The sequence below is a fragment of the Lolium rigidum genome, chromosome 5, assembly GCF_022539505.1.
Source record: "Lolium rigidum isolate FL_2022 chromosome 5, APGP_CSIRO_Lrig_0.1, whole genome shotgun sequence".
NCBI lineage: Eukaryota > Viridiplantae > Streptophyta > Magnoliopsida > Poales > Poaceae > Lolium > Lolium rigidum.
The window spans coordinates 153094547-153162268 of NC_061512.1; the positions used below are offsets into that span (position 1 = coordinate 153094547).

Genomic DNA, 67722 nt, shown 5'->3' on the forward strand with positions numbered 1-67722 from the left:
CGATGGAGAACTACTCCCTCCTCATGGGAGACAGCAACGTTGATGAAGATGGCGGTGGTGTCGATGGAGGAGCCTTCCGGGGGCACTTCCCCGTCCCGGCGGCGTGCCGGAACAGAGACTCCTGTCCCCCAGATCTTGGCTTCGCGATGGTGGCGGCTCTGGAAGGTTTTCTCTGGTTTCGTCGAACGTCCTAGGGTTTTCGCGACGGAGACCTTAAGTAGGCGGAAGGGCAGCCTCGGAGGGGGCCTGGTGGGCCCACACACTAGGGGGCGCGGCCCCCCTCTGGCCGCGCCAGGGTGTTGTGTGGGGCCCCCAGGGCTCCCCTCTGGCGGCTCTCGGGTGTTCTGGAAGCTTCGTCCAATTATAAGACTCTGGGCGTTGATTTCGTCCAATTCCGAGAATATTTCCTTACTAGGATTTCTGGAACCAAAAACAGCAGAAAACAGCAACTGGCCCTTCGGCATCTCCTGAATAGGTTAGTTCCGGAAAACGCATAAATATGACATAAAGTATGCATAAAACATGTAGATATCATCAATAATGTGGCATGGAACATAAGAAATTATCGATACGTCGGAGACGTATCAGTGTGGTTCAGAGAATAGGGTGAGCCTTCGTGGTGCGGGGAATCCTTCGTGGGACCTCCACTCCTCCAAACGTGACGTACCTTCTTGCAAAGGAAGAGAACACGGGAATAAATCCTCGTCTCCGCGTGCCTCGGTTATTTCTATACCCGAGCTCTCTTTCCTTGTGATAGCCATCGTGCTTGAAGTACATATATCTTGCTATCACTTGTGCTACATATATCTTGTGCCTATCTTGCTTAGCTCTAGTTGCTATTGTAACACTTAGTTGAGCTTAGCATATTTAGGGTTTGTGCTTGTAAACTAAACGATAGTTTAATTCCTCATTCTTACAAGACAAATCCGTAAGAGTTTTTAATTGCCTATTCACCCCCCTCTAGGCAACATCTCGATCTTTCAATTGGTATCAGAGCAAGGTCTCTCCTTGTTTAAGGCTTCACCGCCTTGAGAGTCAAGATGTCGGCTAGTAATTTAGTGCACAATGACACAATTATCTTTGTTGGCACAAATTATCTTTTGTGGAGAAATTGCTTGCTTTGCAATCTTCAGACCTTGTGTCCAAACATTGAGCAATTTCTAGATGTAGGTTTTTCTCCTCCGATGTATCCCCAAAATCTATCTTTAGAGGATGAGAAAAACTTACATCTTGAAGCTCTAGTATCTAATGAGCGCTTTTATTCTCCTTGAGACCCGATTTTTGTAGGTTCTTGATATATATAAAGCGAAAGTCGTCTCATGAGATGTGGATCAAGCTTAAAGAAATTTTTGGTGGATCCATTTCTCAGTTGGTCGGTGGTATCTCCGAGGAGCTCTCTTCCCCTTCACATCATGAAGAGCTCCAAGTTGCTTCCACCTCCGGCCGTGATGATTTATCATCTACTTCCACTTCACCAACGTGTTGCAAGACACGAGGTAATGATATGGTGAGTGGTGAGGAAAATTGCAATGGTGATATTGTGCTCAATAGTGATGATTCTTCATCTCTATCTCATTGCAATGATTCCTCTTTGGACTTAAACACATCTAGCATTGAAAATAATCTACATGCTTGTGTTGATAGTCCTTGCATATCATGTGTAAATTGCTTACATAGATCTCATGATGATATGCTTGCCTTGTCTTGCTCCCATAATCAAAATGCTTCTATTTCCTCTAGTTGCTTGTTGACTAACAATGTAGAGGAAACCAAACACTCTATGGATCAAGACATGATTTCAAATGAGGATTCAAGAATATCTTCATCTTTATCCTCCGGTATGCACATGTGCCTTATGGCAAATGGATCAAAGGTATCTCCTACTTTGACTCCTAACACTTCCTCTAATTATGAGAGTGATGATGATAATTATGAAGAATATAATACCTTGTTGCATGATATGGGGATGGTATATGCTTCTCTTCATGGTAATAAAGAAGCTCGTGCTAATCTTGAACACTCTATGGAAACCTTGAATAAATACAAGGAAACCATAGTAGAGTTAGAATCTCATATTGAAAATAGGAGACTAAGAATTGAACTCCTCAAGCAAGAGTTAAAAGATGAGAAGCATACGAACTTTATGCTTACACAAAAAATTGAATCCTATGAGCTTGAAAATGAAAAATCTATTGTTGATGCTTGTGCTACTAACTCTACTTCTTGTGAAGCATCTATCTTAAAGGAGAATGTTGAGCTAAGGGCTCAACTTGATTGGCTAACTAGCAATTGTAGGGAATTGGAAGAAAGCAATAAAACGCTCTCACACTCTCTTGAGGATCTTCTAACTTCCTACGATGAGCTAAAGTTAGCTCATGAGGCAAGTATCACTAAAGTAGTATCTTGTGAGTCTCATGTGGACATCAGCACAACCTCAACTCAAAATATTATTTTGCCATGTGCTAGTCCTAGTAGTCCATCTAGTCAAACTAGTGATACACCTTGTGTTGGATTACTTGCTTTGCCTTGTTGCTCTAACAATGAAGCTTCTACTTCCTCTAGTACTTGTATTTGTACTAACCATGTAGAGGAAATAAAAGAGCTCGAGGCCCAAGTCCTTTCTTTGAAGAAAGACTTCGAAAAGCGTCATGAAGGGAAATCCGCACTTGACAAGATTCTAAGTGTGCAACAATCCCCCAATGACAAGAGTGGACTTGGATTCAACTCCAATAACAAGAACAAGTCCAAGAGCAAGAACAACAAGAAGAAGGGCCAAGACAAAGTCAAGGATTCGGCCAAGATTGTTTGCTTCGAGTGCAAAGTTGAAGGGCACCATGTTAGATCATGCCCATTGAAGAAGAAGAAGCACTTAAGTGAGAAACAACAAGGGAAACAGCCACAAGGTCAAGGTCAAGCTCAAGCTCGACCTCAAGTTGAAGATAGGCCACTTCCCAAGAAGAATCAAGATATTGTTGCCCAAGAGAAGAAATCAATAAAGAAGAAAAAGGGGAACACTTGCTACTTATGTCGTGAGAAGGGGCACTTTGCTTCTTCTTGCTTAGGTGGTACCTTATCTAACCCTATAATTGTTGATGATGATTATTCTCTACGGAAGAATAAGGATGGCAATGTGTTTGCCAAGTGTGTTGGAACTCAAAGTGGTTTCAAGAAAAGAACTATTTGGGTTGCCAAGCCTATTGTGACTAACCTCTTAGGACCCAACTTGGTTGGGGACCAACAAGCTCAAACTTGATCAATAGGTACAAGTGGAGGGCATTGGAGACTTGGCTACTTCATGAAGAAATAAGGGATCTTCATATATTATATTTTACCAAGCCAAGTCATAAGGATTATCATATATATCTTAAATCCAATGTTCCTCTTTGCGGTAACTTATACTCCAACTCTTCATATTTATTGTAAGTTACTTGCCCTTTTGCATGTTTGGTTTTGTACCAAATATGTGTTTGTATGTGTTGTGTCTTACTTGCCTATCTTGTGTATTCAAGTATGTTTGTTTGACTCATCATATACTTGTGTATTGTTTTGAGCCCAATGCATCTTGATGATATCTTTTTTGGCTCTCTTTGAGTGATTAGTGGAACATCCCATTTTGGGGGAGTGATATGCATTGTGCATCTCCCTTTCTTTAAAATGTGTGTATATGGGTACCACCACTTAGTATTGATATTGCAAGATTATCTAGTCACTATGTGGTGTGTCATACTCATGAGAAATTCAAATTCTAATGTCCACTAATCATCTCTAGTCGAATTTTTATTGCCTCTTGATTAGAAGAAATGCTTTATCACATTATGGGGGAGTAATATGTTTTGTACATGTCACAAGCCTAGAAAATGTGAACATATGAGCTTATGCACTTAGAGTTGATGCTCTTAATTACTTTGTTCCTAGGTGGCATGTTTGCTCTAACAAGCTCCATTTCTATTAAAAAGCTTTTATTGCTCATATTATGGATTCTTGTTTGAGTAAGAAATTCTTGGTATGGTTTTCCTCAAATACATATCTCTATATCTTATTTGGGACACCGTTTGCTTCAAGTTATTATAATCATTGCCGTGCGTGATTGTTTGACTAGTTGAAGCTATCAAGAATCTTCATCCGTGCATAGTGCTTAATTCTATATACTTATCCTATGCCTTTTATTGTGAAATTGATCCTTACTATCCTTGTTGATATACCACCGGAAGTTAATTCCAATATTCTCATTGTCTTTGACAAATTGATAACCTTGTATGTGGTTGAAGTTATGGATCACCTTCACCTTGGGTTACTTCTTATTGCCTTATTTTACTTCCAACAAATCTTTGTTGCTCCCATGTGTCTTCCTTGTCCCTTTGAAAAATATTTTGATAAATTCTCTTGATTCACATCAAGTGTTTGTTTTGGAAGACAAACCTTTTCTTTACGGTACATTGTGCCATTGTGAAAAGTGTAGAGGGTTTGGTTTATTTGTTCGAACCTTGCTCTTTTGGGAGTTTTGCTATCTCATTCCTTCTTCTATGCTTTATTTGTTGAATGAGATAAATCATTGAGCATGTTTGCTTTATTTCATCCTTTATTCTCAATGGTTTCTTCTTAGTTCATTTGTTGAACTTTGTTGAACAAATCTTTTGTGATTTGCGTCTTTGATATATTTTGGACAACAAATTTGTTTGGTCACATCTTTATGCCTTCTTCAATTCATTTGGTGTTTTGTCCAAAGTATATCTTTCTTGGATCTTTAAAGTCTTTATGTGTGCTTATATGTAATTTGTTTATATTTGTAGCATGTTTGCTTTCTTTGATCCATTATATAGGTATACTCCATCAAATCCTAAATGGCTAAGATGTGCATGAAATTCAAATTTCATCTAAATATGCACATATTTATATGGAGTGTGTCCTATATATTGTGGTTAGTCTAACCATGTTGGACCCAATGAGTTTGGGGACCAAGATGTACTTGAATGTTGTTTTAGGTACATTGGAGATGCAATGGAGGCTTGTCTCATCTATAAGGAAGGTGTTGTCACCATAAAATAATTGGAGTCAAGCTAGGATGATCGATGAAATCTTATCTACTACATCATGCCATTGCTATCTCGGTAACAAGTATCTTATTCATGCATTCTCATATAGCATCCAACCTCTTGTAGGTTGTATCTTGGCATGAAATTATTTATTTCGAAAATATTGCGGTTCTTGAAAAATCTTTTTTAAAGTAAAACTTCTTATTGAACATTTGAGTAATTTGAGAAGATGCATATGATAGGTTATATATATATCATATTTATGATTCACTTATCACAAATATGCCCTCTAGCAATTTATTGCATATCAATTCCTCAAAGAGCTCTTATGTGCAATATTGATGAAATTGCGAAATAAATCCGTATTTATGATACTTGTTGCCTTTCTCAAAACATTCCAACTAGCTTTACTTCCCTTATTGTTAGTTGTGATATTTTTGAGATTTTCTTGGTTGAAGTTCATTCATATACCACAAGTGAAAATTGAAGCCATAGGCTATATATGCTTTTTAAGCAAATATCCTTTGGTATATTTTATGACTTCTTCTTGGATATCTTGTTTTATTTATTTTATTAACCTCTTATGTGTGCATGTTTCTTTATGGATCATCTTGTCCACTTTAGAAACTCATATACATGAGAGCGTTAATCCATCACCTTGGTATCTTTATTCTTTGCCAACCATCTTCTTATCCTTTTGTTTTTTAAATGTTTGTTGGTAAAGAAGATTTATGAGTGCTTGGTTTATTTGTTTTTCTTCATGCACTCATATCTCGTAATTGTTGGACCCAAGTTATTCTTGATAAGCGTATTATTTTTATCTTAGTTGTGTTCTAAATGATATAGAGGGAGTGAGGATTCCATGTTTGTGCATATTGAATTCAAATGCAAACATTATAAATTGTGCATGAACCTTGGGGAGCTTTCTTATTTTATTTAGAGCACTTTATCTCTCTTATCATGATATCTTTGTTTGTCCAATTGGATCTTTGATTGCTTGCTTTATTTGTGAAAACTTTCTCCATCATGTTATTCTTATGCAATCTTTGATCCTCAATATAGTATGACTTCCTTAAAGTATTCGTCATTGGATATGTGCACTTGATTTCACTCAAATTATGAGAAGTGCACACCTTGGGGAGGAACTCACATTATATTGGCTTTCTAAATTTTTCACCCATTTTGGCACTTGTTGCCAATGGGGGAGAAGTTTAGAGGGTTTAAGGGAACGGTTTTATACTTAAGTTTGGTTTGTGCTTAAGTGTTTTGCCTCTCATGCATTCCATATTTATATGTCTTGCATGGTTGTACATATATAGTGGAAACTATCCCAAAGGTTAATCTTGACAATGTATGCAATGAATTCATGTTCATCACACGTGCATACATTGTGGGGGAGTTTTCTCTATATATATTGGTTCTACTCACATCCCTTGCATTTGTTGTAGTTGTGTGAGTAGAGCCGGTTTTGATATGGGATAGTAGCTTTGTGTTACTTGACCATATCAAATACAACCTCCTGTATACAACTTATTCTCGGATAAGTTGTGTACTTGTTTCTAATATTCATTATATAAACCCTCTTATTGTGATTGTCATCAATTACCAAAATGGGGGAGATTGTAAGAGTACATTGCCCCTATGTGTGGTTTTGGTAATTAATGACAACCCCTATGGACTAATGTTTTCATTGAGTTTATATGAAGGAATATTCCATAGGTACTTCTTGTATTCCATGTGTTGGATTCGAGTATGGATGCCATGAAGATAAAGATACACCTTCTGTTTTGGCATAGATCATCGATTTGGAGATCTATATGTGATATGATTAAGAAGAAGAAATGAAGATGGAGTTCTTATGTGGAACTCAATATTAGCCATACTCTATCTTATGTGATAAGCAATGGATGATCAAGATCTTGAGAGCTTGATTCCAAGTGAAGAATTCTTTATACACCTCAAGATAGTATGATAGAGTATGAGAAGATACAAGGTTGAGTCGGGCAAGTTCAAGATGAGAATCTCAAGTGGATCACATGCTTGAAGCTTGCCGTCCATTTGGTGATAATGGACATGTGAAGATGTGCATCAATGGAGCTTTCCCATCATAGTGTATGGGGGAGCATTTGTGAGTCTTCACGAAGTAACTTTGATCAAGTGAGTCATTCCGGCTTGAGTGAAGCTTGAAGAGTTATCATCAAGATCAAGCGGGATGCGCAAGGCAAAGGTATGGCCTTGATAGGTTTTCCTTTTACCGGTCTCAAGGTGGTTGATGAGAGACCGGATTATAGGATAGATAGCCGCACTATTAAGAGGGGCTTTCGGTTGGGTAACTTGATCACATCGTCTTAGGGAGCTCAATCCTTTGCATACTTTGCATATCCTTATTGCTTCTTGGTGTTTCTCGGTGTGAGGTTCTTGAGCTTGTTGCTAGCTTTACAACAAGCCCAAGTTCATCGAAAACGGAGTTCGCATGCGTTTTCGAGGTTGGGTGATTTTACCGGTTATTCATGATATAAGGTTCTACCTTTTATATTCATGATAAAATCCCCTCCTACAGTTTATTGAGTTTTCACTTTCTATTGGATAGCATTTGTTGTTATCTTCCAAACAAAATTGGTTTCATTCGAATCGGAGTTCGGGAGCATTAGTTATTAAAGAAAAAGAAAAAAGGAGAAAAGAATAAAAAGAAAAGAAAAAAAAGGGAAGGGCGGCCGGCCGACCGACCGGCCTACCGGCCCACCCGGCCGAAACCAGCCCGGGCGCTCGTGCTGACCGGGCGGCATACTGAGGCGCCCCCGACCTGGTCCGGCCCAGGAGCCGGCCGCCGACCGGCCCACCCGGCGCCACCCCCGGCCCAACCGGACGCACCGCCGGCCCAGCCTCTCCTCTCCCTGGCGCGCGGCTCACTCGCCGGCTCGCCCCCGCGCGGCCGTTTTCCTCTCTCCGCGCGCCTGCTGCCCCGCCCGGTTGGTGGGCCGGCCCGACCGGACCCCCGGCCGGCCTCCTCAGCCCAGCATCCGGTCAGCCGGCTGGGCCGCCGGCCTGGGACGTTTTTCTGCCCGTTTTTACTGCGCGTTTTTCTGTCTTTTTTCCCCAACGGGTATATTTGCTCCCTAGCTATAAATAGCCTTTTCTTCCACCTTGAGCTGACTAGTTCTTCTATTCTCTCACCTCCATTGTTGCCTTTGAAGAACTTGCTCTCTCTCTTGTCTCCCCCATGATTCTTGCTCATCCTTGAGGGATCTAAGAGAGGAGCTCTAGATCTACACTTCCACCAATCAATTTCTCCTCTAAGCGAGGGGAACTCTTGGGATCTAGATCTTGGAGTCTTTTGTTGACTTTCCCCAGTGTTCTTCCTCCCCAATCTCATCTTAGTATTTGTTGCTTGGGTGGGATTTGAGAGTGAAGGATTTGAACACCTCTAGTGTTCTTGCTTTGCATCATTGCATAGTGTTGAGCTCTCCACCACGATTAGTTCGAGTGAGAGACCATGAGCTTGTTACTCTTAGAGGGAAATCTCCTAGTTGGCTTGGCGGTTGGTGCTCCGGTGATCTCTTCAAGAAGATTGTGAAGAGGCCCGGGCTTCTCCTTCGTGGAGCTTGTGAAGTGGTTGTGGAGCTTGCCATCTCCGGAGCGGAGGAAAAGCTAACCATAAGGAAAGGGCCATTATCCTTCGTGGGTGTGTTTCGGAGAATAGGGTGAGCCTTCGTGGCGCGGGGAATCCTTCGTGGGACCTCCACTCCTCCAAACGTGACGTACCTTCTTGCAAAGGAAGGGATCACGGGAATACATCCTCGTTTCCGCGTGCCTCGGTTATTTCTATACCCGAGCTCTTTTCCTTGTGATAGCCATCGTGCTTGAAGTACATATATCTTGCTATCACTTGTGCTCTTGTGCCTATCTTGCTTAGCTCTAGTTGCTATTGTTACACTTAGTTGAGCTTAGCATATTTAGGGTTTGTACTTGTAAACTAAACGATAGTTTAATTCCGCATTCTTATAAGAAAAATCTGTAAGAGTTTTTAATTGCCTATTCACCCCCTCTAGGCGACATCTCGATCTTTCAGATCTCGATGTAGAGTAAGAGGACAATCTGCATTTCTGGTCAATCTTCACCGAACAATGTTGGTGAAAAGAAAGAGGACAATCTTCAATGCCAATCTTGGTGTAGATTTTTTTTTAAGGCACACACTAATACACACACATGATGGCATAATGTCATGGTGTAGAGTAAGAGGATATATAATATGGCCAATGCAGGAGTAGAAAAAAGGGTGAAAAGTAATTTGGGAATTTATTTGTGATCAGGGTGAGACAGGTCACATGTCAGGGAGATGACCCAAATGGGTGGCGCAACGGTATCAAAGATTGCATTGATATCTTGAATAAAACGACATGCATCAAGCCAATCTAAACAAAAGTAAGATGCCTTTGAACATGGTAATTTAATCTGTCTTCGCTCGTTAGTGAAGGCAACGTAAATCAAAGTATGATTTCTTTAAAATTCAATAATGCAATGAGCTTAAGATAGAGTCAGACGTTTATTAAAGAGGTGGAAACAAACAAAACAATAACTTGTCATCTTATAAGGAAGAACATTATAGGAAGCAAGAAGTTGATGTCAGTGTTTGTGGTGACATAGATTCTACAACATTAACGACACCTAATTATGGAGTAAAATAAAACTTGATGTTTTGGATTTCGTAGCAATGCACAACCGTGCACTATGCTAGATGACATAACACAAAGACATAATAATATGTATGATGAAAAAATAATTTATGTAACCGTAGCAACGCACGAGCATTCAACTAGTACAAGACAATATCTGAGTTCCTTCCTCTATGGAACAAGATTCAAACCACCCATCATGGATGGCTGAAACTAAATTGTGATGGGGTTCTGGACATGATTGCTGAAAGAGCAGGAGTGGTTGCGCGAGACCATACGGGTGCGTATTTGGTCGCTAAACGCCGAAGATATGAGCATATCACTGATCCGACTACATCGGAATTGTTAGCATGCCGTGATGTTGCCATGCTTGCTAAGGAGACATGATGGATGCACATTGTGGTGGAGACGGATTGCCAGCTGCTGGTCACAGTGTGGGAGAAGAATGAGGGGCACATGCTAGCCTCTAATTAGGTCTTAAGGGAGATTAAAGCTACTGTCTCCAATTTCCAGGGTTTTAGGTTCTCTTTTTCTAGGAGAGAGGCTAATAAAGCGGCACATGATGTGCTCGCGCTGCTCTTTATGTTATTTCTTTAGTTGTTAATTATGAACAAATCCCTGGATTTCGGGTTGAGCCTATTCAATTAGATACTTTATCGTTGATGCAATAAAAGCCTGAGCAGCGAATGTTCAAAAAAAAACCACCTATCTCTCTGGGCACTCCGAAGACACAATTATTTGGAAGCATACAAGTGATGGAAGATACGCCGCCGCCTCGGCCTATTTTGAGACAATTTGAGGCGCGTACTAACTCCTTCATGAAGCCGGTGGTTCGGGATAATTGTGCACCTCCAAAGTGCAAGTTCTTCGCTTGATTGATCCTACAAGATCGTGTATGGACGGTGGATAGGCTTACGCGTCGAGGTTGGCCAAATTGTGGTATTTGCCAAATTTGAAAGTGTGAGCCGGTGACCACATCACACATCATGTTCAAATATTGGTATTCTATCCGAGTTTGGAAGGGCATCAAGAAATGGCTCGACCTACTTTATATGGACATCTCTCATTGGAGTTTTTTTTTTTTTGCTTCGGTCAAGGAGTGGTGGCGCTCGCTTGCGGGGGTGGGGGCAGAGGCGGGAGGGTCTCTCTACTTTGCTTTTGCTCGTGGATTGGGATATTTGGAATGAGCGGAATGTCTGGGTCTTCAACAACTTCGCTTTCGATGCACACGATCGTCCTTGCAACAATCAAGCGCAATGCCTCTCTTTGGGCGATCGCATGAGCTAAGCGTTTGAGTGCTAGTATGTCACGAGAGTAGGCTTATGTATCCTAAGCTTCTTGGCTAGTTTGTAACCTTAAAATCAAGTTCTTCTTAATCAATGAAAATATGCAATTTTGTGCCTTTGTTTAAAAAAAAAGTGATATAAGCAGGTCAAGTTGGTAGCTTAGCTAGCACCATAGCAACAACTAATGCCCACAGGGTTAGGATTTGAATAATAAAAGGGCAATACGTGAGGATGGAAAATGAGAGAACATTTTGTTACCAAGCTTGTCACTGGAACAATTAGAGGTAATTAGAAGAAACAAAGAAAAAAGTCCCCCAGTGAAAACTTTGTTCATGAAAGAGAGAACCCGGAAAATGATAAGATGGAGGAAAATGCTGGTGATGAAATTTTAAACAGGCTGAAACTCTAGAAGAGTAAAATGCCAAGCACGCAACTAGATTTGCACTAGAAGAAAAAAGAGTGCCATGAAACTAATGAAGGTAAAAAGAAACTAGAGTTGGAAGTGAAAATGCAGCAAGATTTATTATAATAGGCACTTAAGCAGGTGAGTAGATTGGGTCTCAGATTAGAGAGAACATGAAGGAAGATGTAGAAGTTGAGGGAGATATATGAGTGGAAAATGATGAAGTGTGGGTCGATTAAAATAACAATAAAAAAAGTGTTAGTCTTTCATGATAAAAATGGAAGAATAATTTGGAAAACAATAGGGACAAAGATGCAAAAGAGTGCATTGTACACGTGGATTGCACCGCTTCCGTCTGTCTGTCGATTCCATGTCATATTCTGACACCGATATGGGGCCTCTTTGATTCAAACTTAAATCAAAGTGAAAAAAAATCCTCCATTCCTTTGAATCAAATGGGTGGATAGTGCGGTCAAAGAAAAGTTTTCTATTCCTGTTCTTTTCCTTCACAAAGGAATTGTACAATCGGGTCAAACCTTTATTTACATTTCGACGCGTAAAGGACAAGGCAAAATGCCATAAGTCGCATAATATCTCAACTTAAATCCTGGTTTGATTATGGGTTTTAAGAGTTTCCTTATTGTTTCCTATTTTTGCAAATCTGACTTCCTATGTTGCAATGTGATTCAAACATCTACTTTCACAAAGTTCATGTCTTTTAATCCTATTTCTTGCACATGTAATCATATCCTGTTTCTATGCTTTTGCTATTTCTATATTTTCAGAATCATACGAATCCTCGGTACCAATACACTGCATATCCCATGTGAAAATTTTATATGGATCAAGTATATGCAATTTTGCGTATGTGAAATAGCATTGCACATAGTATAAGATTACTTCATCCGTAGTACCCCATTTCAGACGAGATTATCAGTGCCCCTGGTTAAAATGGCAAAAGAAAAGAAAAAGGAAAAAGAGACGAGAAGCCCATGGGGGGTGCGAGGCACACGTGTCCCGTCCTCCAGCCGCGCAAATCCGGTCCGCCATTACTGCAACCTCCAGTACCGACGGTGGCGCCCAACCATGTGAAGACGACGACGCCATTGAACGCCGGGACGGAAGAGAGTGCCGGGAACGATGCGCGGGAGCACGCTCAGAGCGGCGATGTCGACGGTGGTCAGGGCCTTCTCGTCCTCCCCCGCGGCCCCCGGCGGCGGCGGCGGCGGCGTCTCCATGGTGCAGGGCGCGTCGCGGGGCATCGGGCTCGAGTTCGTGAGTACACAAACCCAATCCCGCCTTCTCCTTCCCGCATTCTGTCAGCGCGTCGCAATCCTTGGAATTTCCGATTCGCTGATCGATCCCGTCTCACGCCTCTCGATTTCTGCCCGCAGGTGAGGCAGCTGCTGCGGAGGAGCGACCAGGTCCGCGTCGTGGCGACGTGCCGCGCCCCGGACTCCGCGGCCGAGCTCCAGGAGCTGAGGCGGGAGCACGCGCGGCGCCTCACCGTGCTGCCGCTGGACGTCACCGACGAGAGCACCATAGAGGTAATGTTATGGATGATAGATTATCGCCCCTCCCCTTTCCCCGCACAATTCCGCAAGCTGATGCAGTGAATACTACTGTTGTTTCATGGCAGGCTGCGGCGGCCGCAGTCGGGGAGACCCACGGATCTCTGGACCTGCTGATCAATGCCGCCGGCATCCTTTCCATCCCAAATGTCATACAGCCAGGTCTGTTCTTCACACAGCCATCGAGAACCGTCTGTTTTTACACTGGGACACTGCTTTCCAGATTGCATTCCGTTGGTGATGGGCTTATGGCCTTATGATGGTTTGACTGAAATAAGGGTTGCTCTCATCTCATGTTGCAGAGACCTCACTGAGCAAAGTTCGGAAGTCGTCCCTGCTACTGGCGTATGAAGTCAATGCTGTTGGACCTATTCTAGTCATCAAGGTAGAGATCACCATTTCGTTTCTGCTCCCAATTGTGTCCGCATTCCTCTAGACCACGTGGCGTGCTTACTCCAGTGTCTGAATTGATCGTTAACTGTCCTCTGATGTCTGAATTGTTCTTCTTCTCAGCACATGCGCCCGTTCCTTAAGATTGGCGCCAGCTTGGAAACAGGGAAAGGTTTCTCGTTGGTTGCAAATATGAGTGCCAGGGTTGGCTCGGTAGGAGATAATGCTCTGGGAGGCTGGCATTCCTACAGAGCTTCTAAAACAGCACTGAATCAATGTATGTGAACAGTAAGATGCATGTTCACATTCACTCTCCACTAGCTTGTTATCCATACAAATCCTCTTATCCGTACCCTTTTTTGTCTTAGGTTTCTAAAATGCATGTATTGGTCACGTTTTGCAGTGACAAAGACTGCATCAGTCGAATTGGGCAAGAAGGACAACATTGCTTGCATTTTGCTACATCCAGGAACAGTTGACACCGACCTCTCACGGCCATTCCAAAGAAATGTGGCAAAGGATAAGCTCTTCACGAGGGAGTTCTCTGTACAAAAGCTCCTGTCCATCATCGACAATGCCAAGAAGACTGACAACGGGAAGTTCTTCGCTTGGGATGGTCAAGAGATCCCATGGTGACCACTGTTTTCAGTCAGTGACCATTCGACCACCTCCACCCCTGCTGCTTTTCTGTTCCTATTTTTAACATTCTTCTTTTATCTTCGGAGCTGTTTGTGTTTCTTTTAGCCTTAAATTCTGTGATATGGAAAACATGGAAGTAGTTCCCTTTCCTGGAGTATTATATATACATATATGCAATTTTCTGCTAAATACAATCAAACTTGTTTCCTAGAATATCTGTAAGCACCTGCTAAGCGCTGGTGCATACTGAAGCATTGATACTACAAAATTGAAACCTCATTGACCCTACATAGCAAAAGACAAACAGTTGTGTTGTGCTCAGCACGTTTCCAATCACCTCATTTTATTATTTTACATGCCCCTTTGACTGTAAAATAATCGACAAAACTTCTTTGCCACATATTGGTGCTCCCCACCTCACTGGGCTACGTCACTGGTCAGCTAATCCCGTACACTGTGCTCATTGGAACCTCCCCACTGTCCGGCGCTACTTATTCACACATGGCTGTCCTTGTTGGGCCTCTACTCAGGCGGCGACGTGGCCTACCTTGGGATGTTCACTTGTGAAATCTGAACTAATCCGATACTCTGAATAGGTAAGCTCTGATTCCACATCCCCATCATCTATTTTACAGTTCAAGTACTTGACAGCGGGCATGGTAGTTGTAGTTTGTGTGGCCTTGTGGTATGGATTTGTGGAATGGCAAATTATTTTTTTAATGCTGTTTTGCATAGTTATTGTAGGAATTGAAAAGTTTTTGAAGCCTGAACTGACTACTGAATCTGTAATGTTATGATTTATCGAATTAAAATTATAACTGCACAAAGGAGTCTCATTACTTTTTTTTTTTGCAGGGAAAAGAGTCTCGTTACTTGGTATTGTAGTCATACAGACATACTCTCCTATGTGGTCACCCCGGTGAACAATTTCACAGATGCACCGCTAATTGCAAACAAACTACATGCAATGCAAGTCTTGAAATTTGCAACGTGCTTGCAGTTGTGCAATACTGGAAAAAGTGAATAGCCTAGAAACACATCAATTATTATCTACTTATAAGAGTACTTGCACCGGTAACTCCAGGCCACCTGTGTTCCCTTGTAGCATCTCGACAACTCTTCTCATAGTTGGTCGATTACTGGCACTTAACTCCATTGCTCTCTGAAGAACTGTAACAATATTCTTCAATGTTTTCTGAAACCCACTGCAGAAAATTGGCTGCTACATTCATAAACTGAACATGTTTACTAGAATAGTAAATGCACATGGTTGAAGCTGTTTTGGTAAATATCGAAAACATCTTGGATAAGGCTCAGACATATTGTGTACACATTTTTCTTTGTTTCTTCCATGTGCCCATGACCTGCAAAAATTTGATGGTGGTCATGAGCAGTTGCATTATGGATTCGTGGACAAATATAAAGCTCTTAAACGTTTTACAATCTTCCTCATCATTTATGAACATCATAATTGTCATTTTTCGCTTAGGAGATCCTAAATGCTTCTGTATCTCTAGTTTTTTTTCTTGATTTTGTATGAATGTTCTGCCATTTTCTTGTGTTCTCATTGGAATATTTAAGAATCAATTGTAGATGTTTCTATTTCTGTGAGCATACCCATCATGCCTCTCCGTGAAGTCTCAACAGAAAATCTCGTCCCAGAGGTTTCTGATTTTTGCATAGACTATCACAAGTAAATGTAAACCAATTCCATTTGAACCATGTTATGTGCACCCTGAATAAAAGTCGACACTTGACAAATGTTTTCTTATAGGAGAGATCCACAAATGTTTCTGTATTTTTCTTGATTACATATGCATTTTCTATCTATTTGGGTTACCCTTAATTAGATAATTATATACCTTACTTTGCCTTATATTCCTAGAATGTACCGATCATCATATTGAAAAAAATCGTATCGGTCGAGGTGCGTAGGTGAAATAGGAGACTTCAAGATATGCATTCTACCACTCAAATGTATGTCCACCTGATATTGAAATTTACCATTTTATCCAAAAAGTTGTGATTTTTTAATGGACGTTACTGATGCTATAACAGGTAACCTTTGCTTACCACAGTCCGGCGTGCACAACATGGCCTCGGAGCAGAAGCATCCAAGGAACCCCACCTACCTGGTCATAGCTGCAGTGACCCTTGGACAGCTTGCACTTGCAGCACGGTGTGAGATTTCACTCGAGGGCCCAGCTCAGCCGGAACCCTGGCGATACCCACTGCTCCCCAGTCTCTGGCTATACTCCAGCTTACTAGCCAGCCCTTCAGCACAGGTGCCACATACACCTTCTCGCAAACCCTAAACCAATCCTCTTAAAGCATGCTAGGCTGCTGAGCTAGGAAAGATGAAGAGCAACCTTGTTCAAAGCCGCTGTAGTTGACCGGGATGATGTCCGGCAGCGGATGTGCAGAGGCCGTGAAGTTGCAGTCAATGAAAGAGATGCCGCTGTTACTGGTGGCTGAGAAGTTCAGCCATGCTTCCGGCGGTATGATGGCATTGTGCTGGAATCTTGGGTAGCCATGCTCATCGCCGGCCAGTGCGTCTTCGTTGACAGCGTGATGGTGTGGTTGTCATGGTCGAAGCCCAACACATTATAGTTGGCACCGCCGCCGAGGTACAGGGTGGAAGTGCTGTTCTCGCAGAGGGATGGCCATGTTGGGAAAAGCCCCACTAGGACTTGGTTACCCCGTCAATCACCTTGGACTCGTTGTGAAGGTAGAACAGGTACTGTACATTGAATTGGTCACTGCATGTGAAAGACTTCTGGCACATGCTTGGGTTGTACGCTTCGCAGGCTGTCTGTGCTTCGCCACTTGAAACTGTGAGCGAGGCAGCAGCGACTAGGAGAAAGCGGAAGAGCAGTGGCATGATCAACTGATTGTTGGATGGCCTATGCTGTGGGGAAGAGCAGAGGTATGATGTGGATGAGGAAGAGTCAAAGTCAGGAAGCTCATTAGGCTGGAACTGGGAGAGTTGCTTCCACCAAGTGCGGAAATTTCACGCGTAATCTCTCTGACATTTCACTTAGAATCTTATGCAGCAATGGTCACCTCAAAGAGGTGAAGAAGGTGGAGTGGACGGGCAGCTAAGGTAATAGAGGATGCAGAAATCCAAGTTGAAGACTGGGATTGGACAGAGATGGGAAGAAGAAAATATGTTGAAGACTGGGGTCTGGGCTCTGGACAGATATGTGAAGAAGAAAATAAGTTAAAGAAGATGCTGATATGTGAGGCTGACTTCCTGATGAGACTCTTCATAAGTAGGTCCAATTTATTTTTGTTGGACATTACTGGAAAAGTCGGTAAACTAGCAGACCAATTTACTTATATATGAATTATGACCAACTGCATTTACTGATAGCGATGGTCTATGTGCGACAGGTCACGGGTCAGGAGAGCATATATTGCTAATGCTGAGTAGAACTCATGAAGTTGAAAGAACATGATCCAGTGGGTTCGGTTATATCTCCTTCGTTGACAGCTCAAGCAGAAGAAATTTCAGGTACCGAACAAATTAATCTGGGTTTGCAGCACATTGGATGACCAGTTATTTGTTCAGAAATGATAAATGACAAGTACCTGCACGTTTACCACTGAATCCGCCAGGGACACACATGCCAGGACATGCATCTCTGGCGCATCTCACCCTTCGTGCAGTTATGATATTTTTTCCAGCACTGAATCAGTGTTAGTAGACAGCATGATGCATGTTCAATTCAATAGATTCATTCAATAGATCCGTTGACCCCTGATTTTTTTTTTCTTTTCTGATTCCTTGTACTCCTTGCCAGAAAAATTAAGATCTGTGGACGAATGTTGCTCTGGGGAGCCATATCACCGCTCGGTGAGAGGCTGGGAGTTGTTAGCTTTTCTTCAGACCCCATCACCACACTAACTTGGATAACGAGCAGCTCAATAGAATGCATTCTGACTGCACCGCACTGATAACCAATTCAAGTTTGACACGGTTCTAGGTTGTGACGGTCCTTATAGTGCTGCTATGCTGTTTTCTTTTAAATCACACTCAACACGTGCATTAGAAATGTGTTTGTCTTGCTTGGACCACATCCGGCCATTTCAATGCAGCAAAAGTATCACTCTGATCTACACAGGTTGCAGCATCCTCCTGTTTAGGGTATGTTAGAGATGAACTCCACTAGCTTAGCAGAATGCATGCCATTTAAGCACTACATCGAGTATTAATGGCTATACAAAAGGATAGCCCCAGTAGACAAAATTAGATGGTAATTTGCGGGAAAGCATCATGCATGCATGCATGCATGCATGCATAGTTTCAAGTAGCTCAGATACTGTTAGAGCTTGGTTCAGTTGAAGATTATATATAATGAGTTTTTTTTGCCTTAATTTCCTATTATAAGTACCAGTACCAGAAAATTCCTGAAACGGTCCAAAAGGCCCAGATCAGTGATATAGTAGTCATCTAATCAAGTTTGCACTGAGCTCGTGCTGGCATCGATGCTGCCAGTGTTGCTGCTGGCCTCTAAAGAACCAAAAGAATCATCAGCTGGCAGCAGCGGCATGTAGGTTGCAACTGGCATCTTTGCCAGGAGGCTCGGCAGTGGCATCTCGAATTGCAACCCGCTGACGGCCTGACTGATGGACGGCCTCAGTCTGAGGTTGGGTGCCCACACCAGAAGCCGACCACCATGACATGCTCCATCTCCTGCCCGTTGAACTCCCCATCCAGCCACACATTGGCTGCTTCGAGGATGGCCCCTCTGCCATACGACTCCCAGACCCGCTGCAGCAAGTTGATGGTAGCCGAGTCCACCTGCTGCATGAGATCTCGAGCAGGACGATGCCAAAACTATAGATGTCGGACTCCCCACTGGCCGTGGTAGTGAAGACACACTTTGGGTCCATGTACCCAAGTGTCCCGGCCGCTCCTGCCCTTCAATCGCTGACCAGCCTTGCGAGGCTGAAGTCGCCTAGCTTGGCATTGAAGGACACATCCAGCATCACGTAGCTCGGCTTGATGTCCCTGTGCATGACACGCAGCTCCGTCTCCTAGTGCAGGTACACCATCGTTGAGCCGAGTCCAAGCACAATCTCATACCTGATGGGCCGTAGCAGCAAATGGTCCTGCTTTTAGAGGTGAGTGTCCAGGCTGCCTTTAGGCATCAGCTCATAGACAAGAAGGAGGTCGTCGTCATTCCACGAGCCACACAAGGTTCAGATGCCGCAGCTGGCTGATGATCCTCACCTCGGAGACGAACTCATTCCAGCCTTGACGGGAGCTCTTGGACACTTTCTTCACAGCGATGTCGAGGTTCGTGTCATGGAGGAACCCAAGGTACACGGACCGGAAGCCTCCTTCTCCTAACTTGTTCCAGTGGCGGCTGCCAGCTCATCGTAGGAGAATCGCATGTCCCGGTCCCTTGCTCGAGATCATCTTGATCTATGATTTTCCCATGGAAGTAGACCACCTCTTCAGCGGTTGTTCCAGATCTGATATCACTGCTGCTGCGTACCGCCTTCGCTGCTGGCACCACAAGAACCAAAATGACAGACCAATCAGGCAGAGCAAGAATGCCATGGTGCCTGCGACAAAGGACCACAATGGCACATGCTTTTATCCTTTTACATGAGATAGCAGCTGTACCTTGTGAAGGAACCTCTGGTGCTGTTGTTGGGGAACAGTTGCAGCAGCTGATCGATGTAGTAGGAGAGTCAGCATGTACCAAGGTTTGGGTACCGGTTTGAAAAAAAATCTCGGGAGGGGGGCGGATTTCTGGTATCCATGGTTACCGGAGATAACTGGTCAAATACCGGACGAGATTCTCAAATGAAATTTGACATTAAAACTCAAAAATGTCTAAATATTTTCAAAATAAGGTATGGAAGAGGAGTAAGCGAAAGATTCAGACAGATTAGTTGGGGCATGGGGTTATAATGCAGGGGAAACACGTACGGCTTAGGTTGAACTAACCAACCAAATCAAATTCAAACTAAATTCAAATGGGCTGACTTTTTTTTGGCCGATAAGCTCATTTACCGGAGGGGCTGAGAATTCTGGTTAGTGGCTGGTAACCATGGTATTTCACTCGGTAACCAAATTCGTGCGCGTACATGGGTACTAGAGGATCTTTCTCGTTGTACATCTTGGTGCCTTGGGCAACCCGCTTAGTCTCTTGGCTGACCCTCGCCGTGAGCCGACGCATCAGCTCGAACCCCGTCCCATTTGTACTGGCTGTGTTATAGGGGGCTAGTGGTTGGCTCCATGGGTACATGTCCTGTTGTGCCGCATGGATGATGGAGAGGTCGGCGATGGAGAAGATGGATTTTTTCGTGTACCATATGGCATACCAGCCCCTGTCGATGTGGGCCGTCCGGCTATGTGGGCATAGCTCCATTACGACTTGGGTGAGGTACAGAAATTCTGGCACACAGGCATGGAATAGTCGGGGTCTGCATATCACATTAGAAGGGCGAAGATCTTGTCGGCACCCTAGCCGAGCATGCCTCGTAAAAGCCACCATTTTTGGTGGCGGACGTGGTGATGCTCTGCAGGAGGTGGTAGAGGTTTTTGTGGTACTGGCTTCCGTCGCTGTAGTTGCCGAGCACTGGAGCACTGCTCAGGTGCTCCGGCACAACATGAGCCGATGATGGCGAGGAGTAGCAGGAATTTAATGCATGGAGGTGCAGTCATGGCCAGACACTGGCGAGTCTGGCAGCTTCGTGAATAACAAGGCCTTAATATTGCTTATTGATACGTTGAGAGCAACAAGGGATTCAGGATAAACAAATAGGGAGGCTCGGTGGATTCAAGTTCAAGAAATCCTTGGCCAATTCAGCGTGAGCTAATAATCCAGTATATTAATAACTATTAACATTTCCTTTGGCGTTAGTTCATTGTTTGGTATACTCTATTATAACAAAACAAAGACTCGTAGCTAACTCCCACCGAGGTGACGTAGCTCTGTTGATTGCCTCCCTATCAGAATTACATGGTTGTCACTATCAGATTTCGAAGTTGATTGCCTCTTAATCGCTGCAGTGGATTATATGACCACATGGGCACGATGAAATTTCCATAAATCATGAAAAATAATTATATTTCTCTGTTTAAATACATAACATCTTCCCATGTAGTGAGAAGATAATTATAAATCAGTTGGGTTTTCCCCCATCAGCGTGTTACAAAAACTTAACTTTTTGAACAGATTACAAAAATTGAATCAATTGTTCATGTGCCCCACTGTAGGAAAAAAGCACGCACAGGAGCAGAAAGGACCAGCTTGCAGGAGCAAAGGTGAGTCCAATCCATGCCTCTTTTTTGAACAGGGCAGTGGTTTAACTTTTCTGTTGATATACAGTAGGAGAAAACATCAGAGGCCTACGCCCAAATTGGGAAAAAAAGAAGAAGAAACCACCATGCAGGTCAAACTAAGATAAAAGTTGGCACCATATCACTATACTGAGCTGATGCATGTTGGAGTTTTCAAAATTCACAGATGTAGTGCATGCTATTACAACGCAAAACCGCTCAGCTATCGACTATCTCTAGTCTCTGCATGTCAGTATTGATCACGTAAGCATGTCACAGTAGTGGAGACTTGAGACCCGGTTGGAGCTAGCCACCGAGTCTGGTCTTCTACTAATTAAGTATACGAAATGGTGGACTTAGTGCCAAAGATGATGTTATTATACACGAAGTTGCTTTCGTGCTTTCGAGTTGAGTGTTGCACTGAGAAAACTCTTGAACTCCAGTCAACCCAACTTATCCATAGGATTTTAAAACGCATGAATAAGAAACATGTATGGATTGATGTCATGATATGTTATTTACTATACGAATTGTAAGCACAGGGACAAAAGTACAACTTGTTTGGCCGTGGCACAAGAAAAGTACAATTTGTTTGGCTGTACCACAAGAAAAATACAATTTGTATACAGCGGTAGAATTTTCTCAGGGATCAAGTGCATGTCATGGTCGTCATAGCAACGAAGGATTTTTTTCTTCAAGAGATTAGATTCATTGGAAATTTTCTCTTGGAGCTAGGCAGAGAGTAAAGCATAGAAAGTATTCATTAGATTCTAATGATCCAAATAAAACAAACCTGGTAGAGGAAATCCCCATCAAACAATTCTTTTAGAGAAATTTCCTCACGGTTCTGACCATGTAAGATTCCTTTGAATAAAAAAAGAACAAAACCAACAAGGCCAAATGGTAAATCTTGAACTTGTGAGGGGCAACACCTAATGTCAAGCACATTAGGTAGGCTATGAAGGGTGTTAGAAATGGTTTCTATTCAATTGTTTGAACTAGCCAAACACCTCAGTGGACAATACACTTACGGCTGTACTGTTGTTTCAACTTTCAAGTTTCAACAGCCGGGTTGGACGTGTTTGTCCCAACCCGTAACTGGACACCCATCGTTTACTACTCAATCACAATGCAAATCAGGACGGAAATCTCATTATGACCAAGTCCAACTATGTAACTTGGTTTCGTTTCCTGCAATCGTTGTCGCAGAGAAGATTGGCAGAATAATGCAACCGTGCCCACTAAAGAAGTACAGGGCTGTCTCTACCAACTCCAGGAAATACGTACAAAACCAAAATATTGAAAAAAGTGCGTGGTGCTCATTCTCGGTGTATTGGCACCGAGGCATGGTTTATCTACCTTATATCGAGGGGTGATGTCTTGGGTGATTGCGTCCCTCACCAAGTCACCACCACTAACCAACTAACCACCTAGCCGGCCATGGCTTCACCTCCATGGGTTTGCCTTCTGCTGCTCCTGGCCGTCTTCGCCGCTTGCCGCGCCCGCCCATTTATTGAAGAGGTCGATGGCAGCATGACCACCCAGCCCCTGCGGCCATCTGTAATCTCATGCTCAACTTCTGGCAACTACACGGACAGGAGCCCATATCATGTGAACCTCTACCGGCTCCTGTCAGCCATCCCCATGTCCGCCGACTCCAACGGCTTCTTCAACGGCACGTTCGGTGTGGCGGGTGATGAGGTTTTTGGCCTTTTCATGTGCTATGCCAGCGACACGGACCCTGAGTGCCAGGACTGCCTCGATCGCGCACCTGGAGGTATTATGAGGCTGTGCCCCCGCAGCCGTACAGTTCGTGCCGTCTACAAATCCTGCACCCTCCAATACTCCAATGAGTCCTTCTTCTCTGTTGCTGACCTCTCCATCGCCGACAGCGTCGACCTTTCTTTTCCACCCCAGCCTGAACAAACCGCCTACGAAAGCCGGTACGACCCAGAGGCTTACGAAAATTGGTACAGCAGAGTCGTACTTGTAGGGTATGTCGTGGACACGGCTGGATTGAGCCAGACGAGGTTCGAGCTGATTCGTCGGCTCACGGTGAAGGCCGGCCAAGTGGCCATGCGGATTGCGGAGGGTACACAGCAGTTCACCGACGCGCAGTGGGTGCGGGCAGTAGTGCAGTGCACAAGGGATCTGCCAGCGAGAGAGTGCACTCGCTGCCTCTCCAACTACACCGATCAGCTGCCACGAATGTTCCCGAACAACAGCGGCGGCGCCATCAAAGGGCCGAGCTGCTACCTACGTTATGCCATCCTGGCCAACAAACCACGGACGGTGCGGCTGGAGAGATATCGGTATAGTGAGCAATATGAGAAAGAGATGGTGGAGCGTGAATATTATCGTGAGAAGGAGAGAGTGGCACAGCGACGAAAGGTGGTTACCATCGCCAGTGTTGTTACCATCTCCGTGGTGCTAGTGGTGTGCCTGATCATCATGTTGGTTTGGTTCCTGAGACACCGGTGGCGAAAATGGGTGGCACTGGCCAGGGTTGCCATGAGATCATACCTGGAGAAATTGCTGAAACTGATAGCTTACTACCGTGGCAAAAGGGTATATCAAGATGAGCTCGAGCAAGGTACTGGCCCCAGGCGATTCACATACAATGAGCTCGCGGCAGCCACCGATGGCTTCTCCAGCCAAAACAAGCTAGGCGAAGGAGGATTTGGGTGCGTGTACAGGGGGGTCCTCAAGGATACACACCTACAAATCGCCGTGAAGAAAGTGTCCAAGAGTTCCCGTCAGGGTTGGAAGGAGTTCGTTGCCGAGGTGAGGATCATCAGCCGGCTCCGGCACCGAAACCTTGTGCAGCTCCTTGGATGGTTTAATGGTGGTGATGAAGGTGATCTCCTGCTCGTATATGAACTGATGCCCAACGGCAGTCTAGATGCTCATTTGTACAAGCCGGACTACTTGCTTCCATGGACAGTCAGGTACGAGGTCGCGCTTGGCCTTGGCTCTGCGCTGATGTACCTGCACCATGATACGGAGCAGTGTGTCGTGCACAGGGACGTCAAGCCGAGCAATATCATGCTGGACGTGTCCTTTAATGCCAAGCTCGGTGACTTCAGCCTCGCAAGGTTCGTCTGCGATGGCCGGGGCTCGCTCACGACAGGTGCAGCCGGGACACTTGGGTACATGGACCCAAAGTGCGTGTACTCAGGCAGGGCCAGCATGGAGTCTGACGTGTACAGCTTTGGTGTCGTCCTGCTGGAGATCGCCTGCTGCCGAAGGCCAGCCGTGGCCCGAGACGATGATGAGGGAGTCGTCATCCACCTGGTGCAGTGGGTCTGGGAGGCTTATGGCCAAGGGGCCATCCTCGAGGCAGCCGATGTGCGGCTGGATGGCAATTTCGTCGAGCAGGAGATGGAGCATGTCATGGTGGTAGGGCTTTGGTGCGGGCACCCTGAACCCAGTCTGAGACCGTCCATCAGGAAGGCCGCCAGCGTTCTGCGGTTGGAGACGCCACTGCCCAGCCTCCCGGCGAAGATGCCAGTCCCAGCCTACATGAGGCCGCCACTAGCTGATGACTCTTTAGGTTCTCCGGGGACTACCGGCGGCATCAGCAACGGGGATGCCAGCATGACCCATTCATCTCGAAACAAAGTTGAATAGATGATCGCCAATCTTGGCATTTAGGTTCATTACAGAAAATTTGAAGTACTACTTGTAACTAATGGAGCTACTTTATATATACATGCTTGAAGTGAACCACGCTATTTAGAAATCTGAGCTACTTGAAAATAATGTATGCAACTTGATCATGTAGTACTTTTTTTCAGCAATCGACCATGATGACATGGTTGCATTCATTTTTGTTGGATTCAGATGAAATTCGATCCAGCAACTCTTGTATTTTGTTGGATTCAGACGATTTAAGCTTATTTTCTTTTTTCGTGAAAACGCAAAAGTCTTGCGTTTCGATGCATTGATAGAAAAGAAAGTTATATGTACAAGCCCCTAAAAGGGCATACAACTCAACCCAAGAAAAGGAAACTAGTCTAGGGGAGGAGCTGATGGACACCCCGGGCCCCTGCGTCCGCCCAAAGCCGTACGTCGGACTTAATGTCGTTGAATAGGGACGTCACCGAAGGCCGTGCGTTGTCGAAGACCGCTGCATTCCGGTGTTTCGATATCCACCACGCCATAAGCATGATAATCGACGAAGTTTCTTTGCGCAACTGGCGAGGGGCGGTCCGCACAGCCAACGACCACCACTCCGCGAAGTCACCCTCCACCGTGGGAGGACCTGAGGTGGATCGGATCCACGAGAGGACCTCAAACCACACCATCCTGGAGAAAGAGCACCCAGTGAGCAGGTGTGCCATGGTCTCCACAGCCTGGTCGCACAGCGGGCATCTAGGCGCATGCGGCAGGCCCCGCCGCGCCAACTCTCACCCGTCCAGCATCTATCCATGCAGGCCAGCCAGATGAAGAACTTCACCCTTGGTGGCGCCTAGGATTTCCAGTTCAGCCTCCACAATACTGAAGTGATGGCCCCCTGGAAGAGGGTGTCATAGCAGGAACGAGCACTGTATCGTCCATCCGTCATCCAGCGCCACACCATCCTATCTTGCTCCGCAGAGAGCTGCACCTCACGTAGCCTACCCCATAGTTGTACGTACTGCCAGAGTGCGAGTGCACTTGGCGCGCCAGCTATGTCGGGGATCCAGGCTCGATCGATCAGCGCTTCCCGGACTGTAGCTGCGGCGTTTAGGTACCAGCGCGTAAACCTCCGGCGCTATCTCTTTGATGGACCTGCCATCCAGCCATTTGTCCTCCCAAAAGAGGGCGGACTCTCCATCGCCAACCTCCATCGTGGTGAAGGCCGCGAAGACGTCGAGCTCCATCTTTGAGAACTGCATATCAAGCCCGCACCAAGGTCGCGTGGGGTCTGTACGCATCCTCCAGATCCAACGCACCCTTAGACTGGTCCCAGTGTGCGCCAAGTCGGGGATCCCCAGACCCCCCAGCCGCAGCGGCCGACATACCCTGGACCAGTTGACATGACAATGTCCTCCATTGGCCACTGTCCTGCCAGCCCACAGGAAGCTGCGCAAAATCTTGTTCACCTGTTTCAACATCTTCTTGTCTAGCCCCAGCACCATCAGCTGATGCAAAGGGATCGCCGCGAGGACCGCGCGAATCAACGCCAAACGCCCTGCCCTAGGAATCATGGAAGCCCGCCAAGTAGGGAGTTTGTCAGCCAACCGGTCTACCAGGGGTTGAAAGGATGCAGCCGACAACTTCCTGATAGAGAGCGGGATGCCTAGGTACTTCACCGGGAACTGCGCCAGCTGGAACTCCATGAGTCTAGCGGCGCCAGCAGCCTCATCCTCCGAGCATCCAATGGGGGAGACCGAGCACTTGGCGAAGTTGGTGCGCAATCCCGAAGCCTGCCCAAAGAGCTCCAGAATACCGCGGACAACGTGTAGTTCCGACTCATCCGGGTGGCAGAAGATCACCACATCGTCCGCATATAGCGACACCGATGTCACCGGGTCACGCCGAGCCAACCGTCTGAGAACACCCAGCTCGATGGCCTTGGCCAGCAACCTATTAAGCGAGTTCATCATCAGGACGAACAGCGACGGTGACATAGGATCGCCTTGTCTCAGGCCCCTCCTATGCCATATGGGGGCCTGGCTCGCCATTGAGCAACACCCTGGTACTTGCCGTGGATAGCAGAATGGAGACCAGCTCGCGGAACCTGGGGCCAATCCCTATCTTGCGAAGGACCTCCATGAGGAACCCCCACGAGACAGAGTCAAACGCCCGAGCTATGTCCAACTTGAGCATCACCCGCGGCTCCTTCCTCCCGTGCAAGAACTTAGCTGTCTGCTGGACCAACATAAAGTTGTCATGGATGCACCGCTTGCGAATGAACGCGCATTGGTTGCGATCAACCAGCGACTCCATCCTAGGGGCTAGCCTAGTAGCCAAAGTCTTAGCCACCATCTTGGCGAAGATGTGGAGTCTTAGCCACCATCTTGGCGAAGATGTGGATGAGACTAATCGTTCTATAATCACCCAGCGCCGCCGCGTCTGGGCGCTTAGGCAGCAAGATCATCAGTGCCTGATTTAGGTCTTGAAACCCGCGCCCACACATCGTAAACAGCTTGTTGAAGGCAGCCGTGGAATCACCCTTGACCACGTTCCAGCATTTCTGCAGGAACTCAGCCGTGAAGCTGTCGGGTCCGGGCGCTTTGCCCGGCGGCAGACGCCTAATCACCTCCTAGATCTTGTCCTCACTGAACGCAGCCTCCAGCTCGGAAAGATCCTCTGAGTGGGTACTCAGAAAGTCCAAGTCCTGCACCCGGTCCACCGAGGTTCCTAGCATATCCTCAAAGTGCGTGAAGGTCACTTCAGCCATGGCCGCATGGTCCGATATGACCGCGCCATCCACCTGCATGATGTGGATCATGTTCTTCTGCCTCCTATAGGCCGCATGCTGGTGGAAGAATGATGTGTTGGTGTCGCCCTCCCGAAGCCACACAATCTTGGCCCTCTGGCGAGCCATAGTGCGTTCGAGGGAGGCTAGACCCAAGTAGGCGTGCTTGAGGTGGGCCCGGAGTCGACATTCGTCCCGAGATAGTTGTCAGGATTCCATGGTGATATCCAGCCTCAGCACCACCTCCCGCGCTATCATCAGCTGCAGCTTGACACATCCCACCTTCTTATCGCTCCAGCTCATGAGGCTACGCCTCGTATGCTTCAGCTTGGCGGTGAGCCGCCGGAAAGGGTCCGGGTCTCTATCCACCACACCCCAGCTGTTTTGCACCACCTCACTGAACCCATCCAACCTCAGCCTCAGCGAGAAGCGCTCGAACGGGAACCTTTTCCACCCTGCTGATTTTGTGGTACAATCCAGCATGAGGGGGTAGTGATCCGCCACCACTGTCGCCAAGCAGCGCAACATGCAGCTACCGAACATCTCCTCCCAGGTGACCGTGGTGAACACCCGATCCAGCCGCACAAGAGTGGGTGTGTCCCTCTCGTTTGACCAGGTGTAGCGGCGCCCATGGAGATAGATCTCTTTGAGCTCGCAGTCATTCAGGAAGCGGCGAAATCTACCCATCATCATGCGGTTCAGGTTCCCATTGTTCTTATCCTCATCGCGGTAAATCATGTTAAAGTCCCCGCAGAGAGCCTATGGGCCCCGGTGTATCCCGCGGATGTCGCGGAGCTCTGCGAGGAAGGCGATCTTGTCAGCCTCAGCCTATGGGCCGTAGACGCAAGTCAACCACCACCAGGGGCCACCCCCAGCAGGGGACACCCTTAAGCTTATTTTCTTGCTATTGGAGACATCATTTTTATTTTTCATATCGGAGCTAGTGTTCATATATCTGCCGTGCCCTGAATTTCCGGATGCAGCAACTCTTGTTGATCGAGTGGCTCTGCTGCTGCAGTGACAGGCCATCAGGCATGGTGCCGGCGATGTGCCATCAGGCATGGAGTCTAAATATCTCTGGCCAGTTGATCTTATCGTTTTGTCTCTGATCTTGTATTGAGCTATCGTGTCGTTATCTTGGACTCCATGTAGTATGAACTATTATATCGTTGTCTGCTAGAATGCTTGGAAACAACTGACATCAATCCAGAATAAATACACCCATTTGGCAATTTATATTCTCGTTCTTATATATCTTTGTGATTCCGTAGCAACAGATGGTATAGTTTCCAAGGAAAATTTATGTGTGTTGTATGGTTGTTTCTTAGATTTATGAATTTATTTCTGAGGCATCGATTGTTATTTTTTTTCCGTGTCACAGGGAAATGCTTCCATGGACCTTGATGTGGATGTGACTCCGACGTCTCCGAACAATATCGATGCCGGTCGAATAAACTTGCCGACCGAGTCTTCGTCAACCGAGCCTGGCCCAGGGAACGTTACCGTGTTTCGGACGGCCGGGCAGTATGCGACTATATATGTGTGGCTTGAGCGCGTCTGGGTGTGCTGGAACGGGTGTGGACGAGCCGGCGGACGACGACGGCTCTGCGTTCCAGCACCAAGCAAGTTACAATGGAAAACAACCACAGGGGCTGCGTGAGCCCAATGGGTAAGTGGACACCACCATCCGTCCCGGCCAACTGCAGCCGCGCCTTCACTTCCTGCGCAGAAAGGCAGCCGCAGCCTGCTCGCTTGACTTGCTTGCCATGACTCATAAGCTAGTCTCCGTGTGATACTGTGATATGCGGGGCACGACGGTGCTGCCCCTGGCGGCAATGGTGGTGGTCCTGCTGCACGCGGCAAGCCGAGCTGCTGGAGCGGGCGGCGGCGGCGACGGTAGCTGCGAGCGTAGCTGCGGGAGCATGAAACTCCCCTACCCGTTCGGCTTCTCCAGCGGCTGCACGATACGTCTGGGCTGCGACGACGGTGTCCCGTGGCTCGGTGACACGCGCAAGCTGGGACTGGTCGTGCGTAATGTCACGGCTCGGGGGATCATCCTCGACCTGATCCCCGACTGCTCCCGCGCGTTCAACGCCTCCATCACGGCGCTCTTCTCGAACAACTACGCGCCCGACGATGGGAACACCCTCGTCGTTAGAGCATCCCCACTCGTTGGCGTTCCCCACGCCCAAATCCGGCGAAATTTTCGTCCAGATTGGAGGAAGATTTGGCGTGGGGAGTAGTTTCCCAGCCGCGTGCCCAGGCGAAGACGACGATGCGAGTTTGAAAAACGGAAACTTGATAAACTTCGGCTAAATTCGGGCGAACATAGACTAAATTTAATGATATTTAGACTAAAACGGGCGGAGTTAATACATAGAGGCCGAATTCGACTATATTTCGAATTCGGCTAGGGGAATTCAAATGCTAATTTTAAAACACGGCGCTCTACATGCCCAAACGGCGGTAGAACACCGTGTAGTCGTCGCCGCCGTCGTCGGAGCCGTCGTCCTCGCCCTTCGGCGGCGCAGCTGCTGCCCTGGCCGGTGTCTCCCCACCCCGGGGATGGCTTGTACCATTCGTCGTCCGAGGACTCGAGGTCGACGAAGGGGACAACGACGCCGGATGGAGGTGTCGCAGGACGGCGGAAGCGCGCGGCGTCGTCGGCGGCGGTTGGAGCGGCGCGGGCGGCGAGTCGGCGTGCGGCGGCCAGGTCCATCAGCCGCCGCTGCTGCTCCGCCTCCTCGCGCTCCCAGTCGCGCCTGGACCACGCCAGGGCGGCGTCCTCGGGGAGGGCGTTGTCGGCGGGCACCAGGTCGTTGAGCGACCCGGCGATCGCCTCCGCCACGGCGGCGTCCTCCGCGCGCTTCGCCTCCTCCTCGGCGAGCTCTGTTTGCGGCGGCGGCCGCGGCGTCCTCCTTTTTCGCCGCCTTCCTCTTCCGCCCAGACTGGGAGGGTTGGTCGCGGATGACGAGGGCGCCGCTGCTGCGCCCTCTGGTCGGCGGTGGAGACGCCGGCTCCTTTTTGACGCGTACCGGCGTCGAAGGTGACGTCGCCTCCTCCCTCTTCACCGGCGCGAAGGATGACCTCGGCGCCGATCCGGAAGACGACGAGCTGGCAGCCATGCGCCGTGGCTGCCAGACGTTTCCCCGGCGGCGGCTCGCCGATGCCCTCGATGGAGGGGGCATTGTGAGCACCGGGAAGTTTCCGCCCTCGATGTGCGCGAGGACGTTCGCCAGCGTCCTTTCCGGCGCGCTCCACCAACGTCGGCGGCCCGCGGCGTTGTTGCGCGGAGGCGGAGGCGGCGGGCCGTCGTAGGAGGCGAGCTCCCGCTCCCACCGCCGCAGGAAGTACGAGTTCCACGCCGTGTAGTTGTCGGGGTGGTGGCGTGGCTCGGCGCGCTCCTCGTCCATCAAGGTCATCCGCGCCTCCTCGATGGCGACGTCGAGGGCGTGGCCCCGAGGCGGCGGTGGGATTGGTACGCCGCCAGCACTAAGCCGCCACCCGCCGCCGGGAAGCCTCGTGTCCGGCGGGCAGGGGTACCCCGCCTGGTGGAGGAGGTGCCCCTCCCACGCGTGGAGCGACCGGCGGGGAAGCCGTTGTTGGCTGCGCCGTCGTCGTCGTAGAACGCCATCGGGAGAGTAGAGGGAGAGTGGAGGGAGAGTGGAGCACGGGGTACGCCTCGCGGCGAGCGGACCGGTGTATATAGGCGCGGCTGGCGCGGGTGATTAATGACGCGTGGAATGCGACGCGTCCGCGGCGAGCTGACCGGCGGCAGCCTTTAGTGCGCGCGGAAGACGATGTGTGCGCGGAAGACGATGACATTAACTCGCCGCGTGGCCGGCGAATGCAGACCGGCGGCAGGCTTTTACAACGCGCGGAAGACGATGCGATGAGGACGACGATCGGTTTCTCTCGCCGACAAGTTGGGGCCACCAGACGCGCGGGAAGTTTCCTCGGTGTTTCCCGCGCTTTCGTTTCGTCCGGACTCCCCGAGCGCTCCCCGGGGGGCCGGGGATGGCGTGGGATCGCCGGATAAATTTAGGCCCAAATCCGGACGAAAACGAGGAACCGGGGGCGCGACTGGGCCAAATTACGCCGTCCGGATGGAAAAAAAATCATCTGTTGGCCTCGTCGGGGAGACGAGTGGAGATGCTCTTAGCTCGTGCAGCCCAGCAGCTCAGGGTGCCCGTGTCATCTACTGCAGCACCGTGCGACCTGAACGCTACGCCATCGACAGCAGCTCGTCCCACTGCTCCGCCAACGAGTCCATCCGCTGCATCGCGCCTCTTCCGGCTAACAATCCCAGCGGCCACCGTTTTCTGAACATGCATGAGGTGCTCAGCTCGGAATGCGCCGGGCTGGTCTCGTCGACGAGCTACGTGGATGAATCGATGCCCACGTTAGAGCATCTCCAGTCGCGTCCCCCAAACCGTCCCCCAAACCGCGCCGGATTGAGCGTTTGGGGGACGTGTTTCGTTCGTGCCGCGTTTGGGGGACGTCGCTCCCCAGTCGCGTCCCCCAAACAAAATTTCGCAAATTTTAAACTTAAGTAGATTCGATTAGATTCGTCCAAATTTACATAGATTCGAACGAAATTTGACTAACTTTAAAACTAAACCTAATCTAGAACCGCTTGCGGCGGCCGGAGGCGTCGTAGTACTGCTTGGAAGTTGTACATCTCGTCGGTGACGACCTCCCGCTTGCCGCGCTCGTCGACGGGCTCGTCCACGGGCTCGTCCTTCACCAAGCCGCTTGGTCCTGCCTCGCCGTCGTCGGTGAGGTCCACCGGCGGCTTGCCGGAGTCGAGGATGGACATGGCGATCGCCGCGTCCAGGTCGCCCTCCGAGGCGTCCTTGTCGTCCATGGACGCCATGAACGCCGCCCGCAGCCCCGGGCAGTCCTCGGGGTCGTCGCTGCTGGCGATGAGCCGCTGCTGCCGCTCGTACTCCGCCGGCGAGCGCCGCCTGCGACGCTTCCTCCGGCTCCTCCTTCACCTCCGGCTTCGGGATGAGGAGGGCGCCGCCGCGCCTCCCTTGCTGCCGCCCGCTGCCGCTACCGCCACGCCTCGTGTTGACGGGCGCCGCCGGCTCCTCCTTGACCTCCCGTTTGGGGACGGTGTAGGGCGCCGACCGGTACGACGAGGACGGCGTCGATCGCGCCGGTCCCGAGGAAGAAGAGTGCGAGGAGGACGAGTACGTCGTCCTCCTCGGCTGCCATTGAGGAGACGGCGGCGGCGACGACGGCATCTCCAGCCGCGGAGCGCCGTTGAGGAGGCCGCGGATGACGTTCTCGAGGGTGCGCCCCGGAACGCCCCAGAACAGGGCGCGGCCGTCCTTGTTCCAGCTGTTGGGGCCGCCGATGAGCCCGTCGGTGCTGTGCATCTCGACGTCGTACTTGGCCTTGAAGTACGTCGTCCACCAGGCGTCGTTGTTCTCGACCGCCCACGTCGGATCCCTCCGCTCCTCGGCGGTGAGTTGAGCCCGCCGGGCCATGACGGCGTCCCACCATTGGTCCGTGCGCGGCTTCGGCGGCGGCGGAACGCCAATGCCGTTCACGGCCATCCTCCAGCCGCCGCTGCTTGGCAGCCGCATGTCCGGCGGGACTGGATACCGGGCGCGGTACAGCGCCCACGCCTCCGCCACGGTGAGGCTGCCGCGTCTGAAGCCGTTCGCCGCGGCGATCTTGCGGGAGGACGACATTTTTTGAGCGGCGAGGAGAGCATGCGGGAGGGGAGGCGGCGGCGACGAGAAGGATGAGCGGCGCTAGCTGCGGGCGCCTTAAAACGGCGGCGGCAGCGGGTGGTTGCACGCAATAACTCCGGCGCGGACGGCCACGCGGCCATGCACGACGAGACGCGTCCCTGCGTCGCCCGGGAAAACAGGGACGCCATTAACGTCGCTTGACCAAAGGTAGGCGACGGGGTTTTAGCCTTCCGTGCCGCTGACGGGTCGGGCCCGCGTCGGTTGGCCTCGCTTTTCGTTGTGTCCGGCGTCCCCGGAGCGTCCCCTGTGGGACGGGGACGGGCTCGGGGCGCCGGACACCGTATAGGGACGCGCCGGACAAAAAAGGGCTTTGGGGGACGCGGCTGGAACGCTTTTTCTATCCGGCGCGTCCCAAATCCCTTTTGGGGACGGTTTGGGGGACGCGACTGGAGATGCTCTTACGGTTGAGCTCGCTGGGGCTGCACTGGTGGGTGGATGGGCAGTGCCGCTGTTCTCCCAGCGCCAACTGCACTCACTTCGTCGCGCCTACCACGGGGAAGGAGGTGTTCCGGTGCGAATGCATGGACGGGTTTGACGGCGATGGTTTCATCGACGGTAACGGTTGCCACCGACCAGGTCAGTACTCATTACTCACCAGTACAAACGTTTCTGGGAGTATATCTTACTAGCACAATCGCCTGTGTGTTGCTACTACAGCTGGGCGTGGGCAGCCCGGCCCGAAAATCTCGGACTGGGCTGGGTAGGGCTTGCATGTCGGGCCAGGTTCGGGTCTGATTTCGGAGCCCGAACGCCGGGCCAGGCCGGGCTTGCACAAAACGTGATTTAAGCCTAGTTTGGGCCGGGCTTGTCGGCCGGGCCGAGCTTTTCTCTGTTTGGGCTGGGTTCGGGCCCGATTTGTAAGCCTGAAGGTCGGGCTGGACCGGGCTCGGCCCTGGAAATTTTGGTTCGGGCTTTTTTAGGCCTAGCTCGAAACCCGGCCCGGCCCGAGGAATGCCCAGGTGTAGTTGCTACGGCCTAACAAATTTAGACAAATTATTTACATATTCTAAAATCTTTTTTTAAAAGAGGTTACCATCCTAGTTCACGGCACTAAACTTAACCCAGCCTGATTTTTCACGTGACACGTACATGTTGATAATTAGGTCCAATAATTACTTGAAAATCATGTTCTTTTTTTTTACCATAACAATGTATAACTACATTGCACATCAATATCGACAGCAATAACCAACAACCATTTAAGTTGATTTATTATCTGTACATGTCCACATTATCATTCTATAGAGCCCATATTATCAAAAGACACGCCAAAATCAAAGAAATATGTGAACAAAAATAAATAGAAATTGCGGCGGAGGAGTTACCTGATAGGGGAGACCCCGTTTATTTGGAGCATCGAGTTGGGTAATCGGTGGTGTAACATGCCTAATGGAGTTGCCGCTACAGGCTTGATGTATTTGGTTCATCGGTTCTTACCAATTTGGCGCCATCCTTCTCCTCTGTCCTGATGCTTCGAAGTCCAAGATCAACCGAGCAAGCCATATACCCTAGCTATCCCACAATGTCCTCATTCTTGAGGCGTCCTAGCCGCATTTGTTATTTTTATCATGCTCAACCCTGCAGTATTTTCAATTGGCCATAGAAGAAAGAAGCCTTCGCACTATAGTTGTAGTTACCGCAGTTTGTGTACAGCAACATAATTTCAGATAATTTTGTTGGAATCACGCCTGGAGGAGAGGGGTTATATATGGGCAGATTTTCCTAGGCGAGGAGGCACGAAATTAATCAGAGTTGTCTCTATGGGATTCGATTTTTGGAGGAATCGAGTTCGTATCAAATCCTTTCTGATCGGGCAGGGACCGATCGATGGAAACGAACCAGGAAAGCCAGATATTGGCAGCTTGACAGACGAACGTTTTTTTTTATGTACCAACAATTGATCGGTTTTTTCGACCTACCAACATCACCGACCCGTAACTTATTAATAGAGATAACATGGGATACTACTAGAGCCGCCATCACCCTTCCCCTGCCCCCGCTCCCACCGTCGCGATAGCGGCGTGGCGGCTCTGTTGGACAAGGCGACGCCTAGGGACCGCTTAAGCACGCTTAGGCACTAGGCGATGGACAACCGCCTCGCCTAGGGCATAAGCGGAAGTCTAGGCAGTGTAACCAAGAAATTGTCTTCCACAATAAGAAATCATGCCATACTTCACGATTGAGCTAGATGGGAATTTTTCTAAAGGTAGTTATCAGAAATTTACACATTTACATGCTCTAAATTAATATTTATTCACATATAATAATCCATATAAACACTTTATGATATAAACTATGCCCGCCTAGGCTGCGCCTAGGCCGCTTAAGCATCGCCTAGGCACTAGGCGAATGCCAACCGCCTCGCTTACGCCTAGCGCTTTTTCCAACCTTGCGTGGCGGGCTCTCATCCTCTCATGCGACTAATGGCGGCGGGAACCCCCTCCTTCTCGCGTGGCCGGATCTCCAGACGGAACTTCGTGGCAGCCTTGGATGACACGACTCCTTCGGCAAAGATGAACGTCGGGGCAGCGGCCCTGGACTTCCACGAGGGCGGCACGATAGCTAGATCGGGGGGCTCGGTGTAGCTCATCTACTCATCTCCACATGGTTTGGGTGGTGGCGGCGGTGCCCACTGAGATATCCGGCCTGCCGATCTGACTAATAAAGGAGGCAGATCTCGCGCCAAGAAGATGTTCTGCTTGATGCCTGATCTCATTGATCTAGTCGTTGACAAGTTTTTGAAGGCTCCGCCGGAGATCTTTGTTCTATGGTTGATGCATGTAGATTGTTAGATCAGATGAGATTCGGTTGTGTGCACCCCTGTTTCATCACATGCGGCTTCACATGGCGTAACACAAAGCGTCATTGTTTGTTGACATTATGAGCCGTATTGTTGTCTTGATTTTCATGCTGGAGACATTGGTGGAAAATTTCTTGGTGGACGAGGTATGAGGTTTAAAAATGGTGGACCGAATCTCTTCGAGGCGACGAGGACTTTGCCCTATGATTTTTGTCTCCTTGTAGCATCATCGGCAAGTGGGAGCGGTATTACAGGAGGAGTACATAGTTTTACCTTTCAGGGTGAAAACCCAATGTCTAACTTATTAATTGGTTGTGCCTGGAAATGGTCTTGTTGAAGATATTCTTTTGAGAGCTTGAATTTTTTTAGGATAAAAACCTAAGATCTATGACCGGACGATGATGACGCTTATGCACTAATTTCTTTGTGGGTGCGTCGTTTTTGAAGAATCGGGTTCTGGAGATTGTAGCGGGATCTTCCCTTTTCTTTTGTTTTAGAGTTGTTGCAGAGTAATTGGTATCTCTGTGATTTAATATACTATTAATTTATCTAAGAAAAAACGGGGGAGTACCTTGTTTTCTCTGTCTGATTCCCATTCAAAATGCATATATCTTCCTTATAATATGTTTCATATTTTTCATAACGTGAAAAGGTGCATCAAGCTGGGAGGGCCGTAAGATACAAGTACTGACTGGACTGGCTGCCAGCTGCGGAACGTTCCTGCTTTTTGTTAGCATCTGGGTTTGGTTCTCCGTCCACCGGCGGGGGAGGCGCAGCGCGAAGACAGGCAAAAAGCCACCGGAAGATGCAAGACTCTTCCACGGTGAACTCGTGAACAATGAGCTCGAGCAAGGGGCTTCCGGACAACAGCGATTTTCCTACGCCGAACTCGCTGAGGCGACCAACAACTTCTCGGACGACAGGGCGCTCGGCAGAGGTGGCTTTGGATCGGTGTACCAAGGATTCCTGAGCGACATGAACCGAGAAGTGGCCGTCAAGAGGGTGTCCGAGACCTCTCGACAGGGATGGAAGGAGTTCGTCGCCGAGGTGAGCATCATTAGCCGGCTCAGGCACCGGAACCTCGTGCGGCTCATCGGCTGGTACAACGGCGGTGATGAGCTGCTCCTCGTCTATGATCTGATGCACAATGGCAGCCTTGACACTCATCTGTACAGACCAGACAGCGTGCTGGCATGGCCGGTTAGGTATGTTTCGCAGTTGATTAACCATTTAAGCTTACCGCACATTCGTTCACTGTATGCTTATATGGTTCCTAAGTCCTCTGTCATACTTTTGACATTTTTCAGGTATGAGATAGTGCTCGGGGTAGGCTCAGCCCTTCTGTACCTGCACCAAGACACGGAGCAACGGGTGGTGCACAGGGACATCAAGCCGAGCAACATCATGCTAGACGCCACCTTCACCGCCAAGCTTGGTGACTTCGGGCTCGCCAGGCTCGTCAACGATGGCAGAGGATCGCACACGACCGGCATGGCTGGCACATTGGGGTACATCGACCCGGAGAGTGTGCTCGCAGGCAAGGCGAGCGTAGAGTCAGACGTCTACAGCTTCGGGGTCGTCCTCCTCGAGATTGCCTGCGCTAAACGGCCGGCTGTGGTCCAGGAAAATGGTGATGTCGTCCACCTGGTTCAATGGGTGTGGGACTTGTACGGTGATGGAGGGATCCTTGGTGCCGCCGACGAGCGGCTTAGGGGTGGGATCGATGATCAAGAGATGGAGTATGTCCTGGTCGTCGGACTCTGGTGCGCGCACCCCGATCGCGGCATGAGGCCATCCATCAGGCAAGCTGTGAACGTTTTGCGATTCGAAGCGCCATTGCCGAGCCTGCCGGCCAGGATGCCTGTGGCAACCTATGGTCCGCCGGCAAATCCTTTGAGTTTTGGAACACTGGTCTTAAGCAGTGCCAACGGCCGATGACGATGATCTCATTAGAACACACGGACCACTTTTGTAACCATTGTACACACCCTATTATATAGCTCAATGCCGGTGCGTTGCAGCTAAATAGGAGTATGAGATATTTAGACGCACTACTGAAATGGTTGCTGTGATTTTTGCAAATCCTTGGGTCAGGATTTATGATCGAAGTGGCATGAATGGAGCTTAATTCTGGGCCATATCAAGGTCTGACAAAATTCCTGAGGTCCAGGTCACTCCGTCCCTCTATGCATTGGTCTGAAAATTCTGTGTCTGACCAGGACACACATGGTTACTCTGCAGTCTGAGCTGAAGAATAGTCATCTTCTACTCCTAGCTGAGAGAAAATGGGTGTAGATTTGTTGTGGCTACAAAACTCACCGAGACTTGATCAACGCCGTGGCTCATCTTCTTTTTGCTCGGAGAGATCGAATATGCAGCGCTTCTTCTCCTCGTCCCTCATCCTCCTCATTTGGTTTCTTCCCCATGAAACCAGCTACTCCGCCGCCGCCGCAGCTTCCGGTTGGTGCCAACGCCGGTGCGGCAGCGCCATCGTCCCCTACCCTTTCGGCTTCTCCGCCGGCTGCCCCATCGTTCTATCCTGCGACGTCAACACCTCTACGCCGATCATCCCATCCAGAGGAGGAGACAACGGCACCTCGTACCGCGTCTTCGGCTTCAACTCCACCGCCTCCACTTTCGTCCTTGCCCTCCCGTCGTCGTGCAGCCGGAGCGTCCCCGACGGCAGAAGAACGCTCTCCGGGGCCAACTACGGCGTCACGTCCCGCACCGGCCTGTTCCTCCGTGGCGGGTGCCGCGAGACCAGCTCGACCTCCTGCGCCGTGCCACCGGCCGTCATGTCCAGCATGCTGCGCACGGCGCAGTGCGGCGACAACGAGACGGCGTTGGCCGCTGGCGCCGTGGTGTGCGTCGCTTCCAAATCGCCGAACGCCACGTCCGCGGGCGTTTTCCTGCAGTGGGATAAGGCGGATAATACAACATGTGACAACATGCTGAGCTCCGCGTTGTTCTGGGAAACGGCGGAGGGGACAGCGTCGCTGGAGTTCGGCTTGGCGGAGCTTGGCTGGTGGCTCAACGGGACGTGCGCCGGCGGCAGCGAGCGATGCGCGGCGGACGCGACGTGCTCCAACGTGGCAACGCCGAGCGGGACGGAGGGTCACCGGTGCGCGTGCGTCGCGGGGATGGGCGGCGACGGCTTCTCCGCTGGCGAGGGATGCTACCTCACAGTCAAAGGTGAGTCATGTTGAGCCAGTGCTTCCAAATGCATCCCTGGCCGACTTATTACTCAATCATTGATTATTATTACTCAATCATTGATGTTTATTTAAATAATTATTTTTAATTAAAAATAATTAATAGTTGATATCACGGTCTAAAGGTTAATAGGATTGATAAGGAACGGAGAAGTTAATTCGTGCTTGGGTTGGAGTAGTGTGAGGATGAGTGACAAATTGAGAAGTTAGACCATGAGTATAATTTGACATAAGATTAAATGCAGATAGAGTAAAAAAATGATCAATATGAGAAAATAGAAAAATTGAATATTTTTCTGAAAAAAACTTAAAAATTTTGAACAAAAATTCTCTGTTTACCATCAGTACAAGATGCTCGCACAGGCCTGTGCTGACGCCATGGCAGCACCTTATCTGTTTCCATTAATTGCTCTTAGCTCTCTCAATGTTGGCCCTCTATCCCTGTCTGAAACCCCGTACGTATGAGATGTCGGACCGCTCTGCAGGGCATCCACTTGATTTAGATTCAACGAAACCATTCCTCATAATAAGCTTGTGATAGTATCAAATTTGTAATCTAGTTCAAAAGCGTAACTTTGATGTTTGTTCTCATCATTTTCATGGAGAAGGTGGTGGTCCCTCAAGCTGGATGCGCCAGAAACTACCCCTGCTTGCTGGCGTGTGTGGCGCGTTTCTGCTTTCGCTCGGCATCTCGGCCCTCTTCATCATCCACCGGCGAAAAAGACACAATGGTATGACGAACACAATCAAACAACGGCCCACAAAGGTAGTGACACTCTTCCGCGGAGAACACGTGGAGGACGAGCTAGAGCAAGGAGCCGGCGCCCCCCGGCGATTTTCCTGTCAGATGGGAGCAAAGAAATAAAATATAATTGTGCTGTCCCCAGATTCGAACTCGCGGTCTAGGAATCAAACCACGAACGCGTGAACCATCAGCTCCAACGTTTCAATCTGTCATATTTCAGAGTTTAAGGTTAATTATAAGTTTGCAGTACAATTTTGCCTGCCACCATGCATGGTTCAGCTGCAGGAGTATTTAGCTTTGGGCCTTTGGCCACCATGCATCGTTCAGCACCAAACTTGACCGTCTGGCTAATTACTGCATTGGCCTGTAGTCTACCTAAGGCCTAATGGCCATGAACCATGCAAGGACGTAGCTACATGGTAATGATGATTAGCTATGATGATTAATTAAAGAAATATTTAGCTATTGTGCTTACTTTGGAGCCACTCTACAGTGCGTATAGTAGTGCGTATAGTAGTATGTGCTAGTTGTATAACATTAGCTGATAATTTAGTTAACTGATAATTAGTTCGCGGTAGTCAAGTATGTGGTTTTTTTATATTTCATTGTAATTTTCTATGACATTATTTATGTATATTTGTTGTTTATTTTAGTAACTGTATCCTCTGGTGTTGCCGAAATAACAATCCAGCGGCGGCCGTATACTTCAGAAGTTTAGGATCGGATGCAACCGTGAGAATTTAGTTCAATAGTAGGATGGCTTGTCGGCCATGCATGTGTCCAATTTTTTTTAAATTATATTCCAAAATTCTTTTTATTTAATAACTATGTTATATTCTACAAAAAATATTATCAATTGGCGCGTCAAAAATTTGGTGTGGCATACCCTTCACAAAAACCTAGGTCCTCCACTGGGCGTATCGGCCTCTTCGACATACATGTGGACCTTGTCTGGGACATGGACATGGACCTTGCCACAGTAGATATGCAGGAGCACCTTCCCCAGGTACTCGAGCTCCAACGATTCCAGGTCATGCCAGCGTGAGCTTGAGCGAACGTGCCAATAGCGAAGCTAGGAAAAAATTATGAGGGGGGCCAACCAAACAAGACCTCTCGTGCTAAATATCTGCCAAGATTTTAAAAAAAGGGAAGGCACTTTTTCACTGATTTCATTAATTATGCTGCCATTTTTCTGAATGAACAATCAAAATTGATGAAGAAAACGAAGTGTGTTCGCGTTGCTACTGCTGTTGGTTGTGCACTGGTTTGGAATAAAATATACTATGAATTCTAAGGATTTTAGTGTGGTAATTCTGTAGTTAAACAGCCATTGATGCTAGTTAATGAAGGTTTCCCATTGACACCAACGCAGCAACGCTCGTAAGCCAGCTTCATCCCGGCGGCTGGAGCATGCAAAGGCCCTCCAACAGAAAAGAAACAATATAAATAAGTAACTAGTCTGGAAGATTTCAGAAGGAATAGTAGCGCTGCCGGTTGGCATGTGCGGGCTACGACCTGTTGGCGTGCGTTCGAATCCCAACTGAAGCGCTGTTTTGCTTTATTTATTTGCTCCACCCTGACAGGTGGAACCCACCTGCGTTAGGCATCTGGTAGGCCAGATAATGGTGTAGGAAAAAGGTAAGGGGGCCTTTCGCGAAAAGACCTAATGCCACATGTCAGCACCATAATCATTTAAGACTAGTTTTGCACAAATGAACAACTTTTGGGACTGCTTTACCCCATTTTGCAACTATTAGGACTAAACTGCACATGAAGTACAAGTATTGGGACTCGTGGTGTATTTAGCTCTTTCCTACGATGAGCTCGCCGCTGCAACTAACAACTTCTCCGAAGACAGGGCGCTCGGGAGAGGAGGTTTCGGATCCGTGTACCAAGGACTCCTGAGCGACATGAACCGAGAAGTGGCCGTCAAGAGGGTATCCGAGACCTCTCGACAGGGCTGGAAGGAGTTCGTCTCCGAGGTGAGCATCATTAGTCGGCTCAGGCATCGGAACCTCGTGCAGCTCATCGGCTGGTGCCACGGCGGCGACGAGCTGCTCCTGGTTTATGAGTTGATGCATAATGCTAGCCTCGACACTCATTTGTACAAACCAGACTGCGTGCTGGCATGGTCAGTTAGGTATGTATTTCGTAAGCTAGTTCCACTCCACATAATCATGCATGAATTTAGCGTTTCTCGTGAGACACTCTTGCATTTTCCTCACTCTATTGTGATACTTTTGAGATTTTTCAGGTATGAGATCGTGCTCGGTGTAGGTTCAGCACTTCTATATTTACACCAGGAGACGGAGCAACGCGTGGTTCACAGAGACATCAAGCCAAGCAACATCATGCTAGACTCCTCGTTCACCGCCAAGCTTGGCGACTTTGGTCTCGCGAGACTTATCAACGACGGCAGAAGATCTTACACGACTGGCTTGGCCGGCACATTGGGGTACTTCGATCCAGAGAGCATGCTGTCCGGCAGGGCGAGCGTGGAGTCAGACGTCTACAGCTTTGGGGTCCTCCTCCTCGAGGCCGCCTGCGGGCGGCGCCCTGCCGTGGTCCATGAAAATGGTGATATCGTCCACCTGGTTCAATGGGTGTGGGAATTGTATGGCGGTGGAGGGGTTCTTGTTGCCGCCGACGAGCGGCTTAGGGGCGAGTACGACGGTAAGGAGATGGAGCAAGTGATGGTCGTCGGGCTCTGGTGCGCGCACCCCGATCGCGGCATGAGGCCGTCCATCAGGCAAGCTGTGAACGTGTTGCGATTCGAAGCACCATTGCCGAGCCTGCCGGCGAGGATGCCTGTGGCAACCTACGGGCCGCCCACAAACCCTTTGAGTTTTGGGACGCTGGTCTTAAGCAGTGCCGACGGCCGGTGACGACGATCTCATTGGAACACACGGACCACCCAGGACATCGCTCACTGATTAAATTCAGAGCGATAACTTCTGTAACCATCCTCAATCTTAAAAAGAGCAATTTTGTGTTTTCCCATTAATTAGTAACCAGCGAAATAGTTGTACGAGAGATTTAGACGCACTGCTAAAATGGTTGATGTGTTTTTTTTTTGTGAATCCTTGCGTCAGGATTTAAGATCGGAGTTATACATTAATGCAGCTTAATTCTGGGCCATATCAAGGTAAGTGGGGTTGTTCTTACTATACCATTTCCTCCCTCGGATGATAGGTAGTACCATCTTCTTCCTTCAATTCGTTTTATCAATGATCTTATGCAGTGTGGCTTGTCTCACTTCCACTTTCCCTTCTTCTGCGCCTGCTCACCTCGAGGATTTTGACAAAGTGACACATCATTTTGTGGCCATTGCTCCAGGAGCACACAATTCCTTATCATTGCTTAAAATGACACATGTTTCGATGCCACTTTATACTAAAGTAGCTTACGTGACATCTTTGCCATTTTTGGCCTCTAAACAAACATACGCACAAACACCATTCTTACTTACCTTAGATAATTAATTAGCAAACCACTCCCCCCTTGGGTACACCCCCTACCGCAAACTTAAAGACAACAATGGCTGCGATCGGTTCATACCCATTTATAACTAAGGTCCCGATGTTCATTATCGAATTATTAACTCTTAACTAAATATTAGGTAAGACATATCTAACCCTGTAGAAACACGATGACCAAATTGAATTTGTACGTACCCATCCGTGAACGATCCGTATAGTTACGAAATTAGTGGTGGCCCTTCGCTCACATCACCCTTCGGCGGTGTTGATCAGGATGAGCGACGGTGGCGGTCATCAGCGGTGAGTGGTGAACTGGTACCACGCCCTCGGAGGTGTTAATCGGCACGACCGACGACAATGGCATGGTCGACGACGTCCCTCGTTGGCGCCTGGTGGTGGTGCACCATCGGCCGGCTATGGTGGTGGGCACGAGCGATAGCATCCCTCATGTGGTGCACCATTGGCCATGGTGGTGGGCACGAGCGATAGCATCCCTCATTGACATTGACCTATGGCGTGGCGCTCGCTGTTAAACATACGATGTAGTTTCGTATAGGCTTTGATCTATCCCGACTCGTACATGACCTTGAGTGTCTTCCGTATTGTATACGAGTTCTCCCTGTAAACGCTAGCACCGCAAAGTGCATATATATATGAGATAACGAAGCCTCGGGACATTATCCGAGTAGACTAAATCGTGTTTTCTACATGGTATCGAGAGCTCCCTCTTCTGATACGTCTACCTGATCGATCGATCGAGAAACACATCCCCAGGCTGCCGTGCTGCCGCTGCCGGTTCTACCATCGCCGCTGCACGCACAAGCGATTCCCGCGTAGTTCTCATGGCTTCGTCGAGTCATCCTCAGCTGAATCTCGGCGCCCCGCTTACGGACAAGCTGACGCGGACGAACCACCCAATGTGGCGGGCTCAGATTCTGCCCGCCATCCGTGGCGCCCAACTTCTAGGGCTCCTAGACGGAACAGATGAAGCGCCGGCGAAGACGCTGGTCCAGGCTGCTGCCGAGAAGGATAAAGAGCCAACAACGAACCCCAATCCTGACTACGCAACGTGGCTTGCGAGGGATCAGACCGTGCTCCAATACATCTTCCAATTCTTGTCTCCCGAGATCATGACGCATGTTCTCCGGCTTGAACACACTGCCGCTGTTTGGCAGACGCTTGAAGCTATGTTCGCCTCTGTCAGTCAATCCAAGATCACAAATTTGCGGGTTGCAATCGCGAACACAAAGAAGCTCAACCTGACCACGTCGGCTTTTCTCACAAAGATGCAACGAATTGCTGATGAGCTTGCTGCTGCCGGACGTCCCGTCCCTGAAGACGAACAAGTCTCTTACATACTTGCTGGTTTGGGTGCGTCTTACAACTCCCTGGTGGCTGCCATTGGCATTAACAAAACACCCATGTCTCTCAGCGATCTTTATGCTCATATCCATGCCTATGATGAGCGTCAGCTTATGCTTCAAGATCAGCCAGCCACAGATTTTGAGACCACGGCTAACCTAGCCTCCCGTCAGCAACGTTCCCGCAGCTTCAGCAGCGGTCGTGGTGCGCCTCGAGGTGATCGTCGTGATGATCGTCGCTCGGATCGCCGTGATGATCGCCGTGAAGACCGGCCCTATGGTCAAGGCAGGGGAGGAGGTGCGCCCAGAGGAGGAGGACGTGGTCGAGGACGTGGCCGCCGTCGCACCACACCATGGGTCGATGTGACGTGCCAAATATGCAACAAAGAAGGTCATCCCGCCAAGGATTGTTGGCGGCGCTTTGATGAAGACTATGAATCCTATGAGGACAAGGAGGTTAATGCGGCCTCCTATGGCGTGGATACAAACTGGTACTCGGATACCGGTGCTACTCACCACATCACTGGTGAACTCAACAATCTGACTATGCGTGACAACTACAGAGGCTACGACAAGGTTAACACCGCGAGTGGGCAAGGTATGGACATTACTCATGTTGGTAATTCAATAGTTCGTACCCCTGTTCAGAATTTTCATCTTCGCAATATCCTTAATGTTCCCCGTGCCTCTAAAAATCTTCTCTCTGTTCATCGTTTTACCTATGATAACAGAGTTTTCATAGAATTTCACCCCTTCTATTTCTTGATTAAGGATCAGGTCACGAGGAAAATAATTCATAGAGGGCGATGCGTTGGTGGTCTTTACCCTCTTATCTCATCATTGGTGTCATCATCTCCATCACAGAAGCATGTTTTTTTCGCCGCCAAGCTCTCTCAAGCGAAGTGGCATAGTCGCCTCGGTCATCCATCATCTATTATTGTTAGCCAAATAATTAGCAAGAATAAACTCCCATGTGTTAGGGATTCCACTTTAGAGTCAGTATGTGATTCGTGTCAGCGGGCTAAGAGTCATCAGCTACCCTATCCCGTTTCCACTAGTGTGTCGACAGCTCCCCTACAATTAGTTTTTACTGATGTATGGGGACCTGCTAGTGCGTCTGTTGGTCGTCATGAATACTATGTAAGCTTTATTGATGATTATAGCAAGTTTACATGGATATATCTTCTCAAGAAAAAATCTGATGTGTTCAATGCCTTTATCAACTTTCAAAAACTTGTTGAGCGTAAACTTGGCAAGAAAATTTTGACCGTTCAGTCTGACTGGGGAGGAGAATATGTCAAACTTCATAGTTTCTTCCAAACGCAGGGCATCGCTCATCACGTCTATTGTCCCCATGCACATCAACAAAATGGCTCTGCAGAGCGCAAACACCGTCACATTGTTGAGGTAGGATTAGCTCTTCTTGCTCATGCTCATATGCCTCTTAAATTTTGGGATGAGGCGTTTCTCACCGCTACCTACCTCATCAATATGCTCCCAAGTAGAATCATCAACAATGACACCCCCGTCAATCGACTCCTCCATACTAAACCACAATATTCCTCTCTACGTGTGTTTGGATGTGCTTGTTGGCCTAATCTTCGACCATACAATAAGCGTAAGTTAGCTTTTCGCTCCACACAGTGTGTCTTCCTAGGCTATAGTCCTCTTCACAAGGGAGTCAAATGTCTCGAGGTATCTTCTGGACGTGTCTATATATCTCGGGATGTAGTGTTTGACGAGGCTGTGTTTCCCTTCAAAACACTTCATCCTAATGCCGGTGCTCTTCTTAAAAACGAAATCCTCTTGCTTCCTCCGAATCTTCTCAATCCTGAACATGGGGAAGAATTTATTGATGATACACACATGACTAATGTCTCTACTAATCCTTCCTCTAGTCCTTCGTGTGTGGTTCCACAGGTTTTTGCCAGAACAATGATGCAACAGGGTGAAGATTCTATGCAAAGTGCTGCTCAAAATACTGCAAACAGTGATTCAGAAAGTGCTGAACACGGAGCTGATTTTTCCTCGGGATCGCGAACTCAATCTGCCTCGAATCATCACCCTGGGCAGACCAGCAGCAGCAGTTCAGCGTCTGCAACCGCGGCCGGGTCGGCTGCCCACGACGCGTGCACGCCGAGCGATTCCCGTGGTGCCACGCTCGCGCGGTCCCCGCCAGGCAGGACAGCGGGTGGATCCTCTGCGCCTGTTGACTCCGCCGCACACACCCGAGCCATGCATCAGGCCACACCGGAGACCTCCGGATCCGCTGCGGCCACTCCGGGGTCCAGCGCTGTCAGCCCAGATTCTCCTGATGTCAGCGACGGGGGAACCGGATCTTCTGTTTCTTCTTCTCCCGTGGCTTCTCCTGTGCAGCAACCGCAGCAACCCTCAAATGTTCCACCTCGGCCGAGTACACGGGCGTCGAGAGGTATTGTTAAACCCAAAGAGTATAAGGATGGCACTGTTCGCTGGATTTTGTCAGCCACTACAGATGAACCTGCTAATCTTGATGATGCTCTTAATGATCCAAATTGGAAAGAGGCTATGGATACAGAATATGATGCTCTTATCAAGAATAGAACCTGGAATTTGGTTCCACAACGACAGGGCACCAATGTCATTGATTGCCGTTGGGTTTACAAGATTAAACAAAAATCGGATGGATCTATTGATAGATATAAGGCGAGGCTAGTAGCCAAAGGTTTCAAGCTGCGTTATGGCATAGATTATGAGGAGTCCGGTAGTTAAAATTGCTACTGTTCGACTTGTCTTGTCAATTGCTGTTTCTAGGGGATGGAGTTTGCGATAGTTAGACGTCAAGAATGCGTTCTTACATGGTGTTCTAGAAGAGGAGGTTTACATGAGACAACCACCTGGGTATGAGAACAGATACAATCCAAATCATGTTTGCAAACTTGATAAAGCAATTTATGGACTGAAACAAGCACCTCGAGCATGGTACTCTCGGTTAAGTTCACAGTTACTAGCTTTTGGCTTTGTTACTTCAAAATCTGATACATCACTATTTATCTATCGCAAGGCTAGCGTTACTGTTTTTATGCTCATTTATGTTGATGATATCATAGTTGCAAGCTCTTCACAAGCTGCAACAGATGCACTACTCAAGGATTTGAGTAAGGAATTTGCATTAAAAGATCTTGGTGACCTTCACTACTTTCTTGGAGTTGAAGTTCAGAAGGTTGATGATGGACTAGTTTTGAGGCAAACAAAGTATGCACAAGATGTTCTTGCAAGAGTTGGTATGGTAAACTGCAAGGGTTCTTCTACACCATTGTCATCCTCAGAAAAAATCTCCGCTCATGAAGGTGACTTGCTTGGTCCTGAAGATAGCACCAGATACAGAAGCATGGTAGGTGCGTTGCAGTATCTCACTCTTACTAGACCAGATATTTCATATGTTGTCAATAAAATATGTCAGTATCTGCATGCCCCCACTACTCTGCACTGGACTGCTGCAAAACGCATCATGAGGTATATCAAGCATACTGCTGGTGTTGGACTAACGTTTGCCAAGTCACGGTCTACACTGGTTAGTGCCTTCTCTGATGCTGACTGGGCAGGTTGTGTAGATGATCGTCGTTCCACTGGAGGTTTTGCAGTTTTCTTTGGACCCAATTTGGTTTCCTGGAGTGCAAAGAAACAAGACACAGTATCGAGGTCCAGTACAGAGGCTGAATACAAGTCTGTTGCTAATGCCACAGCTGAAGTGATTTGGGTACAGTCCTTGTTGAAGGAACTTGGAATTAAACTGACCCAACCACCATGTTTATGGTGTGATAATTTAGGAGCTACATATTTATCAGCTAATCCTGTTTTCCATGCAAGAGCTAAGCACATTGAGATTGACTTTCACTTTGTGAGAGAAAAGGTGATGAACAAGCAGCTGGAAATTCGGTTTATTCCTTCAAAAGATCAAATAGCTGATGGTTTCACTAAACCGCTTCCAGTTCGTAGCTTTGAGCAATTTAAGCATAATCTCAACTTGAGAAGTTGTGATTAAGGGAGGGTGTTAAACATACGATGTAGTTTCGTATAGGCTTTGATCTATCCCGACTCGTACATGACCTTGAGTGTCTTCCGTATTGTATACGAGTTCTCCCTGTAAACGCTAGCACCGCAAAGTGCATATATATATGAGATAACGAAGCCTCGGGAGATTATCCGAGTAGACTAAATCGTGTTTTCTACACTCGCAACGGTGGTGGGCGGAATGTGTGGCGACATCAAGATGATGCGGTCGGAGCTGGCAACGAAGGCCGTCAGAGCTAGCAAAGATAGGTGTTTGGAAGGTGGACGCTAGAGACGGCTAGCATGACGGGGAGGGGGTCGGTAGGTTACAATCGCGACCGCTATGATCGTGCGCTAGGGGGCATATTTAGGTTGATCGTCACCATACATAAATATGTGGGTAATACCGGCTTGGGTTTAACCTAGCGGCCCAACCTAATTAAAATAATATTAGAGACTCGTTAATGGGAAAACACAAGATTGCCCGTTTTAAGATTGAGGATGTGCCCAAGCGAAGCTCTTAGAGGAACCGAACGGACGCAAGGAATTACATTGAAAAGGACACAGAAGGGTAAACAGAAGGAAAACCTTTGTAGCCACGGATGTTTATGTCGCTCGCGCATCTTTATTTTACAAAACCATAAGTTTTCTTAATTAAGCAATGAGCAATGCTACATCTACGGAAAACAACTACGGAAATTTCTTACGGACCGCACCACGCAGCCTACACAATTAGAACGTGGCCCGGCTTTCACGGAGAGAATCAAGACTCAACCAATACATTTGCTGCACGTCAGTCCGTAAAACTCCTCGTAAACCAAATCATCCGTAGGTCTAGGATTATTGTTAAGCAATAATAATTTTTACAATCATCCGTGATCAGTCGGTTCCGATCGACACGTGCAGCACTCTACATGAGTCGCCTTAGTTGCACCTGATTTTGCGCTACTTTATAACACTAATAACGGTTAACTTTAGAGATAAGAATGTTGTGATGAAGTTTAGTTCATGAATCGCTTCTGGGCGTCAAGGAGGCAGTACATCATGTCGCAGCGGCAGAGCGGGCAGGTGCTCCCCTTCTGGAACCAGGAGGCGATGCACCGTCGGTGGAACGTGTGGCCGCAGGACGGCAGGGCAAGCAACGCCTCCTGTGTTGTTGGTGTCGAGGACGGCAAGGGCAGGCACTCCATGCAGACGGCGCAGCGCTCCACCGGAGGAGCCTGGGAAGTAGTAGGGACCTCCGCCTGCTCGCACGCCAGCAGCAAGGCCTCCGGCTGGACGTACTTGAAGGTCTCCTCGATGCAAAGCGACACGTCGAAGGCGTACCCCTCGCCGCTCGTGACGGGCTGCAGCTGGCTGACGATGCCGTCCGCGGCGGCGGCGAGCACGGGTTCGTACCACTCGCCCGCCGCCGGGTCGAGCAGGGATACCGGACCGGCCACCGGTACCGACGAGAGCAATTTGAGCATGGCGGCGCGGCAGGCGTCGTGGCTGCGGAGGTTGACCTCGTATAGCGGTATCACGTAGTCTGTATGCTCCTCCTCTTCCCCGACCTGCAGCCCAGGCCCCCCGATCATTTGTAGCTCGTACGAGGTCCTCATGGAACAGAGCAAGCGCAGGCAGCACGCGCCGCCGGCCGTGCGCTCCTCCCGTATCTTGACGTGCACCGGGGCAGGGCCGGGCCGGCAAAATCAAGGGCCCTGTGCGAAACCCAAAAATGGGCCCCTATCTCCTTGAGAAAATATTACTAATTAACAATTACAACATATATGTGTCTTAGATGGACGTTTAAAGTGAAGAACTACTATCGACACTCGAAGATCCTAAACCGTGGTAAGATCGTCTGAAAAATAAAGGAAACATATAGTTTAAAACCCCAACCACACATATGGTCCTACCAAAAAGACCTAAATCTAATGGTTTTGATGCATTTAAACTATAAAAGAAATTAATTTCCCATAATCTCATTAGCTGATAGCATGTAAAGTTATCCCAACAAGTATATTATATAGATAAGCCTATTATAAGAACTATCCCCATGATAGGAATACAATATCGCAATATCAAGTTTACCTCAATCTCTATAAATCAAGATCAAGGAAATTAATTGTTTGATTTGAATATGAGAAATCAAGATATTGTAGTACAAACTTTCTAATATATTTAAGATTTGAAATAGATTTTTTTTTCAAAAGTAGTTATAGCATGATTCATGCATGCAACTTCTCCGAGTTTTATTCAAAGCTCATAAAAATAAATAATCAAGCATTATGTATCAATAGGCATAGCATGGAATAGAAAAAGTCGGGGAAAAAAAGCATGACGCGTGAAGGAATCGAACCTGCAACCTCCAACTAGGTAGCACGCCTAATAGTACAACCAATTGAGCTACCATGATTTCAACGTCAACATCTGAATACGTTACTATATATACGCTATATGAAAGGCCAATTTAGAAATTTTGGGCTCCCAAAATTTCTGGGCCCTGTGCGGCCGCACGGGCCGCACTCCCGTCGGCCCGGGCCTGACCGGGGAAGGGGTGACGCTGTGCTTTAGCGCCACGGCGAACGGGCCTGGCATGGCGCTGGCGCCGGCGGTCGCGGGAGCGGCCGCTGTTGTAGTAGTCATATCCTGAATCGCTAGATGTTCTCGTCTCCGGTCACGCACGCAGTCGGCCCTTTTATCTAACACTGGCCGGCCGGTAACCGGTCCGACTCCTACTCGTATTCGCAGATGTTGAGAACTTCCCGTGTTCGTCTAGTCTAAGTGCTCACCGCAGGCCTCACGCATAGTTAGGCTATGATCAGAGACGGAGTCGGAATGCAGAACGAACCAGACGGATGTCAACCAAGACACGATGGCTTGCCCAACTAGCCGCATCGTCTTGTCAATCCCAAAATAAAGGAAAGGCCCAGCACAGGCCCAATAAACCGAGGTACCGTCTTAGAGAAGTATACAATAAGTTCTAATCAGCTGGCTATAAGGATTAAAATAGTATATTATTGCTTAGTTGGAGGAGAGAGAGGAGGAGAGAGAAAGAGGATGGGCTCTTATGCAAGAGCTAGCTCTAGCACGTGCTCCTAGGCACTTTGTGAGAGTGAAATGTGGGTCATACATTAATAAAGTACTACATTTTTATAGCCCACTATTGTATGTGTTGACTCTAAGTTGGCTATAGATGACATGGCACTTGGTTTATAGCCAGCAGCTAGCTACACTATTGGAATTGCTCTTACTGTACCCCACCTCTATCCCGAACCCATGAATTAAACAAAACGGAAAATAATTTTATGAGACCTGTTTCACAAATTCACCCCGGTGGATCAACTCCAGTAGTTAACACGTGACATGCATGGCTAAATATAGATAACAAAATCCTATATAGTTAACATGTGACATGCATTTATCAGGGCTCAAAATTAACTTCCATAAAAGCGAATTGTTCTGTTTTGGTAATGCTCAGGACTCAGTAGCCGACTATTCGGAACTGTTTGGTTGTGGGCAAGGACAGTTTCCTATCAACTATCTGGGTATTACGATTCATCATCGGAGGTTGACGATAGCTGAATGGAAACTGGTCGAAGAAAGACTACAGAAGAGACTTAGTAGTTGGAAAGGTAAATTGCTATCTCTTGGAGGAAGATTGGTTCTCTTTAATTATGTACTCACCAATATGGTGTTGTATATGATTTCCTTCTTCATCCTGCCAAAAGGTGTCTTACACAAACTCGATTATTATAGATCGAGATTCTTTTGGCAAGGGGATAGTGAGAAAAAGAAGTATCGATTGGTCAAATGGTCTGTTGTATGCCGACCTAAAGATATGGGTGAGTTAGGAGTTCATGAGCTCGAGGCCAAGAACACAGCCTTACTGGGGAAGTGGGTTTTTAAACTCCATACCGAGAATGGCGTATGGCAAACTTTGGTTACAAGGAAGTACATAGGAGAGAAAGCGTTATCCCAAATCCTTTGGAAACCGGGAGATTCGCATTTTTGGGCTGGCCTAATGGCCACGAAGAAAATTTTCTTCAAATATGGTACTTTCATTATAAAGGATGGATCGCAGATAAGGTTTTGGGAGGATACATGGCTAGGGAATAGGCCCCTCTCAGAACAATATCCAGCAATCTTCAGCATTGTCCGTCGCAAAAGTGATACCATTGCTTCTGTAATGGCAACCTCACCACTAAATGTGACGTTTAGACGAGATTTAATCGGTCTGAGACTTATTGCATGGAACGCCTTACTGCTGCGTTTGACATCCGTTCAGTTGTCGGAAGGGCATGATGAGTTTCGTTGGAACTTACAGTTCAATGGAAAATTCTCTGTAAGTTCACTATATAATGCCATCCTCCAACTAGATATACCAGTTGATAAGAACAAAAAGATTTGGAAGATGAAGATACCGCTAAAAATTAAGATTTTTGGCTGGTATTTGCGTCGTGGAGTAATCCTAACCAAAGACAATCTTCTGAAACGAAATTGGCATGGGAATTCACAGTGCATTTTTTGTCAACAAGATGAGACAATTAAGCATTTGTTCTTCCAATGCTGCTTTGCCAGGTCTATATGGTCATGCATCCAAATAGCTTCATATCTGTATCCCCCAACTAGTGTGGCCAATATCTTTGGTAATTGGCTACACGGTATTGATCATAGATTCAGAACGTTTATTAGGGTGGGGGCGTTTGTCATGATATGGTCGCTATGGCTGTGTAGAAATGACAAAGTTTTTAATAACAAAGATTGTTCTCTTATGCAGGTTATTTACAGATGTACAGCTACTCTCCATTCGTGGTCTGCACTTCAGAAGGTGCAGAACCGAGACCTGTTTACGGAGGTCTGTACACGGTTGGAGGATACGGCGAGGGATACTTTTTCCCAACATGGGTGGCAGCATAATCTACGGATTGGTCCTCCTACATCTTCCTAGGCGTTTTTACATTCACAAGTGTTATGTATTTTGACAGTTTTTAGTTCCAGAACATTGTTAAGACTGGTTTAAACGGCTGTGTGCATCTTAGCTATGCAGAGGTCGGGTGTAATTGCTTCTCTTGAGTAATAAAGCGCCCATTATCTAAAAAATATTTTTTCTCTCTCCTGCCCACGTGTCAACTACATACTATAGTTGGTTCATGGGGGTCAATTTGTGGACCAGGACCCATAGAATTACGTTTCAAATAAAATGGTCCATAGTCATTGTTCCAAAATGGCCCATTCACAAAATGATACTACTAGACATGGCGGTAATTATGAAAAAAAAACATTTTCTCCATGAAGTGACTCTCTAAAATGATTCATAAAGTAAAACACATTAGTGCCATGGAGAAAACTTAGGAGCATCTCTACATTGTACATGAATCATCGAAAACTATTTTTTCAAATATTGAAAACGAGTTCTAGAAGAAAGAAACAATTACAATTGCATGTCTTGAGCCGGCAAACATGTTCTAGCCAGCTTGCAAGCAAGATACTGACAAGAAGTAAGCAAATATACTATGTTGTGTTATGACTCCGATTGTCGGCATGCATTCATCAAACCAATCGAGACTTTGTGTTATAGATAGCAACGATTACTGTCAAGGCCAAACAAAAAACCACCATGATGCACTCCAACATTGAATTTGGGGTGCATCATTTCATAGAGCAATCAAAAAATTCCCCTTTTTAAAAACCTTAGATCGGTTTTAAAGGAACTAGGCTAACTCCAGCAATATTCAATCAATAAAGTGGGATGCATTACTCTAAATGCTACATCTAGGCCAGACCTGGCCATCTAAATCAACTGCGAACCATTGGAAGGGTCAATAACAGAACTATCATGATAGACACATGGGTAGGCTTCATTTCCATAATCCGGCGAGTAACAAGGGCATAATTAAAAGGTACTAGGTCGACTTATTGGATGTGGGAAATAATAAACTAGCCACGCCTGGTCAGGTTGCTACTCCCTCCGGTACAGATTAACCGGCGTGCATGAGATATTGCTAGGACCAAGGTGATAGTTGATTGGAAGAGAAAAATGACACCCAAGCTGAACATGTCTCGTTTAATTAGGAGAGTCTAGCAGTCATGGTAGGTCCCACCTTTTCTCAGCTGTAGAAATTTCGCATGCAAATGCATCAAAAGGAGCTGCCCAATAACCACGCGCTTAATCTGCATGCATTGGCCTACCATTAAGAGCAAGAACAACAGTGTAGCCGGCAGCCGGCTATAACATTTTGCAACATCATCTATAGTCAATTTATAGCTAGCATGTACAATAGTAAGCTATAAAAGTGTAGTATTTTTACAATACATGACCCACATTTTAGTCTCACATAGTGCTCTAGAGCAGCGTCTACAGAGAGCTGGCTATTAGATAAGAGCCCACTTACCTTTTCTCTCCTAATCTCTCTCCTCCAACTAAGCAAACTTATAATATTTTATCTCTTATAGCCAGCTGATTGTACCTTATTGTATTTGCTCTAATTCTCAATCACACCACATGCAAAGCAAATTGTTTTCACACCGGGCAAACCGAGAGAACCGTGGGAGGAGGGGGTTACTTCCTAATTAATGGAGAGTGTTGTTAATGCAAACGCGCCTACAGCAGCGTGAGTTTAGAAACCGCATATGTTGCCAGGCGCGCCGGTTAATCTGGGATGGAGGGAGTAGTTAATTTAAATTAAGAGTAATAATGAGCTTTCATTTATTTAGGATAATGTAAATATGTTTTTATTGTAGAAAATAACTCTTATTTGAGACGCGTGTAGTACTCTCCGTCCCATGAAGATTATCCTCAGATTTGTCAAAATGGATGTACCTAGACACTAAATAGCATCTAGATACATCTGAATTTTGATAAATAATCTCAAACAAGCTTCATGGAAGCAGCTAGTAATCTCTCTAGCTTGTCCAAATAATAACAGCTACGGAGTACTAGCAATCTCTCACGGGGCAGTTAGCAGAGCAAGCGCGGCCACTTGGCTAGTTTCAAACACTACGGGAAAAACGCTCGTTGCCGTGCAACCACATTTTGCCGTGTGCTCGCGCACGGCAAAGAATACTTTGCCGTGCGACGTAAACAGAAAACGCACGGCAACGACCAACGCACGGCAAAGAGGACCTACGGCGCACGGCAAAGATAAAGCGCACGGCAAAGCCTCAGAAAAGCGCACGGCAATGAAAGAAGGCACGGCAAAGAGAGGAAGGCGTTGCCGTGAGATATCCTTTGCCGTGGGCCAGGCCCTGCCGCACGGCACAGGCTTCTTTGCCGTGGGCAAGCAGAAGCGTTCAGAGATGGGAGGTGGATCACATGTCCTGGGCAGCAAGAACTTGGCCCTTACCTTGCAGGATGAGGTGAGCAAGTGGTTTCTTCATTCTTTCGTTTTATGTTATTGCTAGCCCCGCAAGTGTCTCCCTCTTCACTTAATTGCATGTACTCTTTTGCAGGAAGTGAAGACAGGCGTGACACCAAACTTGTTTGGCCTTTTCCAGAAGTCGAAGACCAGGAAGGAGCCGCATCCTGAAACGGGGTCCTTGTGGGTCAACGACCTAGCGGAGGGCCGAGTGTGGCGCGTACCGCTCGAAGTTCAAGGACAAGCACGGCGAAGACGCCGACCCAACCACCGAAGAGTTTGACGTTGAGGTTGCGGTGCTTGCGGGACAAGGCAAGAAGGGTGGCCGCCTATGGATTGCTGACGGGTTAGTCGACCCAAGTACCATTCCATCTCTACGCCGGATCCGTCGTGGGCGTACGAGCGAGCAGCCTCGGGTAGAGACCCGCCCACGGGCTTCGGACCTAGCTATCGAGAAGTTACGGGTAAGTTCTTCGTCGATCCTCTACGCTTCATTACATGTTTTCCATTGCAATGTTATCGACATCGCGGCAACACAACGTAGGCGGAGATGGAAGAAAGGGAACGGAGGCACCAAGAGGAGCGAGATGCGAGATGCAGCAGCGGATTAGGGAGAACATGCAGATGCAGCAGCGGATGTTGCAGCAGATGCAACAACGGCAGCGGATGTTCCGGCAGATGTTCATGAACCGAGCTGTGCTGACTTCCCCACCGGGGAGTAGTGCTCCTAGCACGTCGTGTCCTCCTATGTTCCCCAACTGGGTAAGTGGTTAACTTAATATCTCCGTCTCAATCTTGTTTGTTGTCTAACCGAACTTTGGATATTGCAGATCCCCGCGCCTGATCCGGCTGTGATGGCGCTCCTCCAGCAAGCGCCAAGTCAGAGCCCGCTGACACCTGGCTTGACCGTCAACAATACGGGCATCATCCGGAGCCTGCAGCAGTTTCTAGGTGAGTTCTCCTACACTTCTAATTCTTCCATACCATGTCACTTGTGAATTTTAGCCATTCAACCATGTCAATTTTAGCCATTATGTTCAATTTTAGCTATTCCATGTTAATTTTAGCCATTCCATGTCATTCTTAGCCATTATGTTGAATTTTAGCCATTTCATGTCAATTCTAGCGATTATGTTCAATTTTAGCCATTCCATGTCAATTCTAGTTCTTCCATGTCAATTCTAGTTCTTACATGTCAATTTTAGCCGTTCCATGTCATTCTTAGCCATTATGTTGAATTTTAGCCATTTCATGTCTATTCTAGCGATTATGTTCAATTTTAGCCATTCAATGTCAATTTTAGTTCTTCCATGTCAATTCTAGTTCTTACATGTCAATTTTAGCCATTGCATGCCACTTATGCATCTATATATGAACTTGTAGGAGGACAAGGAGATGGAGGACAAGGAGGACAAGGAGGTGGAGAAGGACAAGGAAGTGGAGGACAAGGAAGTGGCGAAGGTTGACGTTGCTTGTATGAACTTTGTTGTGTGACTTGGAGCATTCTATGTATGAATTTGTTGTTGAGCTACTTTGTTGTTGGTGGACTTTGTTGTTGTTGGACTATTGTATGGAACACTCTATGTATGGACTTTGTTGGACTATTAGTGGTTGAACTTTGTTGTTGATGATGTGCAAATGTCTATATATTGTGCTATATATGTATCTGGAAATATATATCTATTTTGTGAATTATATGTGCAGGGATTAAATGGAAACAGCAAAAAGCTGGAATTTTTTCAGCACCTTTGCCGTGCACATGCACACGGCAAAGACAAAGCCGCACGGCAAAGGCTGTCTTTGCCGTGCACATACACACGGCAAAGGGTGCCCAGCTGTGCACTACGCTGCCACCTGGTGTTGCTGTAGGGTCCTTTGCCGTGCGGGGCGGAGTTGAAACGCACGGCAAAGCCAAGTGTTTGCCGTGCGGCTTGGTGGGGAGGCGCACGGCAAAGTCGGCCGCACGGCAAAGCCACCCAGCGCACGGCAAAGGATGTCGCACGGCAAAGGCGGGCGCAGCGCACGGCAAAGCTAGGTCGCACGGCAAAGCCTTTGCCGTGCGATTTTTCTCGACGCACGGAAAAGGTGCCTTTGCCGGCCGGATCTTTGCCGTGTGTTCTTTGCCGTGCAAGGCCGCACGGCAAAGCCTTTGCCGAGATGATTTGGGCCTTTGCCGTGTGATATTGGGGCACGGCAAAGAACAGTTCTCCCGTAGATCTCTAGCTAGATGGGGTACCTGATCGGTTTCTCCCGGCCTGTGATTCTTATCAGCAACTTCGAAAATACAGCAGTGACGATGTCAGAAGGGAATATCAAGTACCCATCGAGTATAATTAGGTTTTTATTCCGCTGTGATTTTATTTCCACAGTCCTACATCACTCCCCGCTGATCACTCCCAACTCCCAAGCACAATAGACAAGGCGGCCGGGGATAGATATTATTCAGTATACATAGCAGCAGTAGTACAGAGTACCGATTTGCAAGAACACAGTGGGTCGTGATCACCAAGATCAGTCTGTGGAAACGCGCACGTATAGATCATAGAGTAACTTTGCGTAGAGCAACGCCACGTGTGGAGTGCGCACGTCAGTGCGACTCGCGTGCTCAGTTGCGGACCTCCGCCCGGTACATGGGCTCCGGGACCTCGTCGGCGTGGGCGCAGCAGCGGCAGCCACCATGGTACCCGTGACCGCAGCAGCCCCAGTGACAGCCGCCGCCGCCTCCATGGCCTGGGTAGCCACCGCCTCCGTGACCTGGGTAGCCGCCGCCGCCTCCATGACCCGGGTAACCGCCGCCTCCGCCATGGCCTGGGTAGCCGCCGCCTCCACCATGGCCTGGGTAGCCACCGCCTCCATGACCCGGGTAGCCACCGCCTCCGCCATGGCCCGGGTAGCCGCCACCTCCACCGTGGCCAGGGTAACCGCCTCCGCCGTAGCCCTGTACGTCGGCCTTGGTCTCTTCCTTCTTGGGCTCTGCGTGGACAAAAAACGCACATGCAAATTAGTAGCAGCATGCAGCAGGAGTAGCCCAAGTTCAAAACTAGTCCGGTAGCTCACGGGTTTGTTCGGCCGCGGAGGAGGCGAGGAAAGCCGCGGCAAGCAGGAGAGCAAACACAAGGAGAGTCTTAGACGCCATGCTTGACAACCTCTTCTTCAGCTAGCTTGATGGATATGAGATGGCCGGATTCGCATGCAGAGAAAGCGAATTTATAGGAGGGTCGGGAGAGGCCGGCCAAGGGAGGTTTGGCTTGGACGACCTTTGGATAAGATCGGAGAGGAGGTGTCAGCTGCTGTGAGGCAGTTGAGGTGCTCGGAGGCTCGTCGCCGGCAACGTGTCTACGTGAATCACGTAGAGGCCCCTTTGAGTGAGTGGGACAAAGAGCGGTGGTAGACTGGTAGTTGTTGGAAGATGGACGGCATGCATTGATGTATCTGCTAGCAATGCACACACCAATGGCGCCAGCCTCGGACTAAAGTCGACTATGTGCAGCCCTACGTGGGCACACCTCGCCTCGGCTCCATGCATGCAAGGATTGCAAGCACGCATCAACCAGGAGCTTATCCCCACTACGGGAAAAACAGCCGTTGCCGTGCAACCACCTATTGCCATGTGCTCGCGCACGGTAAAGAAATCGTTGCCGTGCAAAAAAAGTCAAAACACACGGCAAAGGCGAGCGCACGGCAAAGAGGAGGTACAGCGCACGGCAAAGAGGAAGGGCACGGCAAAGACACAGGAAAGCACACGGCAATGAAAACCCGCACGGCAAAGAGGACAAACAGTTGCCGTGCGAAATCCTTTGCCGTGCGCAGGACTAGGTCGCACGGCAAAGCGGCCTTTGCCGTGCAGTTTTTGCCTTTGCCGTGTGCCTTGTTCCATTTTCTCTTTTTTCTTTATATTGTACTTATTTTAATGCTTATATTTATTCTTGAAATATGATAAGTACTACACATCTTCATTAATACAATTTGTATACCATATTTTTACAATATGACAAGTACTCTAAGTCCTCACTCCCCCTCCAACATATCAGGGTTTCGGAGCAAATAAACCGCGTTCGGGAATCTTCCAAGTGTTATCGCCCGAAAGAGAGGGGAAGGTCACACATGGGAGCTATGTCTTGCACCATTTGGTGAATCACACCTTCCACCACACTTTCACACATATCCTAGGTCCACATGCAAGTGTTGGTGGTATTCCGGTGCTCCGGCGGTCGTTCTCCCCAGAAAACGGCGGTCTGCGTGCCTCGGGGGGTCTACCCCCCTAGATTTCTCCGCGCGAGGTTCCACCAACATACTTTTTGATAGGTTTAGTTTAGTTTAGGACATATACACATGGAAAGCTAGGTTTGGCACACTTTGGCACATTGTAGCCACCGGTATACCCGCAGCGGGACACTTCAGCCTACAAGTCGAGGAATCTTCCAAGTGTTATCGCCCGAAAGAGAGGAATGTCACACATGGGAGCAATGCCTTGCACCATTTGGTGAATCACACCTTCCAACACACTTTGACACATATCCTAGGTCCACTTGCAAGTTTTGGTGGCATTCCGGTGCCCCGGCGGTCATTCCCCCCGATAACGGCGGTCCGCGTGCCTCGGGGGTCTACCCCCTAGATTTCTCCGCGCGAGGTTCCACCAACATACTTTTTGATAGGTTTAGTTTTGTTTAGGCCATATACACATGGAAAGCTAGGTTTGGCACACTTTGGCACACTATAGCCTCCGGTATACCCGCAGCGGGACACTTCAGCCTACAAGTCGAGGAATCTTCCAAGTGTTATCGCCCGAAAGAGTGGAATCTCACACATGGGAGCTATGCCTTGCACCATTTGGTAAATCACACCTTCCAACACACTTTGACACATATCCTAGGTCCACATGCAAGTTTTGGTGGCATTCCGGTGCCCCGGCGGTCGTTCCCCCCCCGATAACGGCGATGCTGCGTGCCTCGGGGGGTCTACCCCCCTAGATTTCTCCGCGCGAGGTTCCACCAACATACTTTTTGATAGGTTTAGTTTTGTTTAGGCCATATACACATGGAAAGCTAGGTTTGGCACACTATAGCCTCCGGTATACCCGCAGCGGGACACTTCAGCCTACAAGTCGAGGAATCTTCCAAGTGTTATCGCCCGAAAGAGAGGAATCTCACACATGGGAGCAATGCCTTACACCATTTGGTGAATCACACCTTCCACCACACTTTCACACATATCCTAGGTCCACATGCAAGTGTTGGTGGTATTCCGGTGCTCCGGCGGTCGTTCTCCCCCGAAAACGGCGGTCTGCGTGCCTCGGGGGGTCTACCCCCTAGATTTCTCCGCGCGAGGTTCCACCAACATACTTTTTGATAGGTTTAGTTTTGTTTAGGACATATACACATGGAAAGCTAGGTTTGGAACACTTTGGCACATTGTAGCCACCGGTATACCCGCGAGCGGGACACTTCAGCCTACAAGTCGAGGAATCTTCCAAGTGTTATCGCCCGAAAGAGAGGAATGTCACACATGGGAGAAATGCCTTGCACCATTTGGTGAATCACACCTTCCAACACACTTTGACACATATCCTAGGTCCACTGCAAGTTTTGGTGGCATTCCGGTGCCCCGGCGGTCATTCCCCCCCGATAACGGCGGTCTGCGTGCCTCGGGGGGTCTACCCCCTAGATTTCTCCGCGCGAGGTTCCACCAACATACTTTTTGATAGGTTTAGTTTTGTTTAGGCCATATACACATGGAAAGCTAGGTTTGGCACACTTTGGCACACTATAGCCCCCGGTATACCCGCACCGGGACACTTCAGCCTACAAGTCGAGGAATCTTCCAAGTGTTATCGCCCGAAAGAGAGAAATCTCACACATGGGAGCAATGCCTTGCACCATTCGGTGAATCACACCTTCCACCATACTTTCACACATATCCTAGGTCCACATGCAAGTGTTGGTGGTATTCCGGTGCTCCGGCGGTCGTTCTCCCCCGAAAACGGCGGTCTGCGTGCCTCGGGGGGTCTACCCCCCTAGATTTCTCCGCGCGAGGTTCCACCAACATACTTTTTGATAGGTTTAGTTTTTTTTAGGACATATACACATGGAAAGCTAGGTTTGGCACACTTTGGCACATTGTAGCCACCGGTATACCCGCTAGCGGGACACTTCGACCTACAAGTCGAGGAATCTTCCAAGTGTTATCGCCCGAAAGAGAGGAATGTCACACATGGGAGCAATTCCTTGCACCATTTGGTGAATCACACCTTCCAACACACTTTGACACATATCCTAGGTCCACTTGCAAGTTTTGGGGGCATTCCGGTGCCCCGGCGGTCATTCCCCCCGATAACGGCGGTCTGCGTGCCTCGGGGGTCTACCCCCCTAGATTTCTCCGCGCGAGGTTCCACCAACATACTTTTTGATAGGTTTAGTTTTGTTTAGGCCATATACACATGGAAAGCTAGGTTTGGCACACTTTGGCACACTATAGCCTCCGGTATACCCGCAGCGGGACACTTCAGCCTACAAGTCGAGGAATCTTCCAAGTGTTATCGCCCGAAAGAGAGGAATGTCACACATGGGACCTATGCCTTGCACCATTTGGTGAATCACACCTTCCAACACACTTTGACACATATCCTAGGTCCACTTGCAAGTTTTGGTGGCATTCCGGTGCCCCGGCGGTCATTCCCCCCTGATAACGGCGGTCTGCGTGCCTCGGGGGTCTACCCCCTAGATTTCTCCGCGCGAGGTTCCACCAACATACTTTTTGATAGGTTTAGTTTTGTTTAGGCCATATACACATGGAAAGCTAGGTTTGGCACACTTTGGCACATTGTAGCCACCGGTATACCCGCGACGGGACACTTCGAGCCTACAAGTCGAGGAATCTTCCAAGTGTTATCGCCCGAAAGAGAGGAATGTCACACATGGGAGCTATGCCTTGCACCATTTGGTGAATCACACCTTCCAACACACTTTGACACATATCCTAGGTCCACTTGCAAGTTTTGGTGGCATTCCGGTGCCCCGGCGATCGTTCCCCCCCGAAAACGGCGGTCTGCGTGCCTCGGGGGGTCTACCCCCCTAGATTTCTCCGCGCGAGGTTCCACCAACATACTTTTTGATAGATTTAGTTTTTTTTAGGCCATATACACATGAAAACCTAGGTTTGACGCCATTTGGCACACTATAGCCCCCGGTATACCCGCAGCGGGACACTTCAGCCTACAAGTCGAGGAATCTTCCAAGTGTTATCGCCCGAAAGAGAGGAATCTCACACATGGGAGCTATGCCTTGCACCATTTGGTGAATCACACATTCCAACACACTTTCAAACATATCCTAGGTCCACTTGCAAGTTTTGGTGGCATTCCGGTGCTCCGACGATCGTCCCCCCCCCCGAAAACGGCGGTCTGCGTGCCTCGGGGGGTCTACCCCCCTAGATTTCTCCGCGCGAGGTCCCACCAACATACTTTTTGATAGGTTTAGTTTTGTTTAGTACATATACACATGGAAATCTAGGTTTGGCACACTTTGGCACATTGTAGCCACCCACACTTCAGCCTACAAGTCGAGAAATCTTCCAAGTGTTATCGCCCGAAAGAGAGGAATGTCACACATGGGACCTATGCCTTGCACCATTTGGTGAATCACACCTCCACCACACTTTCACACATATCCTAGGTCCACATGCAAGTTTTGGTGGCATTCCAGTGCTCCGGCGGTCGTTCCCCCCCGAAAACGGCGGTCTGCGTGCCTCGGGGGGCTACCCCCTAGATTTCACCGCGCGAGGTTCCACCAACATACTTTTTGATAGGTTTGGTTTTGGTTAGTCCATATACACATGGAAAGCCAGGTTTGGCACATTTTGTCACATTATGTGTTAAAATTTGAAAGTAGCATACAAATTCTATCCTTTCTTGATTCACATTGTGCCATCCACGTCGCGCGCTTGATTCCTTTCTGTTTAAAACCATATCCTTTCTTTGCCTATTAGACTACCAATTCTATATGTGATTTGTATTATCGAATATCTCCTTTTCACTACTAGTGTACGATGAGATTCTATGTGAGTTGTATGATCAATGAAGTAATTGTATTCTGATTGCATTTCTCGGATGAAATATTTATCAAGTCAAGAAGGAAGTTTCTAATATTATTCATATTATAGCTATCTTTAGTCCCTATGTCAAAATAAGTAGAATATTGTACTAGTAAAATAAGTTGAATGGTAAAAAAAACATTGCCGTGCACAAACGCACGGCAAAGACCTCTGCCGTGTAAAAGCGCACGGCAAAGATCTTTGCCGTGCAAAAGCGCACGGAAAAGCCCCATTTTGCACGGCAAAGCTCCTTTGCCGCACGGAAAAGGTAGCTCGCACGACAAAGAAAGGGGATAAGGGTTCGCGCGGTCGGCCCGACCCCCATCTCCTCCACAGAAACAGAGCTACCACACGCAGGCCCGCCCGCCGCCGCCGCCACGCCGCCGCCGCCACGCGCACGTCGCCCCTCACCGCGCCGCCGCACGCCCGCCCGCCGCACGCGCCGCCTCGATCTGCCCGGCCCTCCCCCGCCACTGCCGCTCCCCCGCCGATGCCGCTCCCTCGCCGGCCATTGATACGTCTCCGACGTATCGATAATTTCTTATGTTCTATGCCATATTATTGATGATACCTACATGTTTTATGCACACTTTATGCCATATTCGTTCATTTTCTGGAACTAACCTATTAACAAGATGCCGAAGTGCCGCTTGTCGTTTTCCGCTGTTTTTGGTTTCGAAATCCTAGTAACGAAATATTCTCGAATTGGACGAAATCAAAGCCCAGGGGCCTATTTTCTCACGAAGCTTCCGAAGTCCGAAGGAGAGACGAAGAGGGGCCACGGAGGGGCCACACTATAGGCGGCGCGGCCCCCCCTTGGCCGCGCGGCCCCGTGGTGTGGGGCCCCCGTGCCGCCTCTTGACCTGCCCTTCCGCCTATAAAAAGTCTCCGTGACGAAACCCCCAGCATCGAGAGCCACGATACGGAAAACCTTACCGAGACGCCGCCGCCGCCGATCCCATCTCGGGGATCCAGGAGATCGCCTCCGGCACCCTGCCGGAGAGGGGAATCATCTCCCGGAGGACTCTACACCGCTATGGTCGCCTCCGGAGTGATGAGTGAGTAGTTCACCCCTCGGACTATGGGTCCATAGCAGTAGCTAGATGGTTGTCTTCTCCTCATTGTGCTTCATTGTTGGATCTTGTGAGCTGCCTAACATGATCAAGATCATCTATCCGTAATTCTATATGTTGTGTTTGTCGGGATCCGATGGATAGAGAATACCATGTCATGTTAATTATCAAGTTATTACATATGTGTTGTTTATGATCTTGCATGCTCTCCGTTTCTAGTAGAGGCTCTGGCCAAGTTTTCACTTTTAACTCCAAGAGGGAGTACTTATGCTCGATAGTGGGTTCATGCCTGCATTGACACCTGGGACAGTGACAGAAAGTTCTAAGGTTGTGTTGTGCTGTTGCCACTAGGGATAAAACATTGGCGCTATGTCCGAGGATGTAGTTGTTGATTACATTACGCACCATACTTAATGCAATTGTCTCTTGTTTAGCAACTTAATACTGGAGGGGGTTCGGATGATAACCCGAAGGTGGACTTTTTAGGCATAGATGCAGCTGGATGGCGGTCTATGTACTTTGTCGTAATGCCCAATTAAATCTCACTATACTTATCATGTCATGTATGTGCATTGTTATGCCCTCTCTATTTGTCAATTGCCCGACCGTAATTTGTTCACCCAACATGCTTTTATCTTATGGGAGAGACACCTCTAGTGAACTGTGGACCCCGGTCCATTCTTTAATACTGAAATACAAATCTGCTACAATACTTGTTTTACTATTTTCTCTGCAAACAATCATCTTCCACACAATATGGTTAATCCTTTGTTACAGCAAGCCGGTGAGATTGACAACCTCACTCGTTTCGTTGGGGCAAAGTACTTTGGTTGTGTTGTGCAGGTTCCACGTTGGCGCCGAATCTCCGGTGTTGCGCCGCACTATATCCCGCCGCCATCAACCTTCAACGTGCTTCTTGGCTCCTCCCGGTTCGATAAACCTTGGTTTCTTTCTCGAGGGAAAACTTGCTGCTGTGCGCATCATACCTTCCTCTTGGGGTTGCCCAACGAACGTGTGAAATACACGCCATCAAGCTCTTTTTCCGGCGCCGTTGCCGGGGAGATCAAGACACGCCGCAAGGGGAGTCTCCACTTCTCAATCTCTTTACTTTGTTTTTGTCTTGCTTTATTTTATTTACTACTTTGTTTGCTGCATTATATCAAAACACAAAAAAATTAGTTGCTAGCTTTACTTTATTTACTTGTCTTGTTTGCTATATCAAAAACACAAAAAAAATTAGTTTACTTGCATTTACTTTATCTAGTTTGCCTTATTTGCTATCGTTAAAATGAGTAATCCCGAAGTTGAAGTTCGTTCATTTAAGCAACAAGGGGGAGAATGTTTAAAAGATGCTTGGTATAGAATTAGTGATGCCCATAATAGGTGCACTAAGAAACACTCCACTACTATTCTACTCAGGAATTTTTATGTTGGTATCTCTAGCTGGAATAGATATGTTCTTGATTGTCTCGCGGGAGGTAACTTTCTAGGTGCTCCCGCTTTAGAAGCTAGCTGCATTATTGAGAGTTTATTTGGAACACCACCTGTTAATGAAACTAAAAGTGAAACCTCCCTTGAGGATGTTATGAAAAAATTGGAAACCATAGAGAAAAATTGTAGTGTTGAAACTAAATTGGAAATATTACTTGATAATACTGATAAACTTGATAAAATCCTAGGAGGAATTAACGAAAGAATTGCTACTCTAGAAACTTGTGCTATCCATGATAATCAAACCCATAGAATTGGTAAACTTGAAGAAGCTATGGGAAAATTGGGTTCAACTTTTTCTTCTCTTAAATTTAATGAGAAAGCTTATGTGGGTAAGGAGCAAAAATTCATGTATGTCTCTAAGGTGCCTAAACCAAAGAATTACTATAGGCCTAAAATTGATAAAACTCCCAACACCGCTGGTAATGATGTTGATGCTTCGTCTCTTGATGTTACTTGAGTTACACTTTCTGCGCCTAGCTGAAAGACGTTAAAGAAAAGCGCTTATGGGAGACAACCCATGATTTTACTACAGTACTTTGTTTTATATTTGTGTCTTGGAAGTTGTTTACTACTGTAGCAACCTCTCCTTATCTTAGTTTTATGTTTTGTTGTGCCAAGTAAAGTCTTTGATA

At 48.1% G+C, this 67722-nt stretch overlaps 5 protein-coding genes and 1 pseudogene across 5 annotated transcripts; 4 read left to right on the forward strand and 2 right to left on the reverse strand.

Annotated features, from left to right (window-relative positions):
- The first annotated feature begins 12535 nt into the window (after window positions 1-12535).
- LOC124656547 (C-factor-like) lies at window positions 12536-14189 on the forward strand. The gene is made up of 6 exons (XM_047195269.1): window positions 12536-12670; window positions 12790-12942; window positions 13035-13128; window positions 13269-13351; window positions 13480-13633; window positions 13760-14189. Exons 1-6 carry the CDS (start codon window positions 12536-12538, stop codon window positions 13990-13992), a joined length of 852 nt encoding a protein of 283 aa, XP_047051225.1. The 3' UTR covers window positions 13993-14189.
- A 4263-nt stretch (window positions 14190-18452) lies between these two features.
- Window positions 18453-20381, reverse strand: LOC124656548 (annotated as a pseudogene).
- A 2297-nt stretch (window positions 20382-22678) lies between these two features.
- Window positions 22679-25031, forward strand: LOC124654948 (L-type lectin-domain containing receptor kinase IX.1-like). Its single transcript, XM_047193921.1, has one exon. The coding sequence runs from the start codon at window positions 22736-22738 to the stop codon at window positions 24923-24925; it is 2190 nt and encodes a 729-aa protein (XP_047049877.1). The 5' UTR covers window positions 22679-22735; the 3' UTR covers window positions 24926-25031.
- A 4505-nt stretch (window positions 25032-29536) lies between these two features.
- Window positions 29537-38343, forward strand: LOC124656549 (L-type lectin-domain containing receptor kinase IX.1-like). The gene is made up of 4 exons (XM_047195270.1): window positions 29537-29854; window positions 33910-34071; window positions 36936-37471; window positions 37574-38343. The coding sequence occupies exons 1-4, from the start codon at window positions 29537-29539 to the stop codon at window positions 38202-38204; spliced, it is 1647 nt and encodes a 548-aa protein (XP_047051226.1). The 3' UTR covers window positions 38205-38343.
- A 126-nt stretch (window positions 38344-38469) lies between these two features.
- On the forward strand, window positions 38470-43196 carry LOC124653925 (L-type lectin-domain containing receptor kinase IX.1-like). Its single transcript, XM_047192985.1, has 4 exons — window positions 38470-39440; window positions 40087-40320; window positions 42030-42363; window positions 42478-43196. Exons 1-4 carry the CDS (start codon window positions 38552-38554, stop codon window positions 43106-43108), a joined length of 2088 nt encoding a protein of 695 aa, XP_047048941.1. The 5' UTR covers window positions 38470-38551; the 3' UTR covers window positions 43109-43196.
- A 15844-nt stretch (window positions 43197-59040) lies between these two features.
- Window positions 59041-59571, reverse strand: LOC124656550 (glycine-rich cell wall structural protein-like). Its single transcript, XM_047195271.1, has 2 exons — window positions 59481-59571; window positions 59041-59402 (listed from the first exon to the last, which is right to left on the reverse strand). Exons 1-2 carry the CDS (start codon window positions 59569-59571, stop codon window positions 59041-59043), a joined length of 453 nt encoding a protein of 150 aa, XP_047051227.1.
- Between the last annotated feature and the right edge of the window lie 8151 nt (window positions 59572-67722).

Coding starts and splice junctions, on each gene's coding strand:
- LOC124656547 (XM_047195269.1), top strand. CDS start 12,536: ATGCGCGGGAGCACGCTCAGAGCGGCGATGTCGACGGTGGTCAGGGCC. Junction 12,943..13,034: donor CCGACGAGAGCACCATAGAG/GTAATGTTATGG, acceptor GTTTCATGGCAG/GCTGCGGCGGCCGCAGTCGG. Junction 13,129..13,268: donor CCCAAATGTCATACAGCCAG/GTCTGTTCTTCA, acceptor CTCATGTTGCAG/AGACCTCACTGAGCAAAGTT.
- LOC124653925 (XM_047192985.1), top strand. CDS start 38,552: ATGGGTGTAGATTTGTTGTGGCTACAAAACTCACCGAGACTTGATCAA. Junction 39,441..40,086: donor CTTCTCCGCTGGCGAGGGAT/GCTACCTCACAG, acceptor TTCATGGAGAAG/GTGGTGGTCCCTCAAGCTGG. Junction 42,364..42,477: donor GTGCTGGCATGGTCAGTTAG/GTATGTATTTCG, acceptor GAGATTTTTCAG/GTATGAGATCGTGCTCGGTG.
- LOC124656549 (XM_047195270.1), top strand. CDS start 29,537: ATGGTGGTGGTCCTGCTGCACGCGGCAAGCCGAGCTGCTGGAGCGGGC. Junction 29,855..33,909: donor ACGATGGGAACACCCTCGTC/GTTAGAGCATCC, acceptor GTGGATGGGCAG/TGCCGCTGTTCTCCCAGCGC. Junction 37,472..37,573: donor GTGCTGGCATGGCCGGTTAG/GTATGTTTCGCA, acceptor GACATTTTTCAG/GTATGAGATAGTGCTCGGGG.
- LOC124656550 (XM_047195271.1), bottom strand. CDS start 59,571: ATGGCGTCTAAGACTCTCCTTGTGTTTGCTCTCCTGCTTGCCGCGGCT. Junction 59,403..59,480: donor ACAAACCCGTGAGCTACCGG/ACTAGTTTTGAA, acceptor ACGCAGAGCCCA/AGAAGGAAGAGACCAAGGCC.
- LOC124654948 (XM_047193921.1), top strand. CDS start 22,736: ATGGCTTCACCTCCATGGGTTTGCCTTCTGCTGCTCCTGGCCGTCTTC.